Genomic DNA, 60,948 nt, shown 5'->3' with positions numbered 1-60,948 from the left:
ATATTCCTTTGGTAGATTGTGAAAAAAAAAAAACTAAAAATATTAATATAAACAAAATCAACAGCAACCTCCCTTTTTTGGTTTTCTCTCTTTAGGTTAGGAGTAGTTGTGAAACATATTACTATTGTATGTAATGATTTTTATAATGTAAAGTTTTAATAGTGTCCTAATCTAATGATATTTATTTGGTACTATTTCTTCTCCTCATTGAGAGTCGAAAAAGAAAGCTCAAGAGAGGGCAAAGAAGACCAAGCAAAATCATTGAGAATTGGCTTCAGCTGTAATATAATAAGTCTATGCCATCATAATCATAATGAGAAAACTTTTTACAAACATAAATCATATTATTATCAATAATCCCACTGATGTAAAAATCAAGTCTTAACATTGCTATGAAGCTTTGGTAAACACCAATTGAGTTTGACAGAGCCTCACTTATTCTTATTTTTGAGGGGTTTGTAATGAGGCTAAGCTGTTTCTCTTAAGATAATAATACAATATGAGCACACAATATTTACTCTAAACTCAACATGTCATGTTATGCATACTCAGTACACTGTGTTTTGTATTGAAAGAATGGGGCTGAGAAAGCATAACTTTCCAGAGTGACATATCATTACTGCTCATGCTAATATATCACACAAAATTACTAAGATTAATATGCTACCACACTTGCCCTTCTCTCTAACTCTGACATAGATTCACCTCCAAAATGAAGATAAATTGGACTGAATTCCAACCCTAACAGCATTGTCAGAATGCAGCAGAACTATTACTTTCGAAAGGAAAAACAATTGGCAGAATGGCCTTGTCACCACAAACCTTGGGGGGTCAAAATCAAATCCGATCAGCAAGGTACTTTGCCAATGAGCTGATCGGTTTGGTAGTGTCAACATTTTCAACTCCACACTTCTTAATCTTGATGCAAGTGAGGTAATCAACTGCAATCCATGGGAAGCTTAGCAACATTGTGTTTTCAGCTGAATCCAACTCTAACATGTCAAGTGTTTTCGTCACCCATTTAGGATGGTAGGTAACCTGGTACCATGCTGATGCCTTCTTTTCATACAATATATTCTTCTCGTCATCTGTGAGTTTCTCAAAATCAGGGTCCATCTTCTCAAACATTTGTCTAAATTCTTTTCTCAATGAATTGTAAGAATGCTTCAGTCTCTCCTTGAGGTCCCCTTGCTTCCTGCTGTTGTGCTTTGGCATGGACCAAATTTGCCCTGTCACAATCTCCTCTTCCCTCCTCACTTTATATTGTTCCATCAGACCTTTCAGTTGCCCATCGTAAGAGATTTTGAGATCCCATGCATCGTCAATGAAATTGTCTGCTCCTGAAACCTCGAGGTCTGCATTGTACGGGATCTCCTTGGGTGCAAAATTGAGAGCAGAAGATGCTGACACATCTTCATCATACGCATCTCTAATCACTCGGTAAAGTCTCCCAAGAATTTTAGGTGAAGGGTAGGATTGATATGCTTCTTTTCCCATAAAATCAGGGTACTCTCTTGGCTTCAAATGTGGAGGCATTGCTACAATAATTCCAGTTTTTGGAAAATCAACAGCTGTTGCTGCTAACTCAGCTAGTTTGATGCACTTTTCATCCAATGCACCATGCTCACTTTTGTCAGCATGAACCACATGAGCATTGCAAATTGCCCCAAGGTTCTCATTCACCATATTTCTTGAAAAGAAATCTATTATGTCCTGCAGAATAAACAGAGAATTAAGTGATAAAAAAATAGTAGTTAAGTGAGAATCAATGAATTGGAAAATTTCATAATTAAATTCATAAAAATCTTATTCATCAAAGTACTATTATGGCACAATGTGATATTTTATGACAAAGTTGATGGCAGAAACTTCATAAGCACGTCATGTTATGAAAGAAATTAAAATGATTGTAATCTTTTGAAAACAGTTTACCAATAATATCCACAATGAGATTTAGCAATTTGAAATCTCTCACACTCCATAAATATAGGATAAAGAAGTGGTAGATGATTACCCTTTGAGTGACATCGCGTGGCAAAGTCTTCGCTTGCGCTGGATCATATTGCATAGGAGTGCAGCTTTTTTTGCTTGGGGGAACAAGATTATCATCCCATGTAACAAAGTAGAGGTCCCCGTCAAGATCACTTCCAGAAGCTTCGTTTGTATGAGGCCGATCACCATTTTGAGGAAAAACAAGACAGTCATACAAATGGTGCAAACCAGGGGCATCAACTGCTTCCAAAATCCTTACATCTCCAGGGTGCAAACAAGGGTTTTTTGCTATCACTACAAAACCCTTAATTACTTCAAGATTATTCCTTCTCTTGCTGAATCTAGAACCATGGTTTGAGAAACAGTGTTCAAGTGATGGTGTAGAGACTTGAATAAAGCATTGGCCTCCTTTAAGCACCCCTAGCTCATCTAGGCAACCCATAAGCCATCTCCCAGATGGAACAAATATCCTTGCCTTTTCCCTAAGGCCCCAAAGTTGTGCAGCTCTTACACAAGTTAACATACCTCGTAAATGAGGTTCTGAATCGGGCTTGAAACCTGCACTTAACATCATTGCTGGTACATTCCCTTGCTCAGCACAGGACGCAGTAAGAACGTTAAAAGCCACATCTGCATCTGTAAGCATTTGGTTTAACTTAGAAACCATGGTCTCTTGCATTTTCCAGAATATTTCATCAGGAACTTTTAATGTCGATAACAAAGTTATAATCTGTCTATTCAGAAAACCAGGCTGAAATCTAGTCCAAGAACAAATTTCCAATATAGTGTGGTTAGAATTAAACTTGTTCATACTAGCCCTCAAAGAAAGTCTGATCCCATCACCCTTTGATGGCCAGCAAGAAACAACACCTTTGCAGCCAGCATATCTAATTTGATAAGCTGACGGTGCGTCTATATCAAGCTTTAATTTCTCAGCAACTTCTATTGCAAGATCACGAGTAATAATGCCAATCCCATCAGAAAAATTATAACCATTCCTCTCAATATCTGGAAGGTCAAAATTAACCTCTGTCAATGGAACTTCTACAGTAGCATATGTAGAGGAAAAACACTGGCCCATCCTAGCAGCACACTTGGCAACATTTCTGTTGGTGAATTTCCCCATCCAACGTTTGATGTGAAGGACAGATACTATTCCATTTTCAGCGAAAAACCAGGCCGAACGATCCCTCAATTGATTGGAAGAGAAGGCTAAAAAAGAGTACTTGCGACCACATAAATAAAACCCTTCAGTCAGAATGTTCTTGACCCTATTGAATACTTTTGTTTTCTGGGGGAAAGAATTATTTGTGAGTTCCTTTACAATAGGAGCAACAAAATAAGTAAGAACATTCAAATTTATGGTTTGCATTCCTTCATCCATAAAGGTAACTCTTAAGAATCGATCAGCAACTTCTTTAAAGTGTCTAAGAACCCTATTGGAGAGTTCAGCTTCTGGAGGCAGACAATAGGCTCTAGTTGGGGTGATAACCAACCTTCTAACTTCAGCAATGTCATCCAACTGTCTAGGAATCTTCAAGAGTTTAGGTTCCCTCAACAACCATTCTTGGACATGTTTTAGTTTTTCATATGCATTATAAACCGGACGCTTGATGGAACACATTATGTACTTCAAAGCAGACACATTGACTTCTAATGGCTGGCTTCTGAGTAGATCAAATAAATCATCAGAAAACTGGTACTGATTAAATACTCCTTTATGCATGACAACATTCAATAAGAACATAATCTCAAATGAAATATCTTTCTTGTAGTGAATGCAGAAGAAAGGATCTGACATAGACACCCCATAATCAGGTTCCTTCCGGATCCTAAGAGGTGATCTTAAGTTGCTCTCATGCACCCTCTGTTGTCGAAGATATTCCATGGCCTTTTTCAACTTTGCCCCATGACGAGGTGGAACTGAAATTCTATAATAATTGCATCGCCCAACTGCCCCACTAGGAGTAAAATCTGTTGTTCGTATCCAAGGATCATCATCATCCAACATATCAAATGGAGCAGGTATGTCGATATCATCATCAGCAGTTCTATACCAAACTCGCGGAGATGAAGCCAGATGCAACAGAACTACCAAATATGATGTATCAGTGTAAGTTTTTATTTCATTAATGTCCCTAACCAAAAACTCCACCTTAAAATCACATTTCATCGTTGAGAGCTTGGCCATGCCTTTAAATGAGAAAACAGTATCCTTGGTGAAACAAAATTTGCACGTCCAATTGAAAGGATCAACAACAAAATCAACCCCTCTAGGAGCTCCACTCCAAGCACTAAAGAACTCATCTCGTTTGACTAAAGTTCCAATCTCAAGAAGCACATCAGGTATCTTCCTCGGACTAATAGTTCTCCTCCTCTGGTTCATGCTATATGGATTCTCAGGTCCCAAACTTACCTTTAGTGGATTGCCATCCAACATAAGATTGCCAGATTCTGCAATCATTAAAGCATCAGTTGCTGAATCAGGTGAGGCAAAATGGACAAAAGCATGGGGTACTACACTGTTATTGTCAGCTCTCTCAAGATTTGCAGTATCAATGACCTCAAAATTTGGATGAGACTCTGCAGGCGTCAAAGAAGTTTTCAACCTACACCTGAAAACAAGCCCAACTTCATCTTCTAAGAAATTGACAAGGTCTTTTGCTTTGACATTGCGGTCAAATCCGCCAATACTGATTTGAGTTACCACACAACGTTTTTCCTTTCTTTCTAATTCCATCTTATCCTTAAGCAGCTTCAAGATTCAAACTCTAACTGAGCCCTGTACAATTATTTAAAGAAAAACACTTATAAACAAGAAAAAGAAAATCCAACATACACACGGAACCTTAAAAATAAAAACAGAACTGCACTCAGATCAATCTGCAAATTATTCAACTCATGAGGAACCATCACACTCTCCAACTCTGAATAATGAAAATGGAAAAAGATTACAAATGCATAGATGATCACATGGTTGTGTTTTCTACCAGGACAACAAATTCGATATCAATACATAGCATCATAATCACAGTAAGGGGGAAAAAAATTAGAACCCACAAAAACGCTATTACTATTCTAAATTACATAATGCAGAAACTTCATGTTCCTCTTTTGCATTCATATTCAGGACTGATCAATATGAATATGTAACTTTAAAAGCCTAACACAACAATAAACACTAAGCCAAACATTTAAGTTCTTTCACAATTACAAGACTAAAACAGAAAATGAAAATGGTCATTGCTTTTTATGATTAGAGAATTAAGAACCAAATGCTGAATCGAAAATTATCAACCAAACAAAAAACAATTTTCCACATAAAATCAGCATATTAACAATTTCCCAGAAGTCCTATTCACATTACATCTATCCATCATTGAGAAAAAGACAGAAATCGAAAGAAGAATTAAAAAAACACTCTTTCAGAAATTTCAAACATACATAACTGGGTAAAATTGGGAAGAAAGCCACTAACCTTTAAAATCTCATAGCCAGAAATCGAAAACAAAGAGGAGAGAGTGAGAGAGTGAGTGAGTGAGTGAAGTTATGGATGAAATATCATATATAAATGGCTTATAAAGTTTGGTTCTTTGGGTCTGCTTGTTGAGGAAGTACTTAACTTCAGAGAGAGAGAGAATAATTCTCCCTTTTATTATTATTATTAATTTTGTAGTACTGTTTGACTGATTGAAGAAGCGTGATGCCTTGATTGAGTGACTCTCTCTCTCATTCAAACGACATGCCCAATCAAATTAAGACAATTAACGTGAACAAATAGCTTTTAAAAAATATGGCTATAACATAACATACCAATAATTTCACATCTACCTTTTTCTCAGTTTCCCTTTTTTCTTTTTCCTTTTTCATACAAAAAATTGATTATTGAAGGCAATTTCATCAAAACGACATAACATTAAATACAATCTTTTTAGGAATGATGGTCATTCTTGGGGTAAGATTTTGAGTAAAAATCTAAACTTTAGTAGGGTAGTAATATGTAAATCCAAGAAGAAGAAAAGGGTCTTAGTTTCTTTACTTACCATAATCTTCGATAAATTTCGTATGGCGATTGTAAGCATAAAGGCCGGTAATGTGATTTGATATAATATGATGAAAAAGATGATGAATGATTATTATGCAAGTAATACAGAGAGGAAAGGAAGTAATTGTAAAGGAGTGGTTTTGGTTGAACTCAAAAACCCTAACAAGTGTGATAATGATCATGTGAAGAAGGAAAGGGTGAGGCTTTTAGAGTATAGTGACCCATTTATGGGTGAATATGAATTAGTAGTATAGTAGTACTGACCTCCTGAGAGTATTACCATGATCTCAATATGGATGTTTTGTAAGCTATGCTTGTTGGTCTGGTCACTACTGCTCTCAACTGCTCCCTTTCTTTTCTTTAATTCATATAAATCTCTCTAATTTAGTTTTAATTTAGGGGATTTTTAGAAATTCTTAATAAGTCATTTAGAATAAATTGTTTTTCTTTTCTAAGAATTATAACTTGTAGAATTTTGCTTTGATTTTCCTGGATTATAAAAAAGTATTACAAATGTTTTTGTAGAGAGAAAAGCCTCACTAAACACTATTAAAGAGCAATACGGTCAAAAGGGGCAAGAAGAACTACAAATATTATTGATAGATTGGCATCAGCTCAATCGAGATTCTTGATATAGTTTGACCATATGTTGTTATATATTTTGAGTTAAATTTGATTATGCTATAGAGTATAAAGCTATATTTGTTCTAATTTTTATATTTGTATTGTAATGTCCATACTAGTTTTGTATTTTTGGGTGTAAATATAACTATTAATTACTCTTCTAAGTTCAAATTTTGGTGGTAAAAAATATTAACAAATTTAAGGTGTCATTTCTTTTTCAAAGTTAACTGTCAACCTAAACTGTTTATGTGAATATTTTTGTACTATTGGTATACCTAATATTATTATTTGAAAATTATAAAAATTATTTCAAAAATTATAATATTTTTTATTTTTTACTTTTATAACATTTTTTAATTTTAAAATAAAAATATGAGGTGTACCAATATAAACGTGTCAACGTGTATAAAAGTGTACACATAAGCCGTCCATGGAGGTAGTTAGCGAGATGACATCTTAAATTTGTTATTAGTTCAGTAATTTAGAAAGTTTTACTACTAAAATTTGAACTTAAAAAATTAAGTGCAAGTAAAAGGATACTAAAGAAGGTTTAGCCATCAAAAACTCAACCAAACATTATATTCCATTCCAATCTTAATTACACCAAACTAAACATGTTTCCAAGCCAAAAAAAAATACAATATATTATAAAAAAAAAAAAATACTTTATAACAAAACTACATGCCTAAAAAATATTAGGACCTAAGAAAGAAACAAAGAAAAATAAAATAAAACAACACAAAATTTGGTTTAGATTGAACATAAAGTTTCGTAACCAAACGTTTTCATAAAAGTATATCAAACCATCCACCATGGCTACCTTAGCCTTCACACACTCTCACATTTACAGACCCAAAATCCCACACTTCTCCACTACCAAACCCAAACCCAGAATTTCAATCCAATCATCATTGACTCTTCAACCCAACTTCTCAGACCCATTCGTTCTCCAACTTGCAGAAACCCTCGAAGACTCGCTTCCTTCTTCTTCTTTGGCGGCACCTTTACCTCTCCAAAAGCTCAGGGACACTTCTTCAGAGACCCTTCTCTCAACCCCATGGCCTTCTCGGAAAGACGAGCCCTTTCGGTACATAGACACATCATTTATCAAACAGTCTCAAATCGAACCAGTCCCAAATCCACCAAAGTCTCTAACTTTTTCTACAGATACCCAATTCCCAAATTTAATTATAGCTGATGGGTTTGCCGTGAATTCGGTATCGAATTCGTCTGAGTTGCCAAATGGGGTTTTTGTGGGTAGCTTGCTGGAGCTATCAGAAGAGAGTATAGCGAAAAGGGTTGGTGAGTTTGCTGGGAATGGTCCAGAAGGTGACCTGTTTTGGTCCATTAACGGTATTGGAGCACCGGATTTGACTGTGGTGTATGTCCCTTCTGGTTGCAGAGTTGAGAGTCCAATTCATTTGACTTACCTTTCCATTGAAGGAAGTGAAAAGGGTTCGGAGAAAATGCCTATTTCTAATCCTAGGGTGCTTGTTTTGGTGGAGAATGGTGGTGAGGTTGAGATAATTGAGGAGTTTTTGGGTGGAGATGGGAATAAGTGTTACTGGGCTAATGCTGTTTTGGATGTTGTGATTGGAGAAGGAGGAAAGGTTAAGCATTCTTATGTTCAAACTCAGTCTTTGAATGCTGCCCATATAAAGTGGACTTCAGTTCGCCAGGTGACTTTTGCTTCCATTTTTCTATTTGTTTATGTTTTTGGTATGAAATTGTAATTTTGGCAGGTTTACAGGAGATGATGATAATTACTTCATATTCATAAGTATTCACTACTGTATGTTAGTCTTGTTATTTCATTAAAGTATTAGGCAAGAAATGAAAGATTTCTATCCAAACGTGCTTTGTTTTGCGTAGTTTGTTTATTTAAGATGGTCATGGTTTGTAAAATCAACTATGGATAACTTATGTTAGGTTGTCCTGGTTTGGAAAATCTGTTCAATTTATGCATTTTTCCTAGTTTATGCCCATGAATGAGACTCTGACATAGCTTTCCTAGGCAACATAATTGAGTTTGCTGTTATTTACTAGTGTAAGGAATTCTCTCTTGTTGTAGTAATGTTTGTCACATAATTCCTTAGGCTATGTTTGAAAGTTGGATTTTGGCGAGGAAAGAAAAATGTAGGGGAAATGTAGTAAAAAAAGTGTGGAGAACAAAAAGGTAAATCAATTTTTCAAGTTTGATTTTGAAAATTTTGTTCAATTGAGTGTTTTTCTATTACATTTTTCTTTCCATACCAAATATGAGAATTTACTATCAACTTCTCTAGCTGCAGTAGATTGATGGAGTTAATTGTTGCAGGAATCGGCTAGCACTTACGAGCTCATAGAGATCAGCACGGGTGGAAAGCTCAGCAGACACAATGTCAATGTCAAGCAATTGGGACCGGAGACAGTAACCGAGTTATCGACCTTGCACTTGTCTGTCGGTGATCAAACACAGGATCTTCATAGTAGCCTAGTTTTAGACCATCCTCGTGGTTATTCTCGACAACTTCACAAATGTATTGTATCTCACCCTAAAGGACAAGCCATATTTGATGGGAATGTGAAAGTTAACAGGTAATTTTTTTTCATCTGCATAATGCTTATCTCTGGTAAATTAAATTGTCATAATATTGTAGCTATTGTTACAGATCAAAAAAGGCCATATCAGAATATCGTTATCTATATGACTTCTTCCTTGTTGTATAATTTTAACTGAAACCATGTAATTTGATTGAATTCATTTGTTTGAACATATTATTTACAGGTAAGACTGTGTTATATTCCATCATTAAGGAAATTTTACCATTGTAACAATTTCTACTTTCAAGACTTGATGTTGTTTCTTCTGTAGATTTCTGGTCATTTGAACTAAAAGAATTTTGTTTTCTCTGCAGATATGCTCAGCAGACAGATGCAGGTCAGTTGACTAGAAGCCTTCTCCTTGAACCTCGAGCATCCGTCAATGTCAAACCGAATCTCCAAATCATTGCAGACGATGTCAAGTGTTCTCATGGAGCTGCAATTAGTGATCTCGAAGAAGGTCAACTCTTCTATTTCCAGGCTCGTGGGATCGACTTAAAAACAGCCAGAAAGGCTCTAGTATTCTCCTTTGGAGCCGAGGTGTTTCAAAAGATACCTTACCCTTCAATCCAGAAGAAAGTAGAGAATCATATCAAAGGTTTATTGGATCCAACAACAAAGGAATCCTCATAAAAAAAAAGGTTGTAATTGGTAATGGATGTATCTAATTTGTTGTTACATCAATAGCATTTAACTAAAAGGAATAATATGCTGCTATGAAGCTCAAGCAATTTTTGGTTTTGTTTGTAAGTTGGCTCTTTTGGCAATGCTCCACCTCCATGTGATTCTTAAGGAAAACAAAACTCTGAAGAAGATTGACTTTAACAACAATAAAGTGATCAATGTTTCTAGTTTCTCTCCATGAAGTAGAATAATGTTTTAACTAATTCAATACTCCACGTGAAGAAAAGAAAATGTTGGAATTCTGTGGATAAAAATAATGTTTGCACCCTAATACTAGGAGGAGTGTTCATTCAATCTAATCTAAACTATTTTGCTCATAGTATATCTGATCCGTAGTACGTGCGGATTTTATATTTTAGAATCAATTCAATCTAATCTGCAAAAGTACGAATTGGATCAATTATTTTAAATTGATTGCTTTTTAATATTGAATTATTTAATATTTATTAAAAAAAATATATTTTTTTTCACATAACTAACAATAAAAAATATTATTGTTGTTTTATGTCTCTAACAACAAATTTAAATAATAAAACAAAAGATAAAAAATTCAAAGAGAAAAAATTGTATGTATAAAAAAATGTTTAATTTTATTTAAGATTATATTTTCCATATAAACATTAATGAAATATATAGGTAAATACCATTTTGGACCCTGTGTTTTGTAAAAGTTACAGATTGGACCCTGTGTTTTGTTAAATGATAAAATGAACCCTGTATTTTCTAAAATAGTAAAAATAGGACCCTGAGTTTAATTTTTGACAACTTTTTTTAATACAACCAACTTGAAGACAATGCTTAATACGAACAGATACAAAAAATGTAAATAATTTTGTCATAGCACTTTTAGATCAGATTATAATTAAACTTTATTATGACAAAAAATCAATTCAGGGTCCTATTTGTACTATTTTAGAAAATACAAGGTCCATTTTGTCATTTAACAAAACACAGGGTCTAATTGATAACTTTTGTAAAACAGAGGGTCCAAAATGGTATTTACCCGAAATATATATTTAATCTACTAAGTTTTGAAATATATTTGTATTATATATATTAGATTTTTGAATTATTAATTTTTACATTCAAATATTTATTGTATATATAATTTTTTAAAAATATACACACAAATATGTATGAATTAGATTGAATCGATTATTTTTACATATTAATTAACATTCAATCCGCATAGGTGCGAATTTTAGATTGGTCAATCCAATCTAATCTGTACAAATATATATATATCGGCGCTTTATAAATTAGATTGGATTGAGTATTTTATAAACACCCTTAAATACTCTAACGCATCCCTATTCTTCTATATAATTTAAAATTCTAAATTAAAAAAGTATTCATTATAATTAAAAAAAAAATTATAACTAAAAGGAAACATGCACGCACCCCGAAATTTAATAATTTCAATTATTTTAAAAGGAAAAAAATCAAGAAGTCCCACATCGGGAATAAATTAAATATACTTGGCATTTATAAAGCTGTGCTATTGCTTAACAAGATGTGTTCGTAGAAAGGAGAGACGGTTGGCATCTCCCCTGACAGGGACGGGAACAGCCTTCGGGCTTCCCTGTTATAGACACACCCGGTTTCACCGGCAAGGCTAACAAATTTTTTTCTGACTTTTTCCCTTGAAATTATTATTATTATTACTTCTTTCTTTTTTTTTTTGGTAGACCCTTCAAATTGTGTTGTGGAAAAATATATAAAATTCAAGTATCTGTGAAACTGAAGTGCAATAAATAAAACCAAAATACTTTCTCATGTAACAAAATTTAAAGGAATTACAAACTATAAACATACTAAAATGCAATGTTTTTGGTTTCTCATATTTAGGCAGTTACAATAGACTGAACCTTTGATTGTACCCAAGACATTAAATCTTCTCTTGTTGCCACAAAACAACCAGCTTTGTCTTCACATTGCTTAAAAGGAACTGAAAGTTTCTTCACATGGGAAGCAAAAGAATTTGCCATTCCTTGAGCATACTTGTGATTTCCAGCACCAGTTTGAGCCGAAAACAACTCCGGTAACTCCTCTTTTCGCTGAACAATCCTCGAAAGAGTTCCCATCCATTCCTCTAGTGCAGTTTGGGCTGCACCAACTGATAAAGACCTAACATCCAAACTCCATTCATTAGCAGTCTTGTTGTGAAGACCTGGATACAAACCATAAAGTGTTCCCAGATAGAGCAACTCATGAGCTCTCTCATGGCGATTTCCATTTCGACATATGTCAATCAAGCAATTGCAGAAGGGTCTTCTCGATTCGATTGAAGTCTTGCCAATCACACCACGAAACTCTTCTTTCACAGCTTCGAAACTCGGCTTATCTTCTTGTAGTAACTTAACAAGATTAACCATTTTCGGGTTGGCTTGTATCAAGCAACCTAGAACCTTATTTTCATCATCAACATTCTCACATAAGGACATAACAGAAAGCAAACAACCACAGAGTCTGTCATCAGGCCTAACTCCCTTCCCAACAGCAACATTAAAGACCTTAACAACATCATCAACTCTTTTAGTCTTCCCCAAGCATTGAATCAAACAAGTGGTGCCCATCACATTAAGCTGAACACCTCTCTCAGACATTTCATCAAACAGTTCCATAGCCTTTTCAACATTCCCTCCACTACCATAAATGTTAAGCATTGCAGTGTAACTCCAACTATCTGGGAGAGAATTCTTAGACTGTTTCATCTCCCCAAATAGCTTTTCAGCTTCCTCCTCCAATCCCAAATCAGCACACATGTTCAACAAAGTGTTATAGAGAATCAAGTCCATAGGCCAAGAATTAGACCTCATTTTATCCCATAACTCCATTGCATCTCTTGCCCACCTAGCCTTACCATAAATCTTGACAAGGGCAGTTAAAGTTTTCTCATTCGGAGTCAAACCCGATTCGATAAGCTCTTCAAACAAGTTCCTTGCCAAACCAGGCTTCCCAGCTTTTCCCAAAGCTTCCAACAAAGTATTGTACACAACAACATTAGGCTGAACCCCAGCAGATTTCATCTCTTGCAACACATACCTAATCCCATCAAAATCACCAGCTTCACCAAACATTTTCCCCAAAACTGAATAAGTAATAGCATCTGGTTTCCACCCACTAGCTCTACCTCTTTCATATAATCCAAGTACTTCTTCAACTTTACCTAATTGAGCATAAACATCAAGAATAGCAGAGTAAGTAACCTCATCAGGCATCACACCAGTGGTGTACATTCTCTCAAACCAAACCACAGCTTTATCAAAAAGTCTACACCTTTTAGCACAAGTGATAATAGTTGAATAAGTAATGTTATCAAGCACAATCTCATTACTAATCATCTCATTAGCAAGTTCTTCAATAAGCTCAAACTGTCTCCCAAACCTTAAAGACTTCATAGTCACATTGTAGAATATAGTTTCCATTGGAAAAGAATTCTGGGTCTTAACCCAATTGAAGAACAAAAGGGTTTTCTGCCATGGCCTCAAGCTATTGAGTATCAAAAGAGCATTCTCTCTTGTCGGTGCTTGTGGGATTTCCTCAAGGGCAGCCATGAAAGCAGCTTCAGAGTCATCTTCAGAGTTATTAAGCTTCTGGGCAAACTGTCTCAGTTCTCTCAACTGAGGATTGTGAGAGTGAGAAGACTTTCTTTGTCTCTCTAACGAAATTACAGAACGTCTGGGTCTAGCAGGGTTGACCCAAGTTGACTTAGGCTTAGATAAGTGATGGGTTTGTTGTTGGTGGTGGTCTTCTGATAAAGTGGTGGCTGTTAAAGGCTTGAGTTGGTCGGAAAGAGACTTGGATTTTTCAGAATGGGATTTTGAGTTTGAGGTGCAAGAAATGGAGGAAGAGAGTGATTTTCTTCTTCTGGGGAATAAATGGGTGAGCTTTGGTGAGGTGAAGAAGATGGTTCTGGTTGAGTCAGAATGTTTGGTTAGGTGAACATCGAGAGGTGTTGATATGGCCGGACTTGCCATTGGAGAAGGTGAGGAAGGAATGAGCTGAGCTGAACTGAGGAGAGTGGGGTTTTGGGGGTTCAGTTCCAACCCAAATTAATCCGACGAAGAGAAGAGAATAACCCAAAACGATATTTTTTCTGACCTTATCTAAATGTTTATTTTTTTTTCCGATAAAATAATAATAAGAAGAAGAACAAAAAATTTAAATTGTGATAGTTGGGTTGGGTGTATATTTAAGAATGGGAAATTTACACAGTTTAATGTGTTTTCTCATTTTCTTTCTTTTATACTGTTACACTCCCAAAATAACTTTTGTACTGTTTTTTTTTTTCGAAATTAACTTTTATACTGTCTTTTTTTTTTTTTCTACGCTAACAATTTTATGTTATTGTTTTGTTTTTTTAGATTGATTGGGACATGGGCTCAATTATTTATTTAATTTTTTATTTTAATGGATATAAAAGTTATTATTTATTATTTTTAATATTTAATAATTATTATTTTTTGAGATAATTTAATAATTATTATTTTGTTAAAAAGGTTGATGGGATGTGTCATAAAAGTGACATGTTTTACTTTTTCTTTTATTTAAATAAATTTAAAAATCACACCCCATGTCTCACTCTTTTTTTTTTATTTAAATAGATTTAAAAATCTCACTCCCATTTCTCACTATTCATCTTCTTCATCATCTTTATCTTCTAGCTTTTCAAATAAATCTCACCCCCATGTTCTAATATTCATCTTCTTCTTCAAGTTTTTTTTTCTTCATCTTTACCGTTGTTTTAGTATTGTTCTACTGTTGTTTTTCATGATTTTTATTTTTTTTTCATGTTCAGTTCTTCTTCTTCATCTTCTTTTCTTTTCTTCTTCTTTTTTTTTTTTTTTAATTTTTTGAAGTTCTTAGTTATGTTTTTTTTTGAAAATATAAGAGTTAGTGTGGTTTTTTTTTGTTCTAATTTTCTAGAACTTTTCTTGCAAATATAGTGCATTTAATATTGAGGATGTGCACAACATAGTTAATTTTTGATCATTTTTTTCTTTTATTGTTTTTTTTTGTTTTAGTATTGTTTTACTGTTGTTTTTCATGATTTATTTATTTGATGCCGATTTCATCGCCTCGCTCCATCTCGGAATTAATAGGTATTTTCTGGGTGTTCTCGTGTTGTTGTGATGGTTATGTCTGTGAGTGTGGAAGATGGAGGCTATAAATACATTTCTTCTTCGTTCTCTTTGGCTATTTTTGTGGTTTTTTTCTTTTGGTTCTCCTATAAATATATTTGACGAGCTCACTCACAAGAGAGTTTTGAGGTGTGTGTTTCTTTTATATTTTTCTAAGTAGTTATATTTGCTTCATTTGTTTTTGTGTTGTTTCAGTGTTGTTTTAGTAGTTTTTTTTTTTATAATTTTCTAGGAATAGACTTGCAAATATAGTTGATTTTGCATCTGGTGTTGAGGTTGTGCAGCAGATTGTTTGTTTTTTTTAATCATTTTTTTCTTTTGTTTTGTTTGATTGTTTTAGTGTTGTTTTACCGTTGTTTTGCCATGATTATTTATTGACGTCGATTTTACTGCTTTTGTTTATTCTTGTCGGAATTAATGGTTATTTTCCGGTGTCCTGGTGTTGTTGTGGTGGTTATGTCTGTGATTGTCAAAGATGGAGGCCTCATACTTTTGTTTTGTTGTTGACAGTATAAAAGAAAAAAAAAAGGGAGGACAGTATAAATGTTAATTCTGCCGTGTGGCAGTAAAATTGAAAATAATTACCCCAAATCCAGTATTTTTGTAAAATGCCCTTTATTTTTACATTAAACTTTAACATAGTTTTAAGCTTGGATTTTAGTAGTTGTAATAACATAGCGGTTTTTACATTACATTATCAAAACTAAGTAAACATATATATATATATACAAAATATTTTAAGTTATGTGTAAAAAATAAATGGTGTATTTTAATTAATAATAATTACTTAATAAAATTATATTAATTTTTTTTTTTTTTTTGAAAGAAAGTAATATTTATTAGACAGAATCATCCGCTAATATAATGGACTCAAGAGCAAGGGGAACATCGCTCTCAGTAAAACAAACGACCTGACCAATAACAAGTACTATGTGTCATACAGTGCGCGGCTTTGTTAGCAGACTGTTTAACATGACCAATAGAAACATCACTTAAAGAAGATAAAATAAATTGACAATCTTGAACAAATAAACCAAAAATAGAAGGCATAGAGACCGAACTAAGAATAGCCTGAACAACTAAAATGCAATCCGAACTAATAAATTTTATTTTTACTATTAAAAAATTTGTGACAAAAACACTTAAAATATTAAATTAATTGCGAAAAAATACCGAAATTCGAAAAATAGTAACAGAAATTCCCATTTATGGTTCAATTTTTATTCTGATGTGTGTTTTTAAGTACTACGTTCGAATTTTATTGAATGTGTTTTTAATGTTTGAGTTTTAGTGTTTTACAGGAGTTCTAATGTTTGAGTGTGTGTTTATAAGATATGTTTTTATTTATTTTTATAGATTTTGAAAATTTGAAATTTGATGTTGTTTCTATTAATTATTGGGATTGAAAGTTTGGTTTTTCATACGAGAATTAAAATTTGCCTTTTCGTTTCATTGATTGAAAAATATTAGTAGAAAGTTTACGGAATGAAAATTTTAAATATATGAAAATAGAATTAAAAAATAGCATTTAAATCGAGAATTAAAGTTTATTGTTAATCTCCTTACAAAAAAAAAGTTAATTGTTAACCTGTAAAGATAATATGGTTGGAAGAAGATGGAAAAATTAATTTTTATTTCATTTAATATGTATATAATGTTTTTTTTTTTTGAACAATATAAATTTACTTTAATTAATTTTTGTTTTTATTTTTTCTAAAAGAGTTATTAGTTTGGTTAATACTATATTTACATGTGGCACTTTATTGACAACTAACAGAACGATAAATTGAGTGTTAAGTTTAGAAATATGAGGATGTCAATAGGAACTACAATGATAATATCAACTTTATATGATTGGAATACAAAAATAATGCATTATGAAAAAATTTAATTGATAATCTCACACTTGTTTCTTCTTCTACATAATCTCACACCTGCTTTTTTTTTTCAATTCATAATAAATTTTTTCTATAAAAAAATTTCCTATATTCTGCAAAGTAAAAAAAAAACTTCACACATATATATAATTATGAATATATATATACAAATAATTGAATAATTATTTAATTTTTACTTTTATTATTATGTGTTTTTTTAAAAAAATAATTAATTTAAGATAGATATTTTTATAGAAAATTTATTAAAATAATAGTAAAATATTAATTTGTAAATTTATGCTTTAATAAAATATTAAAAAATTGAGAAAATTAAGGAGAAAAAAAAATAATAACTTTGGAGAGATTTTAGACCGTCACGTCACCGCCTCATACTTCTCCTTTATATATATATTTATATTAATATATAGATATATAGATTTTAGTTTTCTTTTTATTATTAAATTAGAAAATTTGAAGAAAAATGGAAAAATTTATATAGACTGAATTAAAATTAATAAAATAAGAGAATTAATGAGAAAATAGATAGAAGTTCTTAAAGCAATTTGAGAGTGTCACATTACCGTCTCATACTTCTCTTTTATATGTATAGATTTTAATTTTTTTCTTTTTTGTTGCGGGTGGATTTTTTTTTTAAAAAAAATGGTGTGTATTTTTTATACTGTGTACTGTGTTAAGTTTTCACTGTTGTTTCACTATTATTTTTAGTTGTTCTACTGTTATTTTTAATTGTTCTATTTTATTATTTTACGGTTGTTTTATAAAAAGATAATATTTTTGTAAAAGCAGTAAAATTATAAACTGTTGCCAAAAATTCAATATTTTTATGAAAATCCCAAAAACATATTAGTTTTTTTAGGGGGATTTTTTTATGACTTTTAAAGTATAAATTTGTAAAATTATAGTTGTTTTAAAAAAATATATTATTTTATGAATTTTTTTTAGAAAATAAGCTAAAAAATATAGAAAAAAAAAACATGTACCTAATTACCTTTTTATGGTAACGGGTTATCACTCTAGTTACTATAATGGTACTTGATTATCTTACTTAATTTTTTTATATTTTTAACTTTTTTTTTAATTTTCTCATAAAATAATCTTTTTGAACAAAAAAATCATATTTTTACAAAGTATAAAAACTCATAAAATTTATATATATATATATATATTCTTAAAGTTCTTTTCTTTTTAATAAATTTTTACTATAAAAAAACAAAACAAAAAAAAAACCAAAAGAAATTTATTAAAATGAAAACAACTTTTTGTGCATGTGTTTTGTTTAGGGGTGCACATCGGGTAGATTTTATTGGATTTTGGGTTTTTGGGTTCGGGTGTCTAGAATTAGTAACCCGAACCCACTCGTTTGTGTGCCCGAGTTTTTGGGTTTTGAGTGCGGGTGGGTCGGGTCTGGGTTGAACTGGGTCTGAGTAGGTTTTGACTGAATTCACGTTAGGCTAACCTTTCTTTCTTTTTTTCTTTTTTTGAAAAACATTATTTTTATACATTTTTTCATAAAAAGAAAAAGAAAAAAATAAAAATTATATATCATTGTTTAGAATTAAGTCTTTTTTTATTTTAAGTTTATGTTTTCATGTATAAAAAAATAAAAAATAAAAAGTTTATACATATCTGGATTTCGGGTAAGTTTGGGTGTAACTCGTTTTTTTTTTTTTTTTTTTTTTTGAGTTTTGGATTGATGAAATCCGAACTCAGCTAACGATGGACCAGGTGTAACCAGAACCCAGTTTACTAAAATTAAAACCCATTTTTTTGAGTTTTTTTGGGTTTTGGGTTGGGTGGAATCCGGGTCTAAATGTGCACCTCTAGTTTTGTCTCATGTAGGGATGCACATTTTCTCCTTGGGGATGGGGCCTCGCAGGAACCCACTCTTAATAGAGCAGAGATTCTCCATCTAAATGGGGAACAGGACAGGGACAAGGATTATTTTTTTAGCCAACTGATTATTCCATAAAGAAAAATTGGTTGGTTGAATATTACAAGAACTCATTTGAGCATTGTTTACTATAAAAGGAATAATAGATTGCAAAAAGTGAGAGTTGTTGGACTGAAGCTGAGTAGGAGGAATGACATAGAGGCCATGGCTAAAATGTCCTTCCATAAGAGTTTGCTTAGAGTCTAGATCCTTGACAACACAATGATTAGGGTAAAATTCAAAAGAGGCATTATTATCATTAGTAAATTGAGCTACACTTATGAGATTTCGGTAATATGAGGAACATGAAGAAGATTTTTCAGAGTGAGAGTTTTAGAAGTATATAGAGTGTGAAATATTTTCTTACCAACATGCTAAATGTTAAGTCTAGCACCATCTCCCATATGTATCTATTCAAGACCAAAGTATGGTTCTTTTTGAGTGAAATTGGTTTCATTGGCAGTGCAATGATTGGTAGCTCTTGAATATGGATACCATGCATGATCAAAAATAGTGTGGAATGTAGCAATATGAACATCATATTGATCTACATTGGCAACCCTAACTCCAATAAATTAAAGTTAAACCTTTGATAGCTACGAGTTGTTATACGACCTGATTTAGAACATAGTTGACAAACAGGTCTAGAGCTAGCAGAATTAGGAGCCAAGGGAGAGATAATAACCTGTGAATTTATTTGAGGACCACGAAAACCACCTGAGGATAAACCATCACCTCAAGGATTCACAACATAAGGGTTCTAGATAGCACGGCCACTACGAGAAGTAGGTGAATTGTTATTAGACTTTTCATCAAGACTAGAATTAGGACAGAAAGAATTTCCAAATCTTGATCTAGTACCACAACCCCTAGAGGAACGGTTTGTGGCTAAGTTGACGGAATCAAGATCTCGATTATAATTCTCCATTCTGTGTTCTTGAGAGAGCAACAATGATTCGATTTCAGCCACAGTGTAAGGTTGATTTTGAGAATTAACACAGATGACAAAAGTGTCATATTCAGATGGAAAACTCTTGAATATAACTGTTATATGTTCTTTAATAGTAACCAAATCACCAACTGATCAAAGTTGATCCACAACCGATTTGATGCGAAGCAAATATTCATTGATTGAAAGAGAACCTTTCTTGATATTCTACAGTTGATTAGTGAATTGATCAATCTTAGCTGAGGTTTGAGTAGAGAAATACACCTCAAGTGTCTTCCAAAATTAAGCTAAAGTTTCACCGCTAGCCACACCAGTCAGAACACCTTCAATCATCGACGAAAGTAACCAAGAGTAGAGGAGTTGATCCTGCTGCTCCCACTGGGTGTATCGAGGATTAATGATGTTATTGATACGATCTTGATCAAAAGAAATTTTGGAGGTGGTTGAACAATTGATGAGATGTAGTCGAAGAGCTGGTGACCTCGAATTGTAGAAAGCACTTGAGGACGCCATAACAAGAAGTTGTTATTGTCAAGCGTGACCAAGATCTTATGAGAAAAGACCACTGGATGAAACGTTGTTGCTAGAGTAGAACCGGTCGCTGCTGATGATGTTGACATGATGAGGAAGAAGTAAAAGGATCACAACGAAACAAAGAATGTGAACGTAAAAAATGTTGGAGAGAAGACTACTCTGATACCATGTAAGAACAAACAGAACGATTAGAAGAGAGAAAGAGAAAATGATTGGAATGAATTATGTGCTGGAATTATTTTACCAGAATCTTAGATCTACTCACAAGTATGTTTATTAACACCCTAAATATGAACTTTCTAAAACGATGAAATAAACACATATAAAGTTTAGGAAACCTTACATTGGGTGCAGCGGAATATAATGACTCCTTCCGTTCAGATATCTAGCCCTTGATTCCTTTTTGTAGCAGAGCATTATCAATATCTGAACCTGGATCTCTTTCTCTGAATCTTTGATGCTGAAACCTCCTTCTTGCTGAAAGTCTTTCTTCACGATCTTCCTCACTATTATTGGCGTATCACTTGCTGTGTGTGGGCACTACTCTTACACTAAGAATTTCGAAATCTCAATGAGGAAGAGAGAGAGAGAGAGAGAGAGAGAGAGAGAGAGAGAGAGAGAGAGAGAGAGAGAGAGAGAGAGAGGGTTCGGCCAAAGATAGGGAGAGAGAAGGCTCAGTTTTTTCTGAATGAAAAAGTAGAAAATTTAAGTGTGTAAATTTCCTGAAACATTCACTATCTATTTATAGCATTCCACTAGGGTTAGGTTTGAATTATTTGGCATTAAAATAATGAAAATATCAGTTTAAATTTCCTACAAAAGTGGCCGGCCCTATACAAGTGGATTTGGGCCTCACTTTTTGCAATTTTACAGTTTTATCTTTTCTGCATCTGATTTTCTCAAAAACGCCAATTTTCAAATTCAATCATTTAAATTTCAATTCTAACTATTTAATAACTATAAATAATTATTAAATAATATTGTCATTTATCATATTTATTAATTGAACCATACAAAGTATCATAATTAACAAATATGCCCCTAAAACTCTTTCTTTACAATTTCGCCCTTACTTAGTGAAAAATTCACAAATAGACATAGTCTAAATTGAGAATTATAATTGATTAATCAAAACCAATTATATGAGTCTTACAAGCAATATTATCTCAACTAGTGCGGGGACCATGGGTCTATATAACCGAGCTTCCAATAAGTAGATCAAGAATTTATTACTAAAATTTACTAACTTATTAATTCTTCGTTGAATCCACGCATAGAACTTAGAATTGCACTCTCAGTTATATAGAATGCTCTATATGTTCCACCATGTAGACACATCATTAGTTATCCATTGTCATAATCCTAATGTGATCACAGATCCTCTATATGAATGATCTACACTGTAAAGGGATAAAGGGATTAGATTACCGTAACACCCTACTATATATTTTATCCTTAAAACACTTGACCCCGTATAAATGATATTTCAGCTTATGTGAAATGAGTACTCCACCATTTATGTTCGTTTGGTCAAGCTCGAAGGAGATCATCATTTGCTTACTATTCGCCAGATAGAAGCTATAAATTCCATGTTTATGCTAGCGCGCTCCCACTCAATTGCACTACCGTGTTCCCAAAATGTACGTATCACCCTGACCTAAAAGTAGGCTTAACTAACAAATCAAAGAACACGAATAGCCTCTCGAGATTGAGCCTAATCATATCAGGATTAAGATCATTTGATCTAGGATCAACTAGGCGATATTGACTTGAATAAATATTACGGTAAGTTTAATAAATCTAAGTCAAAGTTCAATATCGGTGCCTTCCGATGCATACTCCATGCATCCAACTTGAGCTTTACTTTAACCAATGCTCTGGAAAGAACATAGTACTTTTCCAAATGCAAGTAAACTCTGTTGTAGATTATCATATCAGTAAAACCCTATGTCTGATAAATCTAGGAAACTTTATTCACATAGTCATGTTTACTTTCCAATGTGTTGACGGCACAATAAACAGGATCAAGTATGTGAAAAGGGTTTCAGATGAATTTATACATTATGTACATATAATCATGAAATAAATCATGTGAACCATGTAACATTAAATGTTATTTCTGATCTATATTAATAAGTAAATTTAATTATATTGAAATGAATTTTATTTAGGGCATAAAACCCAACATTATGTACATTCATTGAATGAACAATTGCTCTCTATAAATACAGTGTACAAATTATATATAGCTGAATAACAAAAAAGAGTGAGTAAGAATATGTACAGTTGGTGTAACTAACTTCATATAACAATGTTAACACACCTTTCCATGGCTTCTTATGAATTCCTTATGTGCTGCCTAAAGAAGAGCTGGAAAAGATACCTACACTATGTTGGAAAATATGGTATAGGAGAAACAAATTGATTTATAAGGGAATGTGGCATATTTGACTTACATGTTGGTAATACTAATATGTAGGTAGTGCTAGCTAAGAAATCCTCGTTTAAAAAAAATGTGGATATAAAATTATTTTTGTAAGACTTAAAAAAGGTGATATTTGGTTTTAGGTAATAAAATTAAATGGAATGGAAACAATTTTTATTCCATTATATTATGATTTTATTTTAAAGTATTAAAATGTCATGACTATTCTAGTTATGTTTTTATTCCTTTCAACTAATCATCACTTATCGGGTATTTATTATATGTTTGAGTTGAAAAAAATAAACTTAAGAATATAAAACCCAAATGTTAAAGAGATTAACATCTAAAAACACAAACCCCATATTATTAAAATTTAATTTATTTTAACATTCCAAATCCTATCAAGTCTATCCAGTCTGAACTTACATGTAATGGTTAATTAGTTAATTGTAGACTTCCCAAAAGATACACATAAAATCAAAACTTGGAAGTGTACTCTCCTTTTTTATTTTTTCTGTAACTTAAAATGTACTTTTGTTTTCAAACTTGCCTTTACTAATTGTTGCACATTCCTCATTTTTCCTTTTTCCATTGCAATGAAAAAGAGAAGGAAATCTCTCTATTATTTTTTCACAAGTAAAACATGGAAGTGAATGTGATGCATTCCATTCATTTTCTTCGAGCCAACATAGAAATTTAAAGCCAGCCACAAGCAGAAATGGATGTTTGGCAAAAATTTCAACTCTTTTAATCCGCAATGGTGGAAAACCCACCTTCAAAGTTAACATTGAGAAGAAGGAAATGCTCTCAACTTTTCAGTAAGTAAATTTGTACCCCCACCAATTTTTACAAACTATTTTCTTTTTTTTTTTTCTTTCTTGGCTTCAAAATATAAGAAATGACAATGATGAAATGGAAAAGGCAGGAACCTACACAATATATTTCTATTTTAGAACAGAATAAGTTAAAATGAGGTCCCCCCCCCAAAAAAAAAAAAGATTTTTTTTTCCTTCTTTCTTTTTCTTTTTCCACCTAAAGAGCATTTCCCATCAAACCCATTTGCAAGTTCTGAATTTTTCATCCTGAAACCAAATCTTTTGCATCTATTCAAGTTTTCTTCTTTTTTATAATATCTAAGATCAGCCCTTTTCGCCCTTACCATCATCACCTGAGGCCCCTCACCTACTTAGCTGTATGCTTATGCTGCTGTAAGGTGGCGAGAATAGATAATCGAAAAAAAACCCTAATGGATCAGCAGTAAAGATTTCCTTACCGCTTCCAATATATTATCACTTGAGAAGATTGGATTGAGCTAGTTCAAAGGTACTTTCCTGATGACTTCCAAATTCTTCCTTCTAGTGATATAATCATTACTGTAACATCATCATGGTACTTCCTCCTATCTCCTTGTGGAATATCCAGTAAATCATGGAAATTCATTCCTGCGTAAAGAAAACCAGTTCGAGCAAGTCCAAATGATTCCCCAAAAATGGTCAAGTAGAAGTTAGAACACAATCAAAATGAGTCTGGATAGGAAAGACAGCTAGCAAAAAAAAATATCAAGAAAAAGAAAATTAAGAAGAGGATGAATGAAACACTAGTTTTGCCTATTCAAAATATTTGCTTATTTGTACAAAACAGGGTGGTTGGATGGTAGCAGCACCGCAGCGGTAACCAAAAGGCGACTCTATTACTATAACCTATGCATGCCGTGAGCATTATAATTTCTCCCGAACTGGAAGTAACAAGGAAAATTACTTGGAAGTTTCCAAATAAATGATGACTAACATGACTTAAAAGGAGTGGCAAAAGTGTAGTACAACATTCAAGATCTTAAAACCTCTATGTAATAGTATTATCACGTGTGGTCACGGCATACTGAGTCACAATAAAAGAAGATTCAAACAACTTGGATGGATAGCTTTCTAATAAAGAAATACGCAATCAAATATTTTGGAGAAGTATGGAGACAAATGCCGTTATAGTGCCCATGTAAAGTGTTATACAATACATATGACATGCATTTTTGGAAACAAGTTCTCATTTACATTCTAACATCTTTCTATCGAGTATTGGGTCTTGCAAGCACAGTAATAAGTAACAACAAATGAAAACAACACAAACAAAATTTGAAAAATAATCAGATAGTCCTAAAAGCATACCTGCTTTCTTTGCTGCACGGTATAGAAGCTCCTCAATGAGATGTTGTGCAGGGTCTCCATCAGGGAACTTTTCCATGAAGTTCTCGACATGACAAACCACTTCCTCATTGCTAAAATACTGATATAGACCATCTGATGAGAGTACTAAGAATTGATCTCTAGGACATAGTCTATGGTGACGAAGCGAAGGTGAACAAGATAAGTACGGAGCAGTCCCGATATACTCATTCCGAAACATTTCCAATAATGCATCATTCCACTTGGGCTGCACCAGCATACATACACTGTGTTATCATCTGACTTTGTCTCATGTAAAAATTCTTTTTCATTGTTATGTGAAAGATGATAATTAATCAACATCTTACAAATTGATGTATCTTAACATATTGAAATGGCACTGATCATTAAAATCTAAACTTATATTTAATTTCGCAGAGGCTCAAAAATAATTCTCAGAAGAATTTGACATCCGAAAAACAATGTAAAGGTAGTCATATTTCAGGAGGATAAAAGAATACAACAGTGTTGACCAAGTTTAAATTTTCCATAATAATAATTGCAAAAGCGCTACTCACTTGGTTTAAAAAATATTCAAGTAACATGACATGACTTAATCGTCTGAAATTTTAAAATGAAGGCAAATCATATTTAAAATGACTAGATATTGTGGCTTTCAGAAGCATTCAAACTGACTTCAAAATCTGTTAACTAATTTCATCCGCAGAATACGAGTTAATTTTATCTTTCAAACAACCTTGTATTTTTATATTCAGCAGTGAACCAGATTAGCAATTCCAGATCAGACAAGTATCATCTTTTTATGTTAAATTTTAATAATAAATGAGGTATACATCAGATCAAGTTTATTCGAAGAACCTGTTTCAGAAATCCTGCCCCAAATGCTCTGGTAACCTTAAGTCGGCCTTTCACTCTATCATTTACTATACAGTGTTTGTCGTCTGGGTGTTCGTTCTTTATTCTAATGATTTCCTGCAAAATGTCAATTGAAAATCTAAGAACACCTTATATATCCATCAATAAAATGAGTAAAAGACTACTTATTGTTAAAAGCTGAGGTCAGTGTTTTTTTTCTTAAGCAGTAAAAGCCAAAAATGATCATATACAACTTAAAATATATAAAAAAAGAAAAAATACAAGGGATCCAAGTCTTTTGGTTCATCCTGATCTTAACGATATAATTGCATTTTCTTTCTAGGTTAAGGAAAAAGAGAACATAAGACAGAAAACACCATTAAAATTATTCATAGATGCATTGAGAGTAGAGACACAAGCAATTCTTCATCCAGAAGAGAAACCATGCAAGAACAGCCAGAAGAGGTACTCAAAATTTCGTTTTAGATAAAATATGATACTGAAAAATTGGAAGGAAGCTTCCTCATACTTTCCTAGTTCGTTGAAAAAGAAAATAGAGACAAAAGGAATTATCATGTGAAATGTATGCAAGAGGAAGCTTCCTTATTTATTGATTATATCCAATAGACAAAAGGGAGTGAAGCACTAACTTTGATTACATCAACTAGAAGGGTAACCTTGTTTTAAATTGTTGAAATTGAACATTGGGAATATGAAATATCATAAATAATTAAACCGCCTTTAGAATGCACAGCTCATTATATGAAAGATGACCCCAAATCATTCTTCACTGCTTTTTTTTCTCAAAAGAGGAAGAGATCTATGAAAGAGCAATAATCTATACAGAGACATTCATGATAAGATATCAAAAGTTCGTTCACTGGAAGAAAGGTAAATACAAGCTTGAATTTGCATAAGTGGGCCCACCAGAGGTCAGAATAAGGTTCATCATTTTCTCCTTACTTTAACCTCGCCAACATTTTTAGGCAAAACAAAAATGAAACTGACAAGCTAACAAAGGAAAAAAAAAAGTACTTTTATGTCAATTTGGTTTTATTCCTAATATATGTATCCTGTTAAATTCTAACTGACATGATTACCAAGAAGAAGAATAAAAGGTAGTTACAAATATGTGTACTTCGACATCCTGTTGAACAACTTGTCATACATCATGGATAACCAAAGACCAGGATTCATTCAATGAATTTGTTTTTCTGCATCCAATTCCCAAGGAGTTGCAGAAACAGTAAGGATTTTGTTGAGAAAATGTAGATTCAAGGAATGTATCATGAAGGAAAACCTTTCAAAGAATCTGATGACAGCATGTACAGTGGTTGAAATTCAGAGCAATAAAATGTCAACTCACAAGTCACAAACCTTTCTCACTGGATTAATTTCAGTGAGGATGGAGGACAGGACCAAATAAAAACTTAAAAGAACAATCAATAATTCCTCAGACATAACAAAATCCCACTTTAGATAGGATTAACTAAGGAAGAGCATTACAAAGCCAGTGTTTCTGCGAAGCTAGAGTTCAAAACGTCAAAACAAAAAAATTATAAAGGCAAAATTTCTCAGATAATTGGAGTCTAGTAGTCTACCATAGTAGCTAGCTTGTATCAAGTTTCAAAATTGGTTCATGAAGTACATAGAGGTTAAAGCCAACTTTAAACATATCAATCTTTTTAGGCAACAAAATTCACCCAGGCAAAGCTAAACAAACAGTATTCTTTTAAACAGTTTCAGCAACAGATTATAAGAGCTAAAATTTTATATATAGGAACTAAAAAACTTACATCTTCAATATTGGTGCTATGGTCTGTAGAAAGCTGCAATGCAGTCAATCCTATTTCCTGTGTAGGAGGAGTTGTCTCGTTCTCAAGCTTCATTTCCCTTTCACCTACAGCCAAAGATTCCTCAGTTATGCCCTCCGTACTTCCATTGTCTCCCTGCCCTTTTGCCACGGCACTCGAACCGGTATCGTTCTGTTCGTACTGTGCAACTATAGCCCGACTATCCCCAACATTCATTACATACACATCCTCGTCTCTCATCAACACAGCCAATAAACATGAACCCATCAAAGCTAGCTCCGGATTCGTATCAAGAACCTTATCCGTCATGTCCAAATAAGCAAGCTCAGTCAATTCAAGGCCCCTAGACAATGCTCCTAAAACCAATTCGTGATCAACCGGACCCTCCTTCCGCCTTCGACCTGTCCGATTAGAGCTCTCCTCTACTCTATTCTCAACCTCTACCTCAACCTTTTCTTTATCCTCTAACCCAAAATTCCATGGGAAAAGCTTCTTACCGTGACCATCCCTATGTTTAGATAATCCCTGTTTCAACTTTGACAACAGAAGCCACCTCCTACTCACGGCGGAGCCACCATTGCTGACACTAAGAGCATCATCCACAGAAAACGCAAACCTCTGCGAACCCGATAGATCAAGCCCCTCTTCAGCCATCTCCTCTGCTAGAAAATCACAAAGCCGGCGCCTCCTAGTCTCAGTTCTTTCCGTCTCGTCCGGATGAAAAGTCACTCTCTTCGCAACAACTGGAGGAGTCGAATCATCTCTAGGCTCGGATGGGTTGGGTTGGTCTACCACCACTACATTCTCCACCGCAGCCACATTTTGTGGGTTGCTATTGCTATTGCTATTGCTAGATTCGTCTACTTCGTCAACCTCCCAAAACAAGCCCTGTAGTTCATTGTAAACAGCCCGATAGAGATTGCCCATCAGGAATTCCGGCGCATCAGGACCGTTAAACCCATCATAAATCCCAACAAATAACCAGCCCTGTTCTTCCGATACGACCACATGTACACGATCCTCCCCAGCTTTCCCAAGTGCCCACTGGACATTACTCTCGTTCTTAACTTCGGACTCGTCTTCTTCTCCTCCCATGGCGGAACTCTCCTTTCGACCCACGAAATTAAGCACCGGAACCACCCATGGCCGTTTTTTCTCCGAAAAGTTCCTGTAAAAGGCCTTCGGAAACCCCGAAATGCCCTTCCTCCGCTTCTTCTTCACATAAACGGTACCGAGCGGAGCAGAGAAATGAACTCGGCCAGAGTTGTCCGAACCAGCTCCACCACCACTGACGTTAGGGTCCAGTGGGCCGGAGAGAGCTCCGCGCTCAATTGGACCAGAAAGGAAGAACCCGCCGCGCTCCATTGGACCTGAGGGCTCTTCCCCTCTAGGAACCGGTTGAAGAGGCAAAGCACTGAACGAAGAAGTACTCTCAAACCCATTAACGATACTCCCCCTCACACCACCACCACCCAGAGTGGTCTCAGTGGCATCGTCGTAAATATTGTCGAGCTGGAGGACAGTTCTGGGAGTTGAAGTGTTGGCGCTGACGGAAGCCCCTGAGATTGTCCTGAACCCGGTCTCTGGAAGTCCGGATCGGGTTCTCGGAGCTGGTCCGAGCCCGGTACCGGTTTCGTGAGGAGGCGAGAATCGAAGCGACTGAGAAGGGGAAACAAAGCGATCCGACTGAGTAGGTGAAAGGAAACGAGCTGAGCTCCGAACGTAGACGAAGGAGTGGCCTAGGGTTTCGTCCAAAGGCTCTGAGGCAGTGAAGATCAAGTCGTGTTGAGACTGATGATGGTCTGGTTGGTTCGTCCTGCTCCGGTTCACCGGTGTGAAGCACGGGAACGCGGTCGAGATTCCACCTCCCATCACATTTGATTCACCCTCCTCTCTTTCTCTCTCACTGCGTTTGGCGTTTGGCCACCAAGAAAATTTTCAACTCGATTTTCCGGCAAAAGTTCAAAGAGAGTTACCTCCAAATTAAAAAAATATAAAATACATATATATAGGGTCCTTGTTAAGTGAGAGCATCGTTTTCGTAAGCCGTTAGATCTTAATGACTTGAAATACAATGGTTGGGATTCGTTTGCTTACAATACAATTGTCCGCATATGATTTTTTCTCCTAAACAACACATTACTCCCTAAGTAAGAAGAAGAAACGACCAAAATGCTAAAGTACTCATCCACCCATTTTAAGCCCGTGGACCTTATAAAATCAACCAATCAGAAGTTAAGAAAAGTGCTCTCTTAGAAGAGAGAAAAAAGTTTTTTAAAAATAATATTTATATGAAAAAAAAGCAAACGAGGGAGACTTTTCTTTTTTCCTTGAAAAAAAAATAAAAAATTAAATTTAAGTTGAAAAATCACTGACTCCTCTCTTGCTTTTATTATTTTATATATTATTTGTTCTGTTGGGTGCAGTTGTTGGCTCTTGGTTGACGGTTACACCTGGCATGTTATCAAAGCCAAGTGGGGTCCATAAAATAAACAATACGCCACGTCATATGCCACGTGGGATAGTTTAGCCCGATTAGGAAACGTAAAATTTTTGGAATGACCATTTTGGGGCTGGTAATTAGGTGAAATGACGGTTTTGACCTTGAAAGAGTTTCTTTGGGAAGCTGTGGTCAATGTGGAAAACCGATGTCGGATAGAGAATTGTCTTATAGGGGTGCTTCTGTCCTTTTCATTGTTTGCATTAGGGAACTTTCTAGTCGGAGCCCCGGTTCGAGGTCCAAATATTTTGTAAAATTACTATATTGCCCTTTAAGGATTTTTAATAAATTTTAATCAAACACTAGCATTTATGGAAGTACTTAAACTTTATCTTGGGATTAAGATTTGTTACATAATTTCTTTTTATATATTTTAATTTATTTTTTTAACAATAAATGTGAAAATAATTGTATTAAAAAAATTAATGTAGAAATAGTTAAGCTACTTAATAAGATGTTTTAATTAGACTATTATTATTATTATAGTAGTATGAATTAATGCTACTTAGAATGGTAATCCTATCATTGTAGTATCATTAAAATGCTCTACTAGGTATTATGGCAATATTTATTTCATTCAAATTGCTTGTGTTTTTAACTTTTGGTTGAAAAAAATAACTTTCCGTATTCCATAAATGGTCACCACTTATTACTTACCAAAATCAAAGTTACTTTAATAACTTTCCATATTTTTAAAACTCAATTCATGGATATAAATGAAGAGTTATTATTGGGATCTCATTAAATTTTATTCCTCTTTGACTATGAGATGATTTGTAATATTTTGAAAAGAATAAGCCTAGTAGTCAAGGTAAGAATTGATGGATTTAAACTAAGACCATCTTTAATGGAAGATATAAAAGTTGAACTATATTTTATAAGAATTGCTAAAAAATATCAGTAGTACATAACACTCTCTTATGTGTCAACATCGCTATTGGTCTAACTAAGTATCGAGCCCCATATACTTTAATATAATAACTTTTAAGGAGTATCGCTAGCCAATCGTAAGATGACAAGTCTAGAGGTGCTAGGCACCACTGGTGCCTAATAGCAATGATCATATTTTGTACAAAAAGCAATTTCGTGATATTTTTACATCAATTTTTACTATTGTACTCTAATACATAATTATAAATCTTGATGCAAAATTTAATATATTATTTAATGCTCACTTAATAATTTATTAAAAATATAAAATAATAATATTGTAAAGTTAAATTTAAAACTTAATAATAATAATAATAATAATGCAAGTCATTTAATACAAAAGAGTATATTAGCTAAAATTTAATAATAAAATATTAAAAATAGCATAATGGTAAATATAACAGCATAGCATTTATTGTCATGCAAAATTTGCATCATGCTATATTGTGATGCAAATTCGGATCACTTTTGATTATGTGATATTTTTGCATCATAATTTAGCACATCATTAGAGTATACTTTTGACAAATTGAGCTATATTTTGCATTTGCATCATTTATTTGTATCTCTATTGTAGATGCTCTAAAGAGCCTAATGAAAAGTTTTCTAGCAAGTCTAAATACTTGATTTAAGCTTTAGATCGTGCTCCTCCTTGTGATGTTGCTACTTTCCTTTCGAATAAATTATGGAATAGCACGATTTTAGAGTGTCATAAGATTTTCTAGTGGAGCATTCTCTCTAATGCCCTTCCACTCTGAGCTCTTTTGGCTAAAAGAATACAGATAGAAGATACATCCTGTCCTTTGTGTGGGGCAGGTGAGGAATTTATGGAGCACATGTTCCTCTATTGTAACTTTGCATTTCACTTGTGGAGATCTTCTCATGGGGCATTATGCCAGTTATAGAGTCAGATGGCCGTGTTTGGGATTGGATTGACTTTTTTTGGGGTCTTAAGGCCAAGGGTGTCAATGTTCATGAGGTGATCTTCCATGCCTCAGTTGTGGTAGATACGATACAGCATGTCCGAAATGATAAAGTACACAACAATAATCTGAATAGCATCAAACATTTTATTGATTCAATCATTCATTGTTATGCAGATTATAACTCTTATTTGTTTCCTACTCCGCCAGTTGTCATGTCTTTCCTTTGGTCCCCACCCTAAAATATTGGATCAAGATTAATTGTGATGTGAAAATAGAGAGTGGGGCTATGTGTGTGGCGACATTAGCTAGAGATCCCTGTGGAACGGTTTTGTGGGTTGCTACCAACAGGCTTAATTTCTCTAATCCCCTTATCGGCGAAGCTGTGACATGCTTACTAGCCCTGGAAAATATTTTCTTTGAAGCACCATTTTGTGATACTTGTGAATGAATCTGAGATAGTTGTCAAAATTCTGAAGGAGACATGTCCTGTTTGGAGTATTGATAACTACGTGCAGCAATGTAATAGACTCTGTAATTTGTTTTTGAGTTGTAACTTCTCATTTATTTCTAGAACTTGTAATTTTGCGATCCATAATGTGGTTGATTGGGTGTTTGCACAGAATTTAACTGGTATTATTGAGGTATCAACAATTCTGGCGAACCTTATTTGTAATGACCATAAAGTTTAACTTGTTTTCTTTAATGATAAGCGTTATTTTTTTTTAAACAAAAAAAAAAGTAGATTAATTTTTTATTAGGATAATATAAAAAGGAGTTTTATTTTCATCCCACAAAATTAAAGTACACTGAATATTATTTTTTAAAAAAACAACATAATTAATTTAAAAAAAATACTTTATATTTAATAACTATTTGAATTTTATATATATTTTTTATTTTATTTTATTTTAATAAAATTTATTTAAGTATTTTGTATTAATATTTGAAATATATTTTATTTTATTTTATATATTTATTTTAAAGAATGTGAAAAGGAAAAAAAAATAAAATAAATTAATATAAATTAAAAACATATATTTATATATATAAAAAAAAAAAAGAAGAAGATACATTTATAAATTTTTAAGGTGCATATAAAACTCTCATAGTTTAATTTAATTATGAATAAAGTGGTAGACTCAAAAACATCATAACTTGTCTTTAAAACACATGGATAGCATTTTCTTTATATTTATTTTTAATATGATTTTAATTAGTTTAGTTTATGTTCAATGTAATTAGTATTTTTTATTGAATTTATATTAAGTACAATTCCAATGCAAAAATTTAAATCTAATGTTAAATTAACGCAAAATATATTATACGTTAAATTTTTTTTCAATTCTAACCACAAATACTAAAAATTATGTTCTTTATTATAATATTATTTTAGTAATATAATAACAATATTTACTTAATAAATGAATTATTTAATTATTAAAAAGTAAAAAAAAAAAATATTGTGGTTTATAGTGCCCACTATTATTAGTGGAACACTGTAAAGCATTTTATAAGAAAAATTACATTATATATGAGTTTTTAAATTTTCATTGGAGATGACTTAAGTTTCAATTTACTTTTTAATTGTAATAATTATTTAAAAAAAATAGGGAATTAGTAATTTTAAAACAAAATCAAACTAAAATGGTGTCTAAAGAACTGATTTTAACCATTTTATGACTAAAGAGTTTTTTTTTAATAATTTCTTTAAACCAATGGTCAATTTAGTTTTAACAAAGGAGATTTTTTTTTTCTTGTACTATCTTTTTTTTTTACAAGTAATTATTAATGGAAAATTCTACAATACACCCCCTTAAAATAGGCTTAAAATAGGTGTATCGATGCACTCTTATCTGTTTTGGTATCTAAAAAAATATTTAGTTCATTTTTTTATGATCGTATACATTGTAAAATTTTGAAAAATTCGAAAAAATTTAACACGTCGAAAACAGTGTTCAAAGAGTCTGTTGTACGCATGATTTTTTTATTTTATACGGATGTGAAATAGACGGTTTAAATATTGATTTCTATATTGTAAATTATTCTGAATTTTTCAAAATTTTGCAAGATGTCTTAAATAACTATAACGTACACGACTATAAAAAAATTTAGATTAAAAAATTCTTATAAATACCGAAACAGTTGGGGTTGCATCAGTACACTCATTTTAAATGGGTGTATTTTAAAAACACCCTATATTAATAATACTGAAATTTAAAATCAAATATTACAAGGGCACAAAAAGAATTTGACAGAAATTTACACAAATATCTTTTTTTTTTTTTTAATTATTAATAATCATAAGAAATAGATTGACAAGCTTGAAATGACAAAAACACCACTCACACTACACAGAACAACACTTTTATGAATTATAGGGGCCCATAGAACTTGAATACCCGTTACCAAAAATCCGTGCAATAATAATAATAATAGAGTCTCATACAATACAGGGCCGGCCCTGAAAATATATGGGCCCAAGACGAATTAAATTTTGGGGCCCTCAAAAATATATAAAAAAAAATTAAAAGAAGAGTATTATAGGATTTGAACTCATGACCTTGGACTTTATGTCATCCACCTCAACCAACTAAGCTATAAATATTTATTGCTTATAATACACTTAAATTTTACTTAAATAAAAGCCTAATAATTTTTTTTCATTTTTTTATTTCGGGCCCCCGAAAAGTGTGGGCCCTAGGCACGGGCCTAGCCCGCCTATGCCTAGGGCCGGCCCTGATACAATATGAATACACGTTACAAAAAATTCGTGAAATAATAATAATAATAATAATAGGATTAGAGAAACATTTTCCATGTAATCTACCCTAAACCCCTTGGTAAACTCTTTCCAAAAAAAAAACCCTTTGGTAAACACTAAATATGTATAAATTAGAGTATTGTTATTCAATACTAGTGGTGCTTAGGAATGGGCATAAATTGATCCAATCCAATGACAACCGACCGCCAAATATTAAATATTCAATTGTGATCGGATCGGATCAAATCGCATGTTATTTTTGAATATCCAATTGGATCGGATTGGATGTTGGATGGGGTATCCAAAAATCCAATACATCCAACATCCAATCAAAATCATTAGTATTTTTATTTAGTTTAAATGAGTAATTAGATTTTATACATAAAAAATATATGTATAAAATATATGTATATAAAAAATTTATATTGTTATACATAAAAAATATAGGTATATATAAAAATTAACATTAATTTTTTTTTTTAATTAGATGAATCCAATCCAATCCAATACATACTGGACCTATAATATTTGATGGATCCGATCCGATCCAAAAATACTAGGTCTAAAATATTGAATAAACCCAAATTAAATCAATAAATATATATGAAATACATCCAACGAATAGAACCAATCCAGTCCAACATTCAATGGATGTTGGATCGATTGGATGACTGAAATTAATTGGATCGGATCAGATGGTAAAATTTAACATCCAATATATAATTGAATCATATCTGGATAGGCCTAAATTGAATATGGTCCAATGAACCCTTGGTGCCTAGTAATTCTTATAGGCTATGCCTTGTTAGAGATATTCTCTAAAAACTATTTCCTTAAGTTATATTAGACACGATACTTAATTACATTAATAGTAATATAATACCGAGGAAAATACTAAATACTAATGGTATGTTTTAGCATTTTACTTATAAACTATAAACCAATTCAAAGAGTCATCAACTGCAAAAAATTATGACTCATATAATTGAGTTCTCCAAACATGGTCATATATGATAAAATCTAGAGATAGCTTACATCGCACAAAAATTGGTAACTTCTCAAAGATAATTAAAGAGAGAAAATTGACCAAGATGAAGTCTAAATTCGAGCTTTCTTTGTAGATGCAATGCAAAATCGTTGTTTGTTCCCATAATTTTGACTTGTATTGATTTTGATTGAAAGTTATTTTTAGAAACTTTCCTTTGTGAATGTTGTCTGTTTAGAATTGTGTAAAATTGACTTTGAATAAGTATTATATCTATAAATACGAACCAAAAGCTCATTTTTAGGTTATCTCTTCGATCTCTTAATTTTTTATATTTTTAGAAGAATGTCTTTTTTGTAAAAGATAGTTGTGTCGTTATTCATTTGTTATTTCGTGTGTCTTTGTAATTATGTGTTAAGTAAATTCTTGAAGTGAAAAAGTGAAGAATAACCTTTAGGAGAAGATTTATTAAAGTCCTGTATCAGAAGAAAATAAGTATTTATCAAGCGATTTGAAAGGAGTTTCAAACCTTGGTGTCTTAAGGATGTTCATTTAGCAAAAAGAGCACATCAAACTTGCATCAAAATTATTATAGTGGAGTTTATTTAGTTCAATTACTTTGTACTTATAAAATCTGATTAATGAATTTTATTTTTGGGCATGATCCGATTATTAACATCTGAAATAAATATTGAGATTGTGTATAAAAAATCTGTGTGTATGTGTGTTTTTATTTATTTTTATTTTATTATACTAGTGTGATATTTTACAGTAATATGAACGTAATTTGTAGCTATAGAATATTAGTTTACAAAACTAACTTGTTTGTTCCGTGAGATTTTGTATTTTTATTTTGTTATTTCTCCAAGTTATTGCCACTCTTATTTAAAGATATTATTTTAGTTTGTAATAATTTTTATGATTATATCGTTCTATTTTTGTTAAAGACCAACAAATTAATAATTACACACTCTTTTGATTAAACTTGCTCATGAGAAGGAGGATCATTTAGTTTCTCATCAATATATATTTTAAGTAGAATGTATGATACAAATTAATAGGTTTATTTTTGAGTAATTGGCAGTAAATTCTTCGAAAATTTTAATTTTTATATAAGCTTTTGATTTTTTTTAGTAATACTTCTTTAATTTTATTTTTATTTATAAATTTGATGCGTGTCAATTAAATTTTACCGTTAAATATCAACTGGGATTATCGTATTGTATACATGTGACACTAAAACTTAGAAACCAATGAGAACATGACACGTGTACACAGTGGTAATTCAATTAGCATTTGAGATTTAACATGTGGCTTAATTTTGCAAATAAAAGTGAAGTTAAAAAAGAATTACCATAAAAAAAATCACGAGATAAAATATATAAAATTAAAAATAAGAAGAAAAAAAGATTTCACCGCCAATAGCAATTTTTTTTTTTTAAAAAAAAATAGACTATGACTGAATACCTTAATTCTTACCCCTTTAATAAAATTCATTATCACCAAAAAGGTTCTATATTTACTAATTCGTCCAATCACGAGCAAACATACATAATATAATTTTAGTGTGCATTCTCAACCACGCTATTTTTTTTCTTTTTTTTTTGACGTAGTAATTAGAATCACTTATGAATTTACGAGATATCCGCAAACCGCGTAGTAACCTCCTTGAACTAGGATATAGCTCATTCATTGTCTAATCGAAGGGCATGCTTGTCAAACCATGAACTGCAAAAGTAAGCGAGCAACATGAGACAAACTGCCCCCAAAAATTTAGACAATAAAACTATAACGTCTTAAACCCTAAACCCTAAATCCTAAATACAAATATATTCAACTTAAAAAAATGCTAAAAGGTACTTATGATATCTATTATCTATCATCTTTATGACATGTAATATTACTATTGGTGTAATTTAACATCGGATCCTATTTATTTTATTTTAATAAATATCATAGAATATTACTAACCAATTATAAAATAACACTTCATCATAATATTTAACACCATGAGTACTTCGTAACAATGTTATTCTCTAAAAAAAAATTACATATAAGTTGTAAATAAATATAAAAGACTAAAAGAGTATAAAAAGACTTCAAACTGTGTATGTGACATTATTAGCCTCCAAATAAAACAAGAAAAAAGTAGTAAATTATACATAGGCAATGAAATTTTGTCTTTATTTTATAAAAAATAATATAATGTATAACATATTTTATTTTAATGTAGTTTGATCAAAATTTAATATACTGTAATTTTTGTTATGTAAAAAATAAATATATATAATGAATACTTCAAATGGAACAAAAAATCTACATCCAATATGTGATGTAGTGTTTGTACATTAGAATATGTCAAATTAAGTTTTGTATATTTTGAAGTGATTACAACATAAGCTTTTTGTATATGTATAATAAAGACCAATGAATATTCAACATTTTTTAAGGAACAATAATTAAGTTTTTTAATGAATTTACCAACATACTTGCTCCTACAAAAATAAATAAATAAATGTATATTACTTTGAATTTTGAAATCGATAATTAAATTTCCTTTCATGTATGATTTGGTAACACAACAAGATAATAAATAATTACTTGGTTTGTCATTAAGAATTATATAATATTGGTTAATTTTTGAAGTAGGAAGGCTTTTGGATTGCTTTAGTACATTCTCTATCTCTTTTTGTGTATCTAAGAGAGTTATTTAATTTATTTTTTTAATAATTATAAATGTTTTTATTATTTAAAATCACATATAAATTTTTTAAAAAATTTATAACACTTTGTAATGTCAAAAATATTAAGGTTTAAATAATTATTTATTAGTATACGAAAAAATAATTACGTATATAACAAAATATTTAAATTTTATTTTTAATATTATAATATACTCATAATTTTTTGAAAACTATTAGAAATTTTAGATATTTCTTTTGAATAAAACTAAAACTAATCATACAATTACAAGTTATACAATACCAAAACTAAAGACGAAGATTGACTATAGTAACCGTACAAGACAAAAGAACTGATCATATTAACCTTATAAAACTAAAGGGGAATTTGATTTTCTATACTTAAAAAACCTTAATATTTTATTCTTAAACCAATACATTTCAAACTAAAAAATATATGACACTTTTATCTAAAACCCAAAAATACCCCTCTCATAACTCAGTCCCATTTTTTCCAACCCGCATATGCATTGGACCCCCCATCGGACCTCGCATCGGACCCCCATCGGCCCTGTCGGACCCAGCCCCCCTCTCTCTTCCTCTCTCTCAAATCGAAAAAAAAAAACCAGGGTCGGTCCGATGGTCGGATACCCCATCGGACCCCATGGTCCAACCATCGGACCGACCCTGGTTTTTTTTTTCAGTTTGAGAGAGAGAAAGAGAGAGGGAGGCTGGGTCCGAGAGAGGGGGGCTGGGTCATTTGTCGGAGGTGGTGGGTGGTCGTCAAAGGTGGGATGGTTTGGGTGGGGCGGTTGTGGGATGGTTTGGGTGGGGCGGCGAAGAGATGCCGAGATAGAGAGAGAAAGAGAGATGCAGAGAGAGTTTGAGGGAAGGAGAGAGAAATAGTTTGAGTTATGAGATGGGTATTTTTAGGTTTTGAAAAAAGTGTCATATTTTTTTTAATTTAAAATGTATTGGTTTAAGAATAAAATATTAAGATTTTTTAAGTATAAAAAATCAAATTTCTCAAACTAAAACTGACTATATATATATTTCCTAGTTCAATATATAAGAACATTGTTGTAATTTATGTAAGCTAACCATACAAGTCATACAAACCAAACTTATCATAATCACCTTACAAAAATCAAACTTACCATTCTAACCTTTTGTTGGGATAAAATAAAAACTTTGGATAATTTTATATAATCCTTCAAAGCTTAAAAATATTTCCAAACATGGTGTTGGACTATACTATCCAATCTCATACTCTGGTCTTATCCCATGAAACAATCATCACCTTATAATATTAGTCTTTCTTTTTTTTTAATAAATCACACCAAACACAATATTTATTCAATTACTGAAATTTTATTATATATTAAAGCTTATTAGCAGTGTAACAAAAACACTATAAATTACTAACCCATGAACAATATAGAAAAAACATACAATTTTTTTTTTCATAAATCATAATATTATTTTTTTTTTGATTTAAGCGTTTTATATATTATAACATGTTTTAGTTGGGACTCGAACCCAGGGCCTCCAACACTTACACACCTACCTTTGGGCACTTGAACTAGCCTCAAGTGGTTTCATAATATTAGTTTAGAATTATGATTAATTGACTAATAATATAGAGCTAATTTATTTTTTTGTCAATTTAGTACGAACATCCTCCTTTCAAAAAAAAAATATATATCTTATGTGTATAGAGATAAATTAAAAGTCAGCAACAAAAAATCACGCGCCTCATGCCCAACATATTTAATAAATAATTGTTTATTTATTTATTTTTTGAAAAAAACAAATGTATTGAAATTTTTTTAAAGCAAAAATGGAAGGTGGGACCCACAAAATGAATCAGTTGGTCAACGGCCGATGACGGAGTCTTGATATGTGGGGTCCACACTTTAGCCGAATGGGACCTTTAGGACAGTGTCATCTTTGTCGGATTTTGTTTATTAATTGAAAATAATTTATTTAACTAAACAATTGCATTAAAAAAAAAACTAAACAATTAATAATATTCAATACATGCCAAAATTAATATACATTATTTAAAAAAAAAACAAAATTAATAGTTTTATCATTTAATTGTCCCATCTCACATTTCAATGACTTTTTTGGTTATTAGGTCTCTTAATTTAAGAGAATATTACGTCAAAAATAATAATTAAGAGAATATTAATTTAAAAATGAGAAATTTGTAGAATAAATACTATAGATTTTTAATTTTAAACATTTAAATATTATATTTTATTTTTTGATAGATTAAATATCAAATAGTGAAATTTCTCAATCCTATTTTCTCTATTGTTGTAAATGGCTTTTGATTTATAAAAACAGTGAAATTTCTCAAAAAAAAAAAATAAAAAAATACCAAACATTGTGTTTACCCTTTTCTATTATAACTATTCTGCTGCCTTAAAAAATGAGAAATTTACATATGGACACATTTTTGTCTATTTAATACTAATAATAACATAGTTTGTATAATTATTAAAATTACCGTCAGTTTATACTGTTTTTTTTTTTATTTTAAGCCATTTAAGATGGCTTGGTGGACACACTGAGATGATAGCTGATGTCAACGTCAGTTTAGATCACGTCTAACAGGGCTTGTGGGCACTTTTTTTTTTTTAAAAAAAAATAATTTGATTATTTTTAGCCAAAAAAATAGATTATAAATCTCATTTTACAAACCGCCTTAGTCATCTATAAGAACTAGTATACATTGTTTTTTTCTCTAAGTTTTTAGTAACGGTGAAAATACAATCTTCTCTTTCTCCATCTGTGTCGTCTAAGGCAATGAACTCGAAGAGAAAAACGAAGGAAACACTGTCTAAGGGTAGTGATAGTGGGGAGTCTGATCTTTCTACGAAGAGGAGGAAGAATAGTAATGAATCTAAGAAAGGAAAATGTGCACATCGACCCTTGAAAAAGATAAAGCATGTGGTAGAAAAAGATGATGTTGAGTATGATAGTGACGATTTGAGATTGGAGTTCCAGATATTATTAAGGTATCTATACTTTGTGTTTTATTATAAATTTTATGGTTTATTTTTTGTTTGGCTCGTTGTTTTGATGGATCGATAGTTTACGGTTTGATGGTTTTGATTTTTGTTTTACACTTTATGTATTTGTAATTGTTTTAAGTTTTGAAAGTGATGTGTTTGTGATTATTTTTGGTTGTTGATGTTTTTATGTGATTTTTTAAGGGTTTGTTCTGGATTTAATAAAATTTATACATTAAGCATATAATCATGAAAGTAATCATGCGAACCGTGTAACATAAAATGATTTCTGATTCTTTATTAATTAGTAAATTTGATTATATTGAAGTGAATTTTATTTAGGGCATAAAATCCCAATAGAACTACTAATAGATGTGGCCTAGGTTGACAAAAGTGTCAACTTGGGCGCTGGGTCCCCATTTTGGCCTCTAGGTCGATCCGTTTCTCACATGATAACACTTGTTTTCTCATTTTGGATGAAGATGAAGAAAATTATCAAGATAGTTCTTCAGCATTGTGGTCACAATATGTCAACCTGAGCGCTCGGTGCCTAGGGCACCTGGTGCTTCGGGTGCTCAAAACTAAAAGTGCTTTAATTCTAATTTCGTTGCCTCAAATATGTCTGTGACAACCTAATTCATTTCATAGTACAAAGTTTGACTCATTTGTACTAATATTGGCTTAAAAACCCTAGTAGGGTTGTTAACTTGTGTGATGGGCACCTAGGTTGACTTTCGGGCTACTGTTTCGTGTATTTTTAGCTTCTAGGCCTTAGATTTGGATTCTTCATGCCTTTGTGGTATAGAATATCAAAAGACAGCGAGTTAAAAATAACTTAGCGGGATCTAAACACCCATTCCGTAGTTCCCGAAGTCAACTTGGGTGCAAGGCTAGGGGCCCCTCTCAGGTTGATTGCCATGACTCGAGGCTACTCATCTCTGGGATGATTTCTTTCTTGCCACATATCAAACATTGATGTCCACATCATCAGGGTTAATTTTTGGGTAAACAATTGACATCACTTATCTAATTTCTTGGTTTTGGTGAAGTCGTTTACCAATTCTTGGAGATTTTGTATATTTACAGAATCGGGAGACTCGAAGCTACCTGATTTGAACTTATATTGTCAATATTTCACTTTTCCAAAAAAATGTGAAATATCTAAGTGTGAATTTAACTTGTCACAAGTCATAGCTCTTGTTTACTAAGAAAAAATAGCCAGATGGTCGAAACAAAACTGAAATAGGATAAGCAGAACACATCCCACCATGTCATATGTCAACTCAAGCGTTGATTGCTCATTATTGAGCTTCCCGTAACTTGTTTTGGTATTTCTATGACATTCGAGATCGCGAACGAGATTTCATACCCTGTTTTTGACCAAGATAAGAAGAATGTCTGGATCAGAATTTGTGTTTGAGAAGAAAAACCATACGAACTAGGTTGAATGCCAACTTGGGTGCTAAGACCAGCCTCAATGTCAACTTGGACGCTGGTCAAGTCTTTTGGCCTCCAAATATTCTTGTTTTCTCTCTGAGAACACTTGTATCTTTGTTATAAACGAAAACAGAGAAAATTCCTGAGAGACTTCCAGGAAGAAATATTTAGAAATAGCCCAGGTTGACAAAGTGCCAATTTGGGCACTGGAGCCTAGTCCTAGGTCAACCTGGGTGCTCAGTCAGTTTATTGGCCACCAAATGGCTCATTTGTTTCTCGAAAGCACATGTATCTTAATTGTTGATGAAAGCTGAGAATATGCCTGAAAGACGTACTTTGTCATAATTGTTATTCGAAGTGGCCCAAGTTGGCAATATTTCAATGTGGGCACTGATGCTCTAGCCTAGTGTCAACTTGGGCGTTGAGTGGTCTTTCTATGGCCTCCAGGTTGATCCATTTATTTCCCCAAAGTTATCTTCATTTTGGACGAAGACGAAGAAAATTCCCAGCAAACATCTCTAAAACAGTGATAGGATGCCCCAGGTTGACATACATGGGTGTTGGGTGCACCACCAGGTCAACTTGGGCACTGGGAGCCCAGGTGCTTTAAACGGGAAGTGTTCCGAAAGTGATTATGATGCCTCTAGCATGCTTGTGACTAGGGACGTAAGACGTGGAGTGTTTTTCTTCTTGTCACGTATCAAAAATGATGTCCACAACATTAGAGCTAGTTTTCGTGTAAACATTTATATATTCACATAAATTATATATATTTTGAATAGTAAATTTATATTATTTTTAATTAGTGAGACTTATTTTAATTTACTATAATTAGTTTTTTTTTGTTATTTAAATATATGTATAATTTATGTGTATGCACTAATGCACATCATTACTTTATTAATACTAGTGTTACTTAATATCATATTCTTTATATTTAATTTAATAACTATTATTTAAAAACATAAACTAAAGCGTTATCTTGTTATAGTATTAAATATTAATAATATCTAATAATCACATTATAAACCATTGAAAAAGTGTTAATTATTAAAAGAAAATTTAAAGTGTCCACTTGTTTTTATAATTATTATTATCATCTTAAAAAATTCTCATGTATAATTGATTTTTTTTTATATAAATTTCGTTTGTAATGAACTTTCAAAGTTTAATAATGTTATGCCTTAACCATAATGCTTTGGTGTTTTTTAATTAAATTTGTATTAATGTATTTCTTTTTTAATAAAGATGTGATGTACAATATTACAAGCATAAAAGGTGATGATATTCAATATAAACTCAATATGAATTGTAATTATGTTCCACTTTTAAATTTCTTTTTAGCATTCATAACCGAAAGTTCCAGTTTTAAAAATATATAAATATGTATATATATATATATATTGAATTTTAAGATTTTTTTTTTTCGATTGAAGGTGCTTAAAAAAAGTGCATATAGAAGCACAATAAAATACAAACGATGCCAATTAATAAATACCCAAATTTATTTGAATAAGCAATTATAATAGCACAAATATTCGTATGATCATACCTTCACACACAATCTAAATAAGAAAAAATAAAAAAAACTTAAACTTTACTTAAAACTAATATTTACGTGCCTCGGCACGTAACTCCTACCTAGTATATATATATATATTGAATTTTAAGATTTTTTTTTTTCGATTGAAGGTGCTTAAAAAAAGTGCATATAGAAGCACAATAAAATACAAACGATGCCAATTAATAAAGTAAAATTAGAATACAAAATTTGGACTTTTTTTTAAAAAAAAAATTAAATTATTATTACTCTTGCCAAAACTTGTCAGCCAGCTATAAAACTTAACACATGAACTTGTAAATTGTAACTCATGGTTTCAAAATAAAATAAAATTAAACATTACAAAAAATATTAAACATCTAATTATTGCCATATAAATTTTTAAGATGGACTCAATCCTTATATAAACAATTTAATTATTTTTAAGTTTTTAGAGCACATATGTTTCAGGACATATATATTTTAAGTATAAGATTCAATATAATTCAGGAGCATGAAATATTCATGTTGAGCTCGGACTCAAGTCTATGTCGATTTTTTTATAAGTCGAAATATAAACATGAGTACCGGCCATAGAAATATGGTTTGAAGTACAAATATATTTTTGTACAAATATTGTTATTTTTTTAAAAATAAATTTGTTAGATTTTAATAGAAAATAAATGATGTATTATTTATTATAAACATAAATGATATTAATATTAATATTAATAATTTTAATATATGTAAACAAACATAATATTAAATTGACAAGAAAATATATGTTTATATATTTGAATAAAATTTATATTTCTTTTATTAGAAAATAGATATTATTCTTTTTACCCATATAAACATATCAATATTCCTTGATAAAAAAATCCAATTTTTTTTCTTGGATTCAAAAAAATTGAGATTTATTTTTAGAAAATTAAACTTAAATATTGTATTATTTTATAAAATTCAGAATAATTATAAATATATTTAAAAATTTAAATTGTTAAATAATTCAATATTTTGCTCTATTTTTTATACTCTTTCTCCTTATCATAAATTGACTTTTTTTTTTGTTTGTTAATTTCTCATGAGCTCATCGTTTGAATCAATAAAAAAAATTTGGGGACTAGCTTGGAGGTTTATTATTATTATTATTATTATTATTATTTGATTTATTTTGACAATTATTCATGGAAGTGATGTTTAACAGTTGTTTAATTTATTTTCAAACTTAATAACTTCAAACAAGACAATTAATTAATGTTCCATATTAATATTATAAACATTTATTGGTTATATTATTTACAGTTTTTGAAAAGAAAACAGTGGTCGCTGTTCAAAGTTTGAGTATTATATATATAATAGAAGAAAAACAAATAATAATTAATTTAGAGATTTGTGTGTGAGTGGGTAAACATAGGGTGAAGTGCACAAATATAATTAATTAGTTAATAAAATTGGGTTTTGGGAAAAATATTAATAAAAAAAGAAAAGAAATATACATTGATATTTGGTAATTGGTAATTGGTAATTGGTAATTGGTAATTGGTACTGACAAATGGGTTGACTTAGTTTGATGTTTACTTACGTGCCGTCAAGGTTTGGCACTACAACTCCCTCTCTTTTCTCACTTCAAAATATTCAATTTCATTTTCATATTCCTTTTTCAAATTCTATTATTATTATTAATAATAACTAATCAATCACACCATTATCAAAATACTGTTATATATATATATAAAAGTTATAATACAGGATTTATAATTTTCAATTTAATTTAATCATTTTTTTATATTGGGGATGGAGATTTGATCTTAGTATCTCTTCTTTGTGAGAAAAAAAATATATAACCAATAAATCATGCTTGTGACCACTTCGATTAATCATTATTAGTTACACATTTTTTAGACTTAATAATGAAAATTTGTTATAATAGGTCAATTTAATTAGAGGTAATAGTATTTTGAATTTATAAGAGACATAGACTCAATAGATTTTTTTAGTTTAAAATTGTAATTTTCATTTAATTTTATTAAACTATAAACTCTAGTAGAATATTAAACATAATACACGTAAGATTCAAATTATAAAGGAAAATATGATTTGTAATGTATATTAATTTGGCAAAAATTAAAAAATAACCATAAATTCAACACCCTCTCAAATTGATATCTATCTTTTCCTTGATTTCAATTATACTTTGTCATTTGAATCATTTTCCTTTCTATCTCTTTTTTTGGGAGATTGAAAATTAAAATATGCAAATTTCACCAAAATTGATTTTTTTAATAATATAAATAAACTACACATGGAATATTTAAACAGCATTAATATAAATTACTTACCCATTAAATTTTTTTTTATCATGAATCAAAATGTGACAAAAATAGTGTTTCTCCTCCAACTTCCTACAAAAGTTAGGTATCCGATGCTCGATGGGGCTTGTGCTTTTCGTCGAAGAGTCGTGGCTCTAAGGAGTGAGGGTGGCATTGGTTTCAAACGGGTGGGTGGCTCGGTCGGGTTTGGTGAAATATGCATTTTTTTAGCAATCTTGAACAAATGTCATAATAGCTTATGTAAGGATCATTGTGATTGATTCATTGTTTTAGTACTCACTCCTATTGATTTGCTTATTGTTGTTATTCTTTAAATATTTGTGTTTTTATTTCCCAATTTTTGAGAGATATACACTAAACCCCAACAACATGGCCATCAAAAGCAACATCCTCGTCAGATTTTTTGAAAAAAAAAAGAAGCTAGGCTTGAATAAAACAAAGACTTTTTGATAATTTACACTGCACATGAAAATAACTGTTACTAACAGAATAGATTGATAAAACCTTTGGTTACTTTCTATTTATGTTACAATTCACCACAACTCAAGTCAAGTACGATGGTACCCATATACTAAATTACTAATTAAGAAAAAGTAGAATTTTAAGCTTTATTCTTTGTCTACATATACCAAAGTTAATTTATTTAATGAAAGGGGTAAAAAAGTTGAATACTTACATATTGTAGGGGAATTTTTAAGTAGGGGCATAATTGTAAATACGTGTATACCGTATTAGCTCGACTTATATATTTTGAGATTTTTAAAATATGAGTCGTTCTATGACAGGCCATAAAAAATTATAGGTCGTGTCGAGTGTGTTATAAAAAAAATATGAGTCGTACAGTGCTGTGCAACAATTTTATAGAGTAGGTCTACCACGACCCGCAAGCCCGATAGTTTCGTGACGTGCTTTGTTTGGGCCGGCTTTTTTTTCTTAAATAAACAAACTCATTTTCTTATACGGGCTAAAATTTGTACACCATAGTTTTATGTTTTTATTACAATAGGTAAATACTATTTTAGACCATGTGTTTTGCAAAAATTATTAATTGGACCCTCTATTTTGTTAAATGATGAAATGAACCCTGTATTTTTTAAAATGATAAAAATAGAACTCTGAGCTTAATTTTTAACAACTTTTTTTTTTAATATAATTAACTTGAAGACAATTCCTAACACGAACAGATACTAAAAATGTAAACAGTTTTGTCATAACACCTTTAGATTAGATTATTATTAAATTTTATTTTGATAAAAAATCAGTTCAGGGTCCTATTTGTACCATTTTAGAAAATACATGGTCCATTTTGTCATTTAACAAAATAAATAGTCTAACTAGTAACTTTTGCAAAACACATGGTCCAAAATAATATTTATCCTAATACAATTGATGAGCTAATTAATAAAATATATATGTATTTTATAATTTTAATTACTTTAATATTTACTTAACAATAGTTACACACAATTATATAAAAAATAATTATAATTATTAGAATTTTAATATTACTATCATTTTATTAATTGATAAATAAATATTATTACTGCCATTATTATCAAATTATCGGACTTTTTAAAGTGTTAAGCTTTCGAGCTAATCTATTCTTGTTTACATGTCGTGTCGTGTCATACTTAAGTCCATATTTCTTGTTGTGTCGTACCTAATTCCATATTTTTTCGTATTGTGTCGTGTCTAAGCACATATTTTTACGTGCTACGTTGCTCGTGTGCCTCTTAACTCTCAAATTCGTGCCGATTTCGTATCGTGTCAAAAAATCTAACTTATATTTATAACACTAGGCAAGAGTGCAAAAAAAATACTAGATAGTTTGTTTTTTTTTTTTTATTATTATTATTTATAGTAGTTGGAAATTTTATTATTAAATACTTTTATGAGAAAATGAATGATGTATATAGTAGTTATACTTAATATTTTACTTATTTTTAGAAAATTTAAAATAATTTGTGATACTAAAATTATAGTTTAAACAATCAATTATTAGCATCAATTTTTTTAGTGTGTAATTAATTATTTATTATTTTTTTTACATCATAAATTATTTAAAATTACTTAAAAATTAGTAAAATATTTAATATAACTACAATATACATTGTTAAAGAGTATTGAGCCCTCAAACAATCCAACAATCAAAGTATGGAGCCACCATTGTTTCAAGTATAGCACATTTAGTTACCATTCCTAGGATTCACCATAGGGTAGGGCTATAAGTTCAACATTGTGTTAAGACATATAATTTCTTTAAATACTATAAATGAAAAACAATCCTAGGTGAGAACTTTTTGGTAGCCCCCACCAGAGAACTATCCCATAAATTGCATATAGAAATTGTTTTAGTCAAAAAGGTAAAAAAAAAAAAGGTTTTGGATTGGATTTGGATTAGTAACATAGATAGATAGATAGCTTTGAATTCTCAAATTATTGTTTTGATGTGAGCCAATTGGGCGGGGTGGGAAAGTTGTACAAAGAAAGTGGTTTTCAATTTGTTCTTCCTCTAAAAATAAATAAAATCAAATCAAAATAAAAGAAAAGAAAAAGAGTTACATTTTGTTTGTTTTTCTCTAGTGTTATTTTTCCTTACGATTATTTGTTATTAATGTTATTAAGTATTAGTAGGTTTAACACTTTTAAACATATCGTCTTACGATTAACTAACGATTTTCTTAAAAATTATTATATTAAACTATATAAAATTTGATATTTACTTAAACCAATAACAATATTAATACAAGAAAAAATTTGATATTTACTTAAACCAATAACAATATTAATACAGAGAAAGAGAAAGATATTAAACACTATTAATTAATAGTAGCTTTTATATTTCTTATTTTTTTTTACCATTTTGCTTATAGTAGTAAGACCATGAGTTTTGAATTTTGACTATTTTTTTTTTTATAATATTATATATATAAATAGATACCCAGTACAAAAAAGAGACAAAATAATATATTCCTATTTTTAATTTTTCTCTTTAAATTTGGGTGGGGACTAAATTCAAAAAATTTCTTGCTATTTTTGTCAAAAATGCCTTAAGGTCAGCCACCTAAAACAATTGGTGCAAGAATATGTTGTTGAATGGTATTTATAAAGAAAATTTTGGTTTTAATTAGGAATCATATTGTAGTAGTTGTGGATGTAAATGGATCTAATTCTTTTTTTAAAATATATATATCTATACACATTAGATTAAAAAGTACCTTGATTTATGGGGAGTTTTTATCAAGAAAACAAAAAGGTTGAAAAATAAAACAATGGATGGTGATTGGAAGATCTTATAAATTAGCTAAATTTTTATTTATGAACTAATTAAGAACAATTAACAATTAAGTAAAGGTGGTAGAACATGTGTTTAAAAAATTTGAATTTTATGGAGGGGTAGGGAGAATAAAGAGTGTAGCTAAATTTAGTGGATAATTAATTTAATACTAATAAAGTAGTCTATGGAGTAGACATGAAAATGAAAAAGAAAAAAAAAATTAAATTACACTTGTATTCCATATGCTTTGCTTCTAGAGGTTGACTACTACAGATTTTATTTTATATTTTTTATTATAAAATAACACCCACTATTCATTAAAAAAAAGGGGCACTTTAATATTAAAAAATATTTAAATTAAATTAATTTTTTAAAAATCAATTTTAGAATTTTTTTTCACATTATTTTCTTAATTTTATTTTATTTTCACGAAATCATGTATTAATTTTTTTTATTTTTTTATAATTTTATTTTAATTTTTTGTCTTAATATTTAAAATATATTTTATTTTTATCTTATAGGTATTTTTTTTAAGAATACGAGAAAAAAAATAGTACAAATTACATATATATATTTTATATAAAATTAAATTATTAAATTAGAGTGTACTTATTCGAATGCAAATAAAAATAAAAGAAAAATACATTATTATTTTTATTTACAACTTTACCCTTTTTCTTGGTAAGTTAGAAAAGTACAACTTTACCCTTATTTTAAAGGAGTACTTTACTTACAAGGCTTACTTGCATCCCAATTCTTCTTCTATGAACAAACTAAAATTCCAAAACCAAAACCCTAAACTTAAAAATGTAAACTCTCAAATAAGAATGTTTTCTCTCATTATTGTATTTTTGCAATTGTTTAATGTTGCTTTTCAAATAAGAAAGAGTGTATTAGGTTATACATAATGGATTTTTGGTGAACTTATAAAAGAGCTGTATGGATTGGATAGAACAAAAAAAAGATATGATTAGAAGTCAAATATGAACTAGCAAAGAAAAATGTCAACATGGTGTACACACTGCAACAAAGGGTTTTTTTCAATTATTATTATTATTTATTCTCCTTTTTTTAAGCTGTCATTATTTATTTATGTATTTTAATAATACAAATGGTGCTTTTATGTCAACTAAGCGTGTCAATATAATAGTTCATCATATATTTATATATATGACTAATTGATCTATCCATATTATTTTGTAAAGGTATAATTTTCTCCAATTTGATCATTAGACTTGGACACATATAAGAAACAAATATACAAAGACAAAAAAAAATGACTTCAAAACTTTTATGCACTTAGCTCAGAGTTGAATTGTTATAAATGAAAGAAATAGACTTTAATCTTTCTTTTACTATTCTTCAGTAGCTGAATCTGATGAAGAATCTTTCTTTTCTTTCTATTTTTGCTTTAATTTTTTTTTTTTGGAAGAATCTGATAATAAGATGTATAAATTGAATAGTTGTTGTTGAGACTATTTCATGAATGGTGACCCAGCCCAATATTGGGTCTTATCCCTTCATTTCTAAATGGGCCAGCCCAATTTTATGTCAAGTCAGAATCAGAATTGTTTGTTTCCCGGGAATCTTTTTGTGACTTCCCATGATTTGACGGAAAATAAAGGAAAATCATAATTTCATAGGTTGGATTGGAACCAATTTTGGGTTTCTCATAAAATACATAATTTTCTCATTAGTTTAAACTTTTAGAATTGACTTTTTTATATACTATATATATGTAAGATCTATTATAGTTGCAGTAATATATATTGGGTTGAATCTTAAATATGAATTTGAGTTTCCTAACTTTTTTTTTTTTGCAAGAACAATAATTTTTTTTTCGTTTAGAAGGTGATAAAATCGTTACTAATTTGCAACAAAACTACTGCTAAAAATATAACTTTGGTACTGAAGTGCAATTGTAATAATTTAGGCACTTTTACCACAAATATCCTATTTAATATTATTAAAAAATATATTATTAAATATTTATAAAAACAAGTTTACACTTAATTGTATAACTATATATATGACAAAAAAAGTACATATATTACATAATTATTTAACTACAAAAATACAAAAATCATATTTGGTGTAAACTCAGTTACTATTAGGTAACAATAAGATATTGATGATTAGCATAATCTCCTTTCATTGTTGTGATCTTTGACCATTAAGTAACCAAAAACATTAAGTCATTCAATAAAATAAAATAAAATACCCTTTATGTAATTGACATAGTCTTGGATTTTCCAAAAGGGGTAATTTTGTGATGATGTCATTAAGGATTAAGTACAAAATAGGTAAACATGGGCATTGTTTGGTTGGAAGTAGGTATGTACCTATTATTATTATCCAACTAGAGCACTATCAATGTTATTATGATGCATTAATTTATAATCATAACCCAAATTTGAAAGGTAACTACTTGAAATTTGTTGAACAAAGAATCCAAGATGTTAGAAATAAGAGCTATGATAAGACAGAAAGATTGAGGACTCCTTTGATATACATATTAAGTGCCATTATCTTATATTATATTAAACTGAATTATGCCTCATATTTCTATATAATATTATATTAAATTTTAATCGAGCTTTTTTATTTTTACACTTCAAAATAATTTTTTTTTTTTTTAATATTTTTATGAAATTCTATATAAAAAAATACTATTGTAACTAACGGAGCAACCTAAATCACAACCAAAATCCGTATAGCAACTCACATAAAAACCACCGGAGAAACCATTTTAGAAATCCAAATCGAAAATTTGAAAAAAAAATTAAAAATAGTACATGAAGTAATTTCTCAATGTTAATTCATACATAAATATTATATATTTATATACCCATAAAAACTAATATCACATATAATTTTACATAAAAAACAATTTAATATAATACTATACAATACAAAACCGTGTAATACGATGTACCAAACGAACCCTAAGTATCGACAATGGCAAAGAATCGCAGTCAACACTTACAAAAAATATTCTAACAAGTTTATTGGGGAAAAGGGTACAATTTTTGTGTTTTTTTATCATTATCTCCAAAACAAAACAATGTCCATGTTTACCTATGAATTATATACTGTACAGGTAAGGATCACTACTATCTTCCTTCATGAGGTTTGAAAAAAAAAAGCACAGATGAAAATAATGAAAACTAAGAAACAGCCACAAAACAAAGATCACTAGAGTAGCACTTGTGTATTGTGCTAAGGCGCATTTGTAGAAACACCAACAACAGAAGATAATAGACAGAAACAGTCTTAAAACTGACCCGACCTTACATCCCTATCCAGACGATCAGCGTTAAGTGTTCCAGGAAGCTCTCTGAAATCTTCGTTGAAAATAGAATATGCGCTGTAATATTTGGCAATGAAAAATGTTATGAGACAGAAATGCTAAGGCTGTTCCACAAGACAAACCCAACACTAGAATATGAGAAAGTACAAGAAAAGATTTGGCAAACATCGAGATTCAGAGAAGAGAAATAAGTTGCAGAGGTTGGTTAGCAAGAGATCATTTTATCAAATACTTGAATCAAGATGAAAAGGCAATGCAAGTGTGGTTAAACAATTCGACATCCTTGGATTTTAATAGTAAGTTAATGCCATAGGGTCGGAAAAAGATTTCAGTACTCAAACAGGTTGAAATTCATCACTTGTTAGGTTTGTAAGCTTTATCATCATATTCTTCAACTCTTAACTAAAATTTCAAAGATATGAATATAATGTTTCATATACACCATCAATACCACCCTGCAAAATCCTATCCTGACAATTATTAAGAGTAGAGGCAGGAAGCTCTAGCATATATTATTAGATCGGCCCCATGAAAAACTGAAGGGAAGGTTACAGATTTTATGACTATTTCTAATAATGTGTTGAAAAAGAACACAACCCAAAATCTATTTAGAGAAAACTATAAGTCCACTTAGCAAAAACACTTCAATAAGTGATTTATTTGATAAATTTTCCAGCTTTACCTCCCCTAGAGGAACCGCATACAAAGCAGGTTCTTATGGACATTTTTTTTTTTAATTATAGATAACAATAAATGGAGAAATTTAAGTGTAGGGATTAATTTCAGAGTATCAATTTCATATGAAATTTGTTCTGACACTAATATAACTGTCAATCCAACCAAACATGAGCTACAAATTGTAAAACAGCACAAGACCAACTCTCTATCAAGATCAACAAGTAACAACAGCATTGGAATATTTTAATCTTCAGGCTGAGCTAGGATTAACCTCCAATTCAATTAGCTTACTCAGATTGGACTTATCTATAGGATTAGTGTTTTACTTTTTCTTATACTCTCTATTCTCCTTTCTGGCATTCCAAACATAGATTGTGTTTGCATTAGTTTCATTCAGTTAGTGTGGAATCCATCTTTTCAATTTTGTCGTAAAATATCCAGCGTAAGCAGTGGCGGACCCAGAATTTAAAGTGAGGAGGGGCGTAAATAAATTTAAAAAGAAAATATAAAGTGTAGTTAGTGGGGTTTGAACCTTTACCCTCTAACCTATTTACCAACTACCTTAACCATTACACCAAGGTTACTATTATGTCTATAAATATCATCTTTTAATACAAATATATGTTGTAACTAATTAAAATACATATACATTTTTTTCTCGATTTTTTTTTTCAGGGGGGGCGACTGCCCCCCCTCGCTACAATGTGGGTCCGCCCCTGAGCGTAAGAGCATATATAAACTACAAGATCAACCATAAACGTATACCTGACATCACCAGGCTGCCGCTTTCCAAGATTCAAGAGAATGATGGCAAAGCCCGTTGCAAGTACCTGAACATATAGCACATAAATAAATTGTATGGTATCTTCCTTAAAAAGCTGCGAACAAGGCAGCTCAAATGTATGATCAATCATCTCTAATCATCATTAATTTCTTTTACTTGGTCAGTACTTTGCCCCCAAAATCAATAGCACTATCTACATGGCCCTTTAGAGTAAAACAAAGTTATACAAATAAAAATATGTACTTTGTTTGTCTTTGTTTATTATCAAGTTACTGAGGTGACATCATGCAAAATAGGAAACAATTCAATGATAGATTTTTAAATGGTCAAGGCCAGAGACCAGAGGCCATGGAAATGGAAGCACTCTAGATGAAAACTTTTTTGATGTGGTGGTAACCGGTTACCACTTTAGACGACAACTTAACTACAGATGAAGGTAAAATTTCTGTAACTAAATTGACAAAACATTACTGCTTCAAAGACCCTGGTAAGATATGCTTTCATCTTTTATTTTTTTCTGGTTAAAGATAGGACCCAATACAAGACTGGAAACATTATGACTTATGCTTAAAATTGTTGAAGAATGAGAAGAGAGGGTTTACTTTCTCAACCTAGGTAGCAACATGTATCAGCAATTAGTAGAGAATAGCCATAGAGACTAATTCTGCTTTCACACACAGGTGAACCTAAACAAGTTATAACACAAGAGTACCCTAACTAAATTACAAAAGGGATGAAGAAAAGATTAGCAAACTTACATATAGAGGACCGATACCCCATCTATGAGCAACAGGGGCCAATATAAACCACATAGTGATTATAATCCACATCTTTATACTCATAGTGAAAATTGCCATCAAAAGGATATCTACCAATCAAAAGGGAAAAAATCAATCAGTCAATAGAATGTTATCTAAATGGATAGGCATAACTAACTTTAATTTTACCAGGAAGCTTTAGCTTGTCATGCAAAAAAGAGTAAAGCATCCTTTTCCATCGGCTTGATGTTGGTGGAAGTTGAAACTTCTGGGATTCCATAAAATCACAAAAGATAAATAAAAATGAAAACTAATAGCAAGTTTATACATGGATTAAATTCATTTCAATTAAGTTAGAGCTCTTTGTACCAGATCTTCATCATCTTCATCATCATCGTCATCAAGTCCATCCCGAAGAGTTTTTACAGGTGGCTTCGGTTTAACAGCAACGATCAGTGAATCTGAAATGAAATTTTAAACACCATACATTGGCCTAAAATTCACTATCCCAATTCTTACATGATTCAAATCCAACAAAGTAATGGGGCAAAGTATACAACAAATCCAATTATTGTTAAGATGAGACCCTTACCACCATTATTGAGTTGTATACATGTATCATCACCGTTTTTGTTGTCACGCAATACATTTCCTCGCAAAATAAGTCTCAAATTCTCAAGTGGCAAACAGTTATTCCCAGCAATCAATTTTTTCAAATCATTCACCTTATTGTGAGGAACATAAAAATAGGTCAATATTACATGATGTTGATTCTTCAGAATATGCAAATAACCAAGCAAGAACATCTTCAGAGTTTTCAAGATTAGTTAGAAATAAATCACCATTGGTGAAACACATTGTGCTAAATTTGAGATTAATCATCACATAATAAATGAGAAAAATGCAATAACGAATAGTCACAACAATTACAAACACAGCTTTTCAACTATGAAATTACAATAAAGATCATAACAGAAAGAAAGAGATAAAACCCAGATTGGAAAAGGGAAAGAGAGAGATGGGTTAGGCTTACTTTAATGGAAGAAGGAACATGGAGACGAGAAGGGCGAGCTGGGCCAACGGTTCTGATGAGAATCTCCACCTTATTCTTATCTGCATGGATTTTGTTGTGGTTTAAGGGTTTCAACTCCTCCTCGTCTTCCTCGACGATTTCACCCATACCAGAACTTCGCCGGAGACCGTACAGTATACAGATGCAAAGCTGGTTCTGATGACTGAAACAGAATCCCAAAAGTGTCACCGTTTCATTTGAGTGAAAATACTAGGCAAAATTTTAATAAAATTATTGTTTATTTGGACTTTGAACTTTTTATTTTCGCTAATTACTATTTTTGTTCTTTGAATTTTGACATATATTTATTATTTTATTTATATTTGCTAATTAATAGCGGTGATTGTCAATGTACTAAACTGTGTTTCCCTAACTTTGATATCTATTAAATTATACTCCCAAACTTTGAGAGGATCCAAATTGTGTCTCCTGAATTATTATCCACGTGAGACTTTTGTTAGATTAATTGGTCAAAAATCTTTGAATTCATTAATCTCAATAGTTATAAGAGAATTTTTAACGACTTGAAAAGTTAAAGGGCATAATTTGGTATTATCAAAATTTAGAGTATAAAAATTTTAATTACCCTTTTATTTTTACACAAATTACCTGTAGTTGTATTTTTTTTTTTTACATTTTTACTAAAAAAAAAAATTCTACTTTTTTATGAACTATTATTTACTTTTTATATATGTGTGGTATAGTTCCTTTAAATGAAAATGTCTCCGCATTCATCAGTTTTCTCGCGGTCCTGAATGGTGTCTTGTGGAATGATAGTCGAGTTCGGAAGGGAGTTCTCGAATAAGTATCATTCCACTCCGGGTCCATTCTTCAGTTCTCTCGATAGGAGTTCCAGCTGGCTAGTTATTCCTTCTGGAATGACAGCTCCAGATAGTCGACTTCAACTGTTATTTATCATATCCAGAAGCATCTTTAGTAAGGTTCGTGACCCTCGTGTCCTGAAGCTCATTTATGCTCTCGAAGGCCCTAGTTCTTACGTTGATATGGAGTCTTTGCTAAATAAGGAGTTGATTAAGTTAGTTGTTCCTAACTAACTTAACAACCTTGTTTCTTGTAGCCACCGAATTTAAGATCTTAATCCTAAGGCTATATATACCCACGACTCACCTTTGGAGGTACGACGAGTGGAAGTTTTTAGGAGTTGGAGAACTCTGTTCAGATGAGATTGAGATTTTCACAGAGAGAGAGAGAGAGAGAGAGAGAGAGAGAGAGAGAGAGAGAGAGAGAGAGAGAGAGAGAGAGAGAGAGAGAGAGAGAGAGAGAGAGAGGTGCAGAGAAAAGAGAGAGATTGAGTTTGGGTTTTGTAAGAAGAATCTTCTGTAGATGAAGAATATTCTTGGGTGAAAGTGTGAGTGTTGAAACACATTGTGAGGGCTCAACAGAGAATCTTGTGTCGATTATATTGTACCTATTCTTGCTCAATCAATAAAGAAGTTTTACGGTGGTGTTCCAGAACTAGAGTAGAGCCATAGATCACATCGATCTATTGGTCTTGAGCCAATATATATCTTGGTGTTGTTTTCTTTATTTTATTCATTTATTATTTTTGGTTTCTTGTACTCTGTTCGCCCCTATTTTTCTAGTTGCTAAACTTATCATAACTAATGGTTTGATTGTTTAAAATTTTATTGATTTGATTCTACACCTTTTAGTCTTAATTTTCTCACAAATCAGAGCTAAGTAATGGATAAAGATTTTTTCCGCTGCAATCTTGAAGAAACTTTGAATGTCATCAATGGCGAGATTCAAATTGGAGAAATTTGGTGGAACTGGGAACTTTGCTCTATGGAGAGAAAGTTTGAAGGGGATCGTTGTGCACCAAAAAGTTTCTAAGGTTCTTGGAGATGAGAAGTTATTGGCCGAAAAGAAACCAAAGGAAAAAGCATAATAGGAGGAGATGGCGTACTACACAATCATCATGTATCTATCCAACAGTGTTCGAAGAAAACTCATCACAAAGAAGACATTGAAAGGAGTTTGGGATAAATTGGAAGAATTATACTTAAAACCATCAATAGCTAGCAAGATCAATGTGCTAGAAAGGTTATACGATTTTAGAATGATTTCTTCTCTTTCTTTAGTTGAAAATATTGATAGATTTAATAAGATTATTGCAGGTTTGGCTAATATAAATCACAAGGTTGATGAAGAAAGTCAGGCCATCATTCTGTTGAGATCACTTCCAATTGCATATCAAGAAGTCAAGACTGCCATCAAGTATGGCAGGGATGTTATTGCATTGGAAGATGTTCTTGCCGCATTTAAGTCGAAGGATTTCGAGTTACAATTGGAGAAGGAATCCAAGAAAGAAGAAATGTATTTGGCAAGAGGAAGATCACCCAAGAAAATGAGTTTGAAGAATAAACACCAGCACTCTCAATCGAGATTGAAGTCCAGAGAGAAGGACACAAGGAAGTGTTACTTCTATGTAAAGTCTGGACACTTGCAAAGATTTTGCAAGAAGTACAAAGAGTAACAAGATTTGAACGAATTTCACAATGGAGATAGGAAGGACTTCCGTAACCATCATGGGAAGGATTCTGCTGTACTCGCAGAAAACACTCCCATTTTTCTGATCCCCCTTTCCATTTTTCTCAGGGGTATTTATAGAGATTGGTGGGGATAGTTGAAAAGGGATAATTTGTCTTTGAGTGCCAGCTATTAGGGGTGTTCGCGGTACGGGTGGTGCAGTTTTTAATCATTTTTTCAAACCAACCCGCACATGCGGTTTTTTCAATTTTCCAAACTGCACCCGCACCGCGATACTAAAACCCGCAAAAACCGCACCCCAAAAAATGATGCGGTGCGGTGCGGTTTTTGCGGTTTATGCGATTTGAACTATCGCAATTTTTTTTTTAAATCATCATAAAATAATTAAACTATCATTAATATAATTATTCTAAAATACTTAAGAAAATACAACAAACTTGAGACTAATAAAAGTTATAACAACAACAATAAGTCAATAATCTTTTTAAAGTTTCAACAACACACCTAAATCAAAATAATAAACTTGAAACTAGCTAAGTTCCAACAACAATATAAATGTACAACTAACATACTTACATCAATAGATTAAAAATAAAACAAACACAAACTTCCAACTCCAAATTTTAATACACATGGATGGGCTTGGGTTTGTTGCTAAGAAGAGAGGGTTTGTGAAGAGTTATGGATTTTGTCCTAAGATTTATAGGCTTGGGTTGGGCTCATATGTATGAGCTTAATAAAATAAATATAAAAATTGAAATTTTAAAAGATGCGGTGCGGTGCGGTTTGAATCGCGGTTTAATAAATCAAAATCGCAAACCGCACCGCACCGCGCGGTTTGGGAAAAATTCAAACCGCAACCGCACCGCGAAGAATTTCAAACCACATTTTTTTTGCGGTGCGGTGCGGTGTGGGCGGTTTGAGCGGTTTGATGTACACCCCTACCAACTATGGATAAACACAAGTTCCCAAAAGATACAAAATAGAGCATGCATTACCTATACTGTAGGTATCGTAGGGATTAGGTGAGATTAATCTTCACCCTTCCTTGATTGATGTGATTCTTCATAATGGAGCTGTCACTAGCCCATTCAATTATCATGTAATCACCCTAAACAAAGCGTACGATGTCTGACATGTCCTATTATGGGCGTTCCCAGACGCTTTCCCCATGCTGCATTAAATGCGAGGTGACTATTCAAATAGGCCATTCTCCTCCCGGAGATGCCTTATTATCTCCCGGAGAGGAGGGCATGCTTTTTGTACTGCTCTGGGGACTCACTCCCCGAACTACACTTGTTCTTTTTATACGATTCTCAGCTAATTCTTGGGTGAGGTGTCCTCTTGGTCCACGTGTCATACATAGACGTGGCCACGTATTTTGAGAAAAACTCGGGGTAACACTAACTATAAAATATCCTATTTTCAAATTTATTTATTTTATTAAATTATAAGATTTGAAATATAATATTAGAAATATTTAAATTTCAAATTAAGATATTATGTTATATTATCTTATTAATTATTTAATTAATTTAAATAAACAAGATATTTTAAAATTAGTTGGATATTTGAATTTAAGATATTTTAGGAGTTTGTTATATTTTAATATTTTTAAATATTTTCTAACAACCTAATTTAAATTCAATTAAGATATTTTTTAAATATTTTATTTTAAAATAAAAATATTTTAACCAACTTTTCAAATCCTGCTACATATATTTTTTGTTTATTCAATTTTTTTTTTCAACAAACCTATTATTTAAATTGCTATGATTAACTTGTTGA

The 60,948-nt window shown here is 31.3% G+C and overlaps 5 protein-coding genes and 1 non-coding gene across 8 annotated transcripts; 2 read left to right on the top strand and 4 right to left on the bottom strand.

Annotated features, from left to right (window-relative positions):
• Window positions 1–323: 323 nt before the first annotated feature.
• LOC115716551 (RNA-dependent RNA polymerase 6) lies at window positions 324–6,509 on the bottom strand. 3 transcript variants are annotated; one of them, XM_030645367.2, is made up of 3 exons: window positions 6,036–6,509; window positions 2,015–4,774; window positions 324–1,713 (listed from the first exon to the last, which is right to left on the bottom strand). In XM_030645367.2, exons 2-3 carry the CDS (start codon window positions 4,730–4,732, stop codon window positions 838–840), a joined length of 3,594 nt encoding a protein of 1,197 aa, XP_030501227.2. In that variant the 5' UTR covers window positions 4,733–4,774; window positions 6,036–6,509; the 3' UTR covers window positions 324–837. The 3 variants fall into 3 exon arrangements, with proteins under 3 accessions (XP_030501227.2, XP_030501226.2, XP_030501225.2); XM_030645366.2 differs by having other exon boundaries at window positions 6,302–6,509; XM_030645365.2 differs by having other exon boundaries at window positions 5,471–6,306.
• An 861-nt stretch (window positions 6,510–7,370) lies between these two features.
• LOC115716726 (protein ABCI7, chloroplastic) lies at window positions 7,371–10,098 on the top strand. Its single transcript, XM_030645606.2, has 3 exons — window positions 7,371–8,340; window positions 8,979–9,238; window positions 9,559–10,098. Exons 1-3 carry the CDS (start codon window positions 7,474–7,476, stop codon window positions 9,875–9,877), a joined length of 1,446 nt encoding a protein of 481 aa, XP_030501466.2. The 5' UTR covers window positions 7,371–7,473; the 3' UTR covers window positions 9,878–10,098.
• Window positions 10,099–11,443: 1,345 nt separating this feature from the next.
• Window positions 11,444–11,558, top strand: LOC115718282 (U6atac minor spliceosomal RNA). Its single transcript, XR_004011864.1, has one exon. It is a non-coding gene; the product is annotated as a U6atac minor spliceosomal RNA (small nuclear RNA).
• A 116-nt stretch (window positions 11,559–11,674) lies between these two features.
• On the bottom strand, window positions 11,675–14,125 carry LOC115716660 (pentatricopeptide repeat-containing protein At5g46580, chloroplastic). The gene has a single exon (XM_030645508.2). It carries the CDS (start codon window positions 13,906–13,908, stop codon window positions 11,773–11,775), a length of 2,136 nt encoding a protein of 711 aa, XP_030501368.2. The 5' UTR covers window positions 13,909–14,125; the 3' UTR covers window positions 11,675–11,772.
• A 9,408-nt stretch (window positions 14,126–23,533) lies between these two features.
• On the bottom strand, window positions 23,534–29,784 carry LOC115715848 (protein phosphatase 2C 29). Its single transcript, XM_030644518.2, has 4 exons — window positions 27,640–29,784; window positions 25,847–25,960; window positions 24,971–25,235; window positions 23,534–24,250 (listed from the first exon to the last, which is right to left on the bottom strand). The coding sequence occupies exons 1-4, from the start codon at window positions 29,527–29,529 to the stop codon at window positions 24,126–24,128; spliced, it is 2,394 nt and encodes a 797-aa protein (XP_030500378.1). The 5' UTR covers window positions 29,530–29,784; the 3' UTR covers window positions 23,534–24,125.
• Window positions 29,785–53,051: 23,267 nt separating this feature from the next.
• On the bottom strand, window positions 53,052–56,917 carry LOC115717325 (uncharacterized). The gene is made up of 7 exons (XM_030646297.2): window positions 56,611–56,917; window positions 56,170–56,302; window positions 55,947–56,038; window positions 55,767–55,845; window positions 55,578–55,687; window positions 54,801–54,865; window positions 53,052–53,414 (listed from the first exon to the last, which is right to left on the bottom strand). The coding sequence occupies exons 1-7, from the start codon at window positions 56,755–56,757 to the stop codon at window positions 53,321–53,323; spliced, it is 720 nt and encodes a 239-aa protein (XP_030502157.1). The 5' UTR covers window positions 56,758–56,917; the 3' UTR covers window positions 53,052–53,320.
• Between the last annotated feature and the right edge of the window lie 4,031 nt (window positions 56,918–60,948).

The sequence above is a fragment of the Cannabis sativa genome, chromosome 5 (genome assembly GCF_029168945.1).
Source record: "Cannabis sativa cultivar Pink pepper isolate KNU-18-1 chromosome 5, ASM2916894v1, whole genome shotgun sequence".
NCBI classification, from domain to species: Eukaryota; Viridiplantae; Streptophyta; class Magnoliopsida; order Rosales; family Cannabaceae; genus Cannabis; species Cannabis sativa.
The sequence above is the reverse complement of the archived record's forward strand: the minus strand, read 5'-3'. Positions and strand labels throughout refer to the sequence as shown.

Excerpts from the sequence above, each read along its gene's own strand:
- LOC115717325 (XM_030646297.2), bottom strand. The coding sequence starts at position 56,757 with ATGGGTGAAATCGTCGAGGAAGACGAGGAGGAGTTGAAACCCTTAAAC. Across the intron at positions 55,688-55,766 it reads TGACAAGCTAAAGCTTCCTG|ATATCCTTTTGATGGCAATT; the intron begins GTAAAATTAAAG and ends TTTGATTGGTAG. Across the intron at positions 54,866-55,577 it reads GGGGTATCGGTCCTCTATAT|GTACTTGCAACGGGCTTTGC; the intron begins GTAAGTTTGCTA and ends CTATATGTTCAG.
- LOC115716660 (XM_030645508.2), bottom strand. The coding sequence starts at position 13,908 with ATGGCAAGTCCGGCCATATCAACACCTCTCGATGTTCACCTAACCAAA.
- LOC115716726 (XM_030645606.2), top strand. The coding sequence starts at position 7,474 with ATGGCTACCTTAGCCTTCACACACTCTCACATTTACAGACCCAAAATC. Across the intron at positions 8,341-8,978 it reads AGTGGACTTCAGTTCGCCAG|GAATCGGCTAGCACTTACGA; the intron begins GTGACTTTTGCT and ends TAATTGTTGCAG. Across the intron at positions 9,239-9,558 it reads GGGAATGTGAAAGTTAACAG|ATATGCTCAGCAGACAGATG; the intron begins GTAATTTTTTTT and ends TTTTCTCTGCAG.
- LOC115715848 (XM_030644518.2), bottom strand. The coding sequence starts at position 29,529 with ATGGGAGGTGGAATCTCGACCGCGTTCCCGTGCTTCACACCGGTGAAC. Across the intron at positions 25,961-27,639 it reads ATAGCACCAATATTGAAGAT|GAAATCATTAGAATAAAGAA; the intron begins GTAAGTTTTTTA and ends GACATTTTGCAG. Across the intron at positions 25,236-25,846 it reads GGGCAGGATTTCTGAAACAG|CCCAAGTGGAATGATGCATT; the intron begins GTTCTTCGAATA and ends ATGCTGGTGCAG.
- LOC115716551 (XM_030645367.2), bottom strand. The coding sequence starts at position 4,732 with ATGGAATTAGAAAGAAAGGAAAAACGTTGTGTGGTAACTCAAATCAGT. Across the intron at positions 1,714-2,014 it reads CACGCGATGTCACTCAAAGG|GACATAATAGATTTCTTTTC; the intron begins GTAATCATCTAC and ends TTTATTCTGCAG.